Below are 71,872 nucleotides of genomic sequence, written 5' to 3' on the forward strand. Positions count from 1 at the left end.
GGATTTAGCTTGAAAAGTCCTGAAATCTCACTTAAATTCTCACTTTCCAATACATCTAAAAAGAGAGCTGACATTAGGTTGGGTAGATTTGTAACTGTTTCCAGTGATGAACATCTAACTGCCTTCAGCTTAACAAGGCTCGGCGGAAGCTCTGGCAGAGATTGGAGGCTCGGGCATCCATCTAACCAAAGGTCTTGGAGCAAACAAAGGTTCTTTATATTCTGAGGCAGGTTATAAATCAGATTTTCGCTTAGATTCAAGAAGCATAGTGAGGGAAGGTTACAGAGGCCAAACGATAGAGCATCGTCTGTTAAGTTGCATTTAGCAAGACTTAAGCTGACGAGCGAACTTGATAAAGAAGAGAAGGAAAACTGGTTAGAGTCTGGGGATCTTCTTAGCTTTGATGACCAAGTTTGCCATAGGGACCTCCATGATTTCTCATTACCACCAACTGGCGCTAGCTGACCAAAATTCATGCCATTAGCCTGTAGAGTTTTCAAAGATTCTAGCTTGCCTAGCTCTATTGCTGATGTAACTAGTCTAGAACATCCAGAGATAATAAGTTTTTCTAAGGATTTGAGCTTACAAAAGCTTCCAGGTAGCTTTCTTAGATTCTTGCAGTCTCTTAAGTTCAGATAGACCAGTCGGTCGAGGACTCCAATTGATTCATGAATCTTGACCAACTTAATGCAGTCTTTCAATATCAAAGTTTTTAGATTGGGAAGTCCACAAAAATCAGGAGTTCTTTTTAGGAAATGGGAATGACTAAAGTTGAGGATCTTCAATGATCTGAGAATCTGCAACATGGAAGTAGGAGGTAAAAGTTAAGTCTAATTCAAAAGACATTTTCCTGCAGTAGATGAAAAGGAAACACATCTATAACATACCTTAGTTCCATCCCAGGTTTTTTCCAAACAACTTTTTTTCATTTCAAGGGCAACCAGACTCTCTAGAGGGAGATCTTCAGGAATGGTCTTCATATGAAATCCAGACCAACACAGTAATCTCAGACTTTTCGGAAACAAACTATAGAATTCAGTGAATCTTACATAACTAAGCTGGAGAATCCTCAGCCTCTGCATTCTTGAAAATGCATCAGCTTCAAATTCTATATTGTTTGAACCCTCTGTATCGGCATCACCAAAATGCTCCAAATGCTTACGGCGTTTCTTTGAATGGCCATGACCAACCAGACCAATATCTTCGTTGAAGAAATATGATCTGACAGATTTGACTAGTTTGGACAATTTTGTGGACATTTCCTTGTCAAGAACTAAGCATTCAATTTTTTCAGTTCCCTGATAGAAAAACAACAATTGTTTATTCATTATTGCCTATTATAATGCATACACAATATCAAAGATTAAAAGAGTGTTACAGTTTTTTCATTCAAGATATTGAAGGAATCTCTGTATCGCCAAACTCTGCTTCTCTTCCAAGGCTCCCAAGGGGATTCTAGACGAATAATTTCTTTTCCCATATCTTGAATCAATGAATGCACTTTCAGCTTATCATTGTCCATTTCAATCAGACATCTATCTGAAAGAATCTCAAGTCCTACTACTGAGAAAAAGCCGCATCCATCAAGTATAGTAACTGCATAGTCTTTATCCTTTCCAACAAAGAAACAGACAATATCGAGGAATAGATTCTGTACATCATCATCTGGCAGCAAATCATAGCTAACTCTGAGTTTTTCCAGGATCTTATTGTCAGGGATTGCCTTTAATTTCCTCAATGCACTTTCCCACACCTCTATACTTCTGTCACAAAGAGAAGAACCTAAAACTTTGAGAGCCAAAGGAATCCCTTTACAATGAAGTATCACATTTTCTAAAAGGTCCTTGTGATCTTCTGAAGGTTGTTCTTTTCCAAAAGCGTGCCAACTGAAGAGTCGAATTGATTCTTGAGCATTCAATGGCGTGACCTTATACATCTTACATCTGCAGACTTCACTAGCATCAAATAGGTGCTGATTTCTGGTTGTTATGATAATTTTACTACCCGGATAATACCATCCTCTCATCCCAAGTACAACATTTAACTGATCTCTATCGTCCACATCATCGAGAACAAGAAGAATTCTTCTGCAACGGATGGCTTCTTGAATCTTGCTGACTCCTTCATCGACGTTGTATATCTTTTCAACCTTCTTCCCTAGAACATTTGAAAGAAGTTGTCTTTGTAGATTTACAAGACCATCATGTCTTTCTGAAGTTTTATTTACATCAGCAAGAAAGCTGCTGCCATCAAATTTGTCAAAGTTCAGATTGTATGCAGTCTTAGCTAGTGTAGTTTTACCTATACCTCCCATCCCATATATAGCCATAATATCAACACTAGTCGATCCATCTTGCAACCAGAGATTGATGTCTCTAACTCGAGAATCTATTCCAACTGGATGGAGAGCAACACTTAAAACTGCGCGATTTAGTTTTCTTGCAACCACCTTCACAATCTCTTCAATAAACTTTGACTCACACCTGAAAATTGGATTGTATCCAATACCATCCAAAGTCAGAAACAAAGCACGTATATACTCTGCCAATATTAGTAACCAGTAATATTTGATAATTCAGAAATTCCTCTAGTTTTCATCAGCTATTGAAGACTAGAATAGAGGGAAGTAAGATTATAGGTATCCATGCACCAGCGAGGATAACAGGCTTTATATTGGATATGCAACTGTCTAAAAGCGAGGATAACTGCAGCGAAACAATTTGAAATCCACTAATACAAAACTACCAACATAAACATAAAGCTAGTAAAAGTTTACCCATCAGATTGATTCTGTAAGACCATTCCTCCCAAATCAGCAACTTCTGTTAGAGCAGCCTTCCATTCCTTCACCTTCTGCAACCATTCCAGTCTCCTTCCTTCGGCCCCGGATTTAAATCTCTCTTCATACATTAAAAAATCTTGTTCAAAACTCCCTTTTTGTTTCCTGACTTCTGAGGGATCCACATCATAAAACACAGGCAGAACGAAACGTCCAAAAGTTCTCTTACTCTCAAGTATAAACACAAGTTCATCAAGGCACCTCTCTGAAGAGGTATACTCTTTAGTGAAGACAACAATGAGAATTCTTGATTCTTGAATTGTTTTCTGCAATTCTTTGCATCCCTTTTCATCTATCTCAAGTTCATCAACTCTGAATGCGCGAATACCAGCATTTGATAAAGCTGAAAGAAGATGATCTCCAAAGGACATGCCTATTTTGGTTGCCAAACTCAGAAATGCATGATAAGCAAACTGAGTCATTTCTTTGTTTTGTTTTGATCAGTCACTGATAAAAGATTGTTTTTTTGAGAAGCAATTGTTTAGAAGCATAGAAGAGATAAATAGGTGACTTCGGATATGCAGGCCGTCTAAGAAGGTACATGCATTGTTTTTACATGTCAAAATCAAAAAGGAATAGATATATATTCTAAAATTTACATAACCTAAGGTCTACATATCATTAACTAACCTAGTAAATGACAAGCCAGGGGTATAAGGTAGGGTTGCCACGCCACCCACTCGCTTCCGTAAAAGTTTTACTGTGTGTGTAAGATAGCTCTGAGAAAACGATTATATTGTTGAAGTCACTGGTTCAGCGCCCACGTTAGAGGCTTTAGTGGCGTTTTGGATGCGAGTTCGAATCCTACTGTAGCGTTTTCATTATTATTCTACGTATTAAGATTTCTTTATTCTTAGTTTATTTAGCTCTAGGGCCCATCTGTTCTTCCTTTTTTCCCTTCGCTTTCTTGTACTGCCATTCTTCCTTTTTATTTGCTAATCTGTCCTTTTTTATTGATTTTAGTATTAGCATATAATGATTCTTTTTTTTATAACATAACTAGATACGCTTCACATACTTTTGTTTGAGTTACATACGTGAAGAAAAATGGAAGATTAACCAAATATTATAGATGTACATTTTTTAAACAGAAGTAACACACTAAATATTCATTCATTCCAGTAAAGCATATCGAGCATATCCTATGAGCTGAAAAAGACAGAGGCGGACCCATGTGTATGGGTGAGGGGTCACCGGACCCCGTAAACTTCGGCCGAAATTCTCTGTATATATACGTATATACCTTGAAAATGGTTAATTTAAAGCAGTTGGCACCCTGAACACTACAAGCCTTTAGGAGGCACTGGTTAAGCAGAATAATGTGCCCCCATCGCATAAAAATTCTGGGTCCGCCTCTGAAAAAAGACCCATATTCTCCTCCATTGGATATAAAAATCTGCATTGCAAAATTTGAAAAATACCTGGATTGCAGAAAATAAATACAGCAATGAAAAAATGGAGTTCCGCAACAGAACAAAAAAAACAGCAAACACAGCAGAAAACAGCAGCAGTTTCGTGTTTAAAACAACCCGAAAACCTTAGAGAAGAAACTCAGAACCAACTCTAAAGAAGACTTGTATTTTTCTAAAAGTTTGCACTCTAAAATTTACTCACAAAGCTCACCATTTCAGCTTACTAAAGGGTGTTTTAGTTGCTGATTTTTCATTCTTAAAATTATATTTTTAGGGTGTAAAAACTGTCCAACCAATGTGTGATGGAGCCCCCCCTTCCTTTAAGGTGGTTTGGCTTATTGATATAGAGAATAAAAAATAGGAAAGTCCGAAAAATTTGCGAAGCTACGGTCCAAGAAACATTTTCTAGTTGCTCCATTTTCTCCTATTGCCTTTTTTCACTTTTCAAAATTCTTTCCCTTTCTTTCAACGTTCTCCTCCCCCCCCCCCCCCATGTTGTCCCCCTCCTTTCTCCTCCCCTTTTTACTTTTCTTTATTTTCCTTCTTTTTCAAAACCAAATCACTCATTTCCGTGTTGTTTTTTGACTTTTTTTTGTGATGAGTTCATTTAGTAAGAGAGAGTAGGAATGTGGCTGTTTAGGAATAATTATGTTGGTGATAAGGTATGTGCTATATAACGCGAGGGAGTTGGCAAAAATTCAAGTATGATCAAAAATTAGGTGCTCACATTGTTCAATAAAGGAAAAGACAAACGTCATATCCTTAAACAATTAGAACCCACCATATTTACCTACTGAAGGAAGAAACCTTAATTTGGGGATGACACGATTAAATGCTCCTTTTAGAAGATGATAATGTGGGTATTTGCCTCTCCCTTGTAGACAGTAATATTCTTTTTTCTCCCAATGAGACACACCCATGTACAACCAGTTCATATTTTGCACTATCCATTAGTAATTATCAATAATACATATAAAGCAATTAATTATGAAGAGAATGTGATATGAAGAGGAAGACTGCATGTTGCCAAATGCTTTATAGTCGCAATTGTTTTAATAGTTGAAAGAGAGATTATTGGTTAGATTATACGATTCTTTACCCTTTGCTCTAAAGATTCTTTAATTCTTTACCAAAATAATGGTTGTTTAACTCTTATTAGTTGTGTCATTTAATGCACAATTGAAAACTGAATTTGAGATTTGGAATCGTGTCTTTTCAATTTTCAGTTATAAAACAAAATAAATAAAAAGAATGAAGGGAAAAAGGCAAAAAAAAAAGGAGAAAAAAGATAAATAGGATCTTTGGCATAAGAGATGTACAAAGTCACCTTTTCTATTCACGCCATTATATAGTATATATATATAGATATTATTTTATATATTGGAGTATAATTTGTATCGTATTTTTTATTGGCTTATGAAAAAACACTGAATAACTTGATTAATAGTTGTTTTGAGTTGACTATAATAGGCTGAATGAGTTGACTATAATACGATGAATATTGAAGGTAACTCGACAATTAACATGAAAAAATTAACCCATGAATGATAAAGGTAAATTATTCCAGTGAAACAAAGAATATGTAGTATTAAGCTAGTCTTTAAGTAAATTTTCTAATTTAAGGCCCTCTTTCATGATTTTTTTTTTTAAAAATTAAGTATACAAATACTGAACCTAAATCGAACTTATTTGATTTGTCAAAAAAGACATATTCTGGATAATCCTAAATCATTTCTGTTCGGTCTTTGTAGCTAGTTGTAAGTATTATTTAGGGGCATACACATAAATTTTTAATAAGTGGTGTCAATATTTGAAGACGCGAACAAATAAATAATTACTATAACAACAAACAACGTTAAATTTTTTATTCATATCCAAATTTTTTTATTATTATTTATATATACATATCTAATAAAATATTTCGGCGAAGCGGTTTCCCGTAATACTGCTTGGTGTCATATATATCTGCCCTTGAATATACTGTATGCATAAAGTAGTGACACCCGCAACCTCCGAATTCTGGATCCGCCACTGATTATTGACAACAAATTGGCAATACATATATGTAGTTATTACTACACAATTTATCTATTATTTATTGCAAATAGATTTGGAAAGTTGCTGGTAAAGTTGTTATCATGTGACCAGGAGGTCACGGATTCGAGTCATGGAAACAGCCTCTTGTAGAAATACAGGGTAAGGCTGCGTACGATAGACTCTTATGGTCCGGCCCTTCCCCGGACTCCCCGCATAGCAGAAGTTTAGCGCACCGAGCTGTCCTTTTTTAGATTTGGAAAAACTAAGGTAAGAAAAATGCTACTTTAGCACATCTCTATAATAGGACAGAGGTTCTAGAGTGAGAGTCCCCAACTACTACGTGCAACCTTTCAGTGTCAACCTTACGAAAAACAAAGTGTTAAAACAATATGAAAATAGAACTGCGTTTACATTTCAGCTTATATGAACCATATTCTAGAATACTTAAATTGGCAAAATATATCTTATTTGTTTAGGATTAAGACTTAGAGAAACATGTTTCCGGTCCACATTGGGAACATCATGAGAAACTGTCATTTAGAAAGTTCTATTTATCATAAAATTCATAGAACTTGTAACATTTTCAAAACCTAACACACTTCCAATTATAAGTTATTTAACATATTCTTTCAATCTAGAAACTGTTGGAATCAGTTATACGAATCCTCAATGAGTATTCACTATATTTAATTTCGTTCCAACACACAACATATTTGTTTGTTAAGGCAGATTAAGGGTCCACTAATATTGGAGATTTTCTTAATCCCATACTTATCTTTATATTGACATTTAAAGATTAAAAAAGCTTGTAGAAACACCGGGCATAAGTTATATATGATCCAACTAGTTGGTATCACCTACCATCGTATTCGTATTTTGTTGTTGTTGTTTTTATTATTACGCAAGACTATAAAAATGTTGCACTATTCTTCGTATCAACCCAGAATTTACAATGCAATAAAATGTTTACCCTATATTTTTTATTGTACTAGAACTTTTTATAAATTATCACCCCTCTTTGTTGTGGGCTTACTCACATTGTCGGTCCCAAGCCCGAATAAAGGAAGAGGATTGCGGTAGACTAGCAGCGAGCGTAAAACTTGTCAATTTATGATGATTCCTCAACCAGATATTGATGTTGTATCGCCCCCTCTTCGTCCAAATTATTGAACTAGCAGATGTTTTTGATAAATATTTTTGGATTTTTAGACTTGACAGTCAAAAGGACAATTATTAGTGAATCCGATTCTGATACTTGTATTTCTTTGTCAATATTGGCATATTATTATTCCGACTCCATGTGAAGAGAAATTCTTGAAATCCCATTTTGTGGTGCTACAAGACGTTTGAAATAACAAGTCGAAATCCTCCTTAAAGCATTAAGTTTTAGCCCATCATTATTTCCCACTAAAAGGTAAAGATCCAGCTTTTATACCTCCTAATTGCTTGATGCAGAGTAAATAACCAAACACACTATATTCACTATGAATCAAGTCATGTAAAAGTTGGATATGGTTTTGAAGCTCAAAAGCACCATCACCAGAAGCTTATTTGCTATAAATATGAAAAATTACCCTTGAGAGTAAATAAAAAGGCAACTCATCTATATACGCGCGTCAAAACTATGATATTTCTTATTTGAACCCTGTAATTCAATTAGATATATCAAAGAGGAAAAACTCAAGACATTTGGAAACTAAAAATGAATTGGTTATAGGTTACATTTTTGGTTCCTTACAGTGAACTGTTTGCTAAAGCAAACTATGCAGCTAGCTAAAACGACCTTATGACTGTACAATGAGTTAATGAAACATACATTTACACCATAGCCCACCCAAAGCTGATAAAAAATAACAGTACTGGATGTACCTCTATAACTTACAAAAATTGTGCAACTAACAGAGTATGTAATGCTCAGATATTATCAGCTAATGATTCTGATTGAAACCTGACACTCACAACACTCGTGTATCTTCTAGCTCGACATGATTAAGTGATGCATTAGTGTTGGTTTTTCAAAGGGAGAGGAGGCATCTTCACAAGTACTTCTGTCATCATGGGAAGAATCTTTTGAGGCCACCAGATATGGGGAATGTCGAAAGAAGTCCTACAAAGCGCCTTTTCAACGAATTGCCTAGGTATGGCAGAATAGCTATTTCTGGAAAATCTTGATAATATGGTCTTTTTGCAACATTAGGACCAAGTGTTGGGACAAGACCATCTTCCGACGGATGTGCACTACGGAGGTCTCCTCCATTTGCATCAGTTTCCTGTTCCAGGAAAGTGTGTGAGAAACAAGTACGCTTTCAGAATCTACTAAGACAAGATAAATAGAAAATAGAAGATGCTTACATTGTTCTCTGTCAGGTAATTTGATAGACCCCATTGGTTCAACAATTTACACAATCTCTCAGGATCATCCGGTGATTCTCGACGAATAATTTCTTTCCCCATGTCCTGAATAAGTTGAGGCATCATCACCTTATTTTCGTCATCAATGCTGATGAGGGATCTGTCAATGAGGTTCTGAATTCCAACTGTAGGGTGAAAATCACAGTTCTCCAATATCTTGATAACATCATCTTTGTCCTTCCCAACAAAAGAAGCAGCAATAAGGAGGAACAACCTCTGGTCATGATCATCTAGAGAATTATAGCTTATCTCAAGATTCTTTTGAACTTTACTATGAGGGATTGCTTCCAATTTCTGTAATTTACTTCTCCATATTTCCATATCTCTCCCTGAAAGAAAAGAGCCCAAATCATAAAGGGCTAACGGAAGCCCACCGCAATGCTGTATTGCCTCTGTTGAAAGCACCTTGAACTCTTCTAAAGGGTGGTCTTGTGAAAAGGCATACCAACTGAAGAGCTTTAGGGACTCATCCTCCCCAAGTTCCTTAATCTTGAATAACATGTGCCTCTCATGCGCCTTCAATAATTTCTCACACCTTGTTGTTATGAGAATTTTACTCCCCGGATAAAACCAATCTCTTGTCCCAATAAGTGAATCTAAGACATCCAGCTGATCCACATCATCAAATACAACAAAAACCTTTTTGTTGCCAATAGCATCTTTCATTTTGACAATTCCTTCATCAGCATTGTATATCTTTTCCTTTCTGCCTTTCAAAATACTTTCAAAAATTTGTTTTTGCAAATAAACCTGACCATTTGGATGTTTCTCTGAGATATCTCTGACATTTGCAAGAAAGCAACTGCCATCAAATCTGTCATAGTTAGAGTTGTAAGCTACTTTAGCAACAGTAGTCTTTCCTATGCCACCAAGTCCACAGATCACCCCAATGCCAACTTCACTGGATTCATCCAGTAACCATGAGTTAATGTCCTTCACTCGAGACTCTAATCCAACTGTGTATGAAGGTACACTAAGTACTGTCCGATTCAATCTTTTGAGTATCTCCTTGATGATTTTTTGGATGAATTTTGCCTCGTGCCTACAGTGCAAATGTAAGAGACGAAAAATTCAGTAAAGCGCTGCAACTTGCCAAGTATTGGAGAACATACAAAAAGAGTTTGCTAATACTTCACATTTATGAGCAAGCATAACACTAGTGGGACAATCAGTCATATTAAGCATCAGTTAAATCAAATAACGGGGTTGTTGCCTAGGCAAAATTGAGAACTACGAAAATATGAAAATTTTGGGTTTTTGTTTTTTGCTTCTGGATGTACGAACCTTTAAAGCACCTTCTTAGTGCTAAATCAATAAATGAGCTATATTTACTTTACTTGTGTGCTGTGAAGAAATTTGACAATACTGTGGCACAACAAAGAAGGAAATGGACAACGAATAAAGAAACCAGTAGCACAGGAAATAGAGAACCAAGAAATATTATAGTGAACCATGTCCAGTTAGGAAAACGATGAAGTCAAGGACACGTTCAGCCTCATCATTACTGGAGTGTATCATACACAAATTTCCAAAAGAAACTGAGATATGAAGTGCGTCTACACTTAGTGCATGGAATGCTCAATACCATTTACACAAGTAATCTTTATTTTTATTTTTATTTTTAGGCAAAGGGCCAAATATATCCTTGTACTTTCGAAAATGGTCTAAGAATACCCCTCGTTATACTATTGGGTTATATATTCCCCTGCCGCCATACTTTGGAACAATAATACCCTTAAATTGAATGGAGTGTCACGTGGCAGCACCAGATTAAAATGACTCATTTATTTTTTTTTCCAACCCATTTAAATAAACACACCACCCGACCCAAATTTCAAATTAAGGGATCAGCTTTGTCTTCTCTCAATTCCTTCCAAACTCTGAAGTTAGTCAAAATGATGTTACTTTCAGCAATTGTACCTTCTGATATGCGACGATAATAACATTTTTTATATGTTGAATTTCTTTCATATAATGGGTGTTACACGTGTATCAAGTGACTAGTACATTAAACCTTGAGTGTTGACAAAGACAACTAGTCTATTGCAATAATCTTCCCCCTCCTCAACCACTTCCGAGAACTCAAAATAAATTAAAGTACCAAATAATTTGCCCTTAAACGTTATATTGCTTTTATGAAGCCAAAGTAAAGAAAAGATGTTACAAAAACAAAACAGAAAAGAAGAAAGGAAAGACAATGAAGGAATTAAATGATTAAACTTCAATAGAATAAGTTCTCCAGAGATGTGACTAAATCAGATGATAATCAAAGGAAATAACAATTGAGAGCTGTAAAATGGGGTTCAACTTCATAAATTTCTCTTCTAATTTTTCCCTTCTTTCTGTTTCAACGGAATGGATAAGGTAAAATGGGGTTCTTTTTTACGTCAGGTTGTATTTTAAGTGGGGTAAAATTTGGGTCGGTTGTGGGTTTCTTTTAAAGAGATCGGATAAAAAAAGAAATTGGTCGTTTTAATCTGGTGCTGACACGTGGCACTCCATCCAAAATAAGAATATTTTTGTTCCAAAGTATGATGGCAGGGGTATATATAACCCAATAGTATAACGACGGGTATTCTTAAACCATTTTCGAAAGTACAGGAGTATATTTGGCACTTTGCCATTTATTTTTTTAAGGAAAATATGGACCCTATGAATCGGGGTATGCATTTCCCATCTAGACAAGTATTCTTTCTTTTGTATCTTCAAATTTGTCTATTCAGGGCATTTTGTCTCCTTCCTTTGTATCCTTCATTTTCTTAAAGCAGATCATTTGACACTGATAACTTAACAAATAAATGAGAACACAACGAGTTGAAGAACTGGTGACTGATCATCATCATACTATATTAAAAGTGGGAAACTCATTTGTATAAAGTTGAATTATAAAATCGCCCATCAAAAGTTTGAATGATCTTTTTACCCTTCAATTGCTCATTCTTCTATAATATTTTTGTGCAAAAAAGTAAATATACATTTAAATAAATACTACTCTACCAGACTTACTCAACCACCATAATGTCTCTTGAATATATCAATTTAATGTATTGGTATGCTTTGGGACCTTCGGTGCTCTTTGTATTTCTAGGTAGAGTGAATTCATGGTGTTACTATTTTGTTCGTATTCCAATTGGAAATATGAAAGGTTAAGGTTGAAATATGTACCATTTTATAACAGCCAAAAGCAATAAATTCTTGGAAAGCAATATGCAATGAATCCTTGGGCTATCTCAAAATTCTTAAAATGTGATGAGGAAGAGGCGAATAGCAAGCCACTGCTTATGATTCCAGACCGAAAACTCAAAACCTCTCTCATATTGATGTTTTCATTCTTTATCATGCAATTTTATATGCATTTTTCGTTTTCCTTACATTCTGAGGTTTTCTCTTCTTTTTCTTTTCATATTCTTTGGGATAATTTAGTGTGTTAATTTATTTTGCAGCTTAACCTTGCTGACTAAATCAATGTTGCTTCTGTAAGATTATATCTGCAATTGCAAGTCTTCATCTCAGTCGTCGTCATCTAGAAGAAGGCTAAAATTTATTTCTTGGACTTTATGTGTGATTTCTCATGTTAGCTTGAGCATTATATTTTTTAACCTTTTTATTCAAAATAATTTTGACTCTTTTCTGACTTTTTATTTTCCATGGAAGACCAGGAAATATTAGATGATTGAGAAAGTAATCAAGACAAAAGCAAAAACGAAAGACACATAAAAAAAACTTGACTCGATCCCAATAGGTATATTGTATTCTTGGCCCTACAAATGGAGGCTATAAACATTTTTTTTTGTGCATCTTTTCCGGAAGGAGTTTGCTCTTTGTGTGCAGCATGGGTAGCATTCACTATAGATGGGGAAAACATGTAAAAACTGTAAACATTGAATTTCAAGTTCAACGTAATGACTTTGATGTAGTACGTTGCTGCAATTTTGGAAGATTATGTAGGTAAATGGCACTATTGGTGCATGATTTTGAACAAATTGAGGATGTATCAGATTTCGATGCCATATGTAAATTATTTAAGAGTATTAGAATAGCGAAACTGAGAATACTATTTGTGTGCATCTACAGGTTATATATAGTGTAGTACTGCTTTTTACTGCAACCATGGAAAGAGAAAAGTCCAGACTACTATTATGTGAAAGATACGTACAAAGAAAATATTTATGAGATGTGCACGAAACTTACTTTTTCTTACACTTCTATTTTTATTTTATAGCTAATATAATTGCTTTTAGAATAACTACAAATCTTCCTTTTTAAAAAAACTATACCTCACATATATGTTAATAAAGTTACTTGATAGAAGTAGATAATTGACATTGCACTATATTGTCTCACACACCATTGTAAGCAGATTAATTAGGGGGTAGTGTTTTTATGTTTCCGAAAATACTTATTTGCATGACATCTCCAAGTTGCTAATCCCAATCATTACATACTACAGAATTTGCTAACATCATGCATAGCACAAGTATAAAATGGTAATTCAAAATATGTTGTTTATATACTTTAGTTTATCTTTTATTATTCAGAACATGCTTTATATATGCGCTATGCATACATATTCTTTCCCTCAAATTGTGTGTAATTTATGGCATACATATTCTAATATTGTTTTAAAAATGATTAGTATGGGATACGCGTGCAACGCACGTGTTCAAAAACTAGTAAAGTTAAAAGCACATACGAGTCAGGAGCATTCACAGAATGAAAGAAGATTGTGTCAGAAGCAGGTAGTTATTGCTCCCTTAGAGCAAGGTTTAAATCCAAGAGTCCCTAGTTGACCAAGTCTTTTACTTCAACTAGGCAGAGAGAATCCTTACTAGCTTCTGACAAGCAGGAGAAGGAAGGAAGGTAAAAGAAAAGGAAAAAAACACAGATACATCCCTGCACACCATGAGTTCGATTTGGGTACCGCCATACCCCAATATGCAGGGCAGCACATCTATGGAAAAGAAGACCCAAAATCTAAGTGAAGATTTCACCAGCAATCTTCAGCATTAGAATGTGTTTGATGTCATTGCTACCAAAATCTAGAGGTGATAGTAATGGACAAAAAGTACAAGTCACTCTGACGTCTATAGGGAGTCCTTTTAAATCAAAAGAAATCTAATAGGGAAAGATCATTTAAATGCAGTGGTTCAAAGTTGTAAATATTGAAGAAAGATCAGTAATGAGACTTCTGTAATGGGATCCATATGAGTGACACTTAGTAGCATAAAAGAGGCCCTGGAACAACCCTGGTTTGTCTCTGAAGTGGATGGCCAGCAATGAATTCTGAGAAAAGGAAAAGGTATATATGAATTCTAGGAATCACTATCTTTTAGGTGAAACCCCATGAGGTTCAGTTACTAAGGGTTTATGCATAGCATTAACCATCTGGAATACTCAAACATGAGTTTCATACAAGTAGAATCCAACCTTATGGTAGTTTTTTATCATCTTTAGCGTTGAACTTTCTGTCTTTTGATTGATTTCATTCTTTCACATTAGACTTTAGGCCATCTTGGTTACACCTTTTGACTCAAATTTGCTTAGAGCTCAAACGACTATTTAAGGGTCTTTGGCATACTAAATCACTTCAACTTTCGGCAGCTCACAGTTAACTTTTCATGTTCATAGAGGAAGTTTCCTCCATATAAATTTTGCCCATTTAGCATTTCCAGAGTATCTTTTCCTGAAATCATCTTTCCAATAGATCATTTTGCAGGGCACATTAGGCAGTTTCACTTTGCAAGCACATTAAGATGTATGATAGTCAAATACATAGATATTGTAATTTTTGCAGCCCAAATCAAACTTACATCAAAACTTTCAAACAGATATGAGGTCTGATTCGATGACTAGAGCTCCAGCTGGTAGGATGGGGGTTTGAGTCACGTGGACTGTAAGTTCAAATACCGTTTATTCTATAAAAAAATTCCAATTTAAATAAATGAAATTAATCAGTAGATTATTGACTCCCTAAGCAAAACTTCAGCCAAGTTTCCCTAAGCAGAACAGAACCCTTTTTCTTTCACCAGTAACAATTGAAATTAACATAGCTTTCAAGCCTCAAGCCTAATCTAAAGACAGCATGAGGAAACGTCAATTACAAACACTGAAGAAAAAAGCGACCAGAACATTAGATAATTTAAAGAGAAAAAGAAAGAAACTAACCCGTCAACTTCTTTAGCTAAGCACATTCCTTCCAATTTAGCAACTTCTTTCAGAGCTGCTCTCCATTTGTCCATCTTCTCCATCCATACCTTTCTTTTTTCTCCAGTCTCCGCATTTCCTCTCTTTTCATGGTTCACAAAAGCTTCAGCAAAACTCCCAGTTTGGTTCTCAACATCCTCAGGGCTAACAGTGTAAAACACAGGCAAAACAGTATGACCCTCTTTCTTCCTCCGATCAACAATGTTGACTAGCTCATCAAGACACCATCTTGAGGAAGCGTAGTCTTTGGATAAAACAATTAGGGAAATCATGGATTCTCGAATACCCTTCTGGAGTTCAGATTCTATGTTTTCTCCTCTGCGGATTTCATCATCGTCTCGAAAAGTTCGTATTCCCGCGTTGATGAGAGCTGTGTAGAGATGATCAGTGAAGTTTTTTCGGGTGTCTTCACCTCTGAAGCTCAAGAAAACATGGAAAGAGTAACGGGTTAGTGTGGATTGTGGGGTTGCCATTGAAATTGGTCCAAGAAAATGATGACCCAACAGAGAGATTTTACGAAAGTGATAAGCTGTGCAGAGTCAAAGAGGATAATGACCCAATTGAGATTTTGATGATTTGTGTGTGTGCTAGTAAGAATGAAAACTAGAAGCTCAAGAGAAAATTCACTGGAGAGCAAAGTTTAGAGAGTTTTGAGGAGTTGAAGTCAATGGAAATGCCGTGTGAACTGTGAAGAGAAAATGGCGAGGTTTTGTTAACGCAAGGCAAATTGCGTGTTAAGGTAATTTTCTTTCCGGCTTCCTTTTCCCCTTGTAAAATATTCCTTAGCAAACGCCCTTTGTACAACAAAGCATACATCATAAGTATTACTTCCTTTTTTTTCATCTTGTAATTTTCGTTTTAAACCAAAGGATATCACCTTTTCGAACTGTAATATACTCTGCCATTTTTATTTTTTACGGCAGTCCTTTATTTTTTTATTTGCAAGTGAATTATTCGAGTTACCCCATTGTTCCCTTTGACAATTTGCGCATCAACTAGTGTTTACTTTTAAAGTTAGTTACCGAAAAAGTACTTTTTGGGGCTTAAAATCCTCTTCTTTTTTGGATTTTTATACGCGGAAACTACCAGCTATGTCCATTTATAAGTAGCTTATTACAAAAATTGGTCAATTCATAAAATATTACTAATATCAGCCAAGTATTACCAATATTATCCAATTAGCTATTTGTAGCCAAAAAGGGTCAAAATTTTAAGTGGGTGTTACTAGGATATATTGAGTAAATCTTAAGGAGCTTGAACCTCAATTTCGGATGATTTTGTGGAGTTTGGTTTGAATTGAAAATTTGAAGTAGAAGGTTAACATGGAAAAAAAAATCATTTGTGTATCACATATTGGATCAAATGTGTATCACATGTATATTCATGTATACCTGTGTATGAGATATATGTGTGTTACATGTTTGATACATGTATCGCAGAAGAATTTTTTCATCATCTTATTTGCTACCTCATCCATGAAATTTCCTTTCTGTCTTCCATCTAATTTTGTTGATCACGCTTAAAAATATTGAAGAAGAGCTTTGCGTGTGCTTTTTGGAGAGAAGGAACCTTATTTATTTGGATTTTCAATTTATATATGTGTTTGACTAGTTTTAGTAAGCCTACGTTTAATAACTAGAGGTTGGTAAGTTAGACTTATTTGAAAGATTTATGTAAAATTCCCTTTATAAATCTCTCAAAAACTCCGCAATGAATATAGCTTACTTTTGGACTGTCTACGCGTAGTAATATGAAGCTGTATCATCATAAAGTCAAGTAAATTGTAATGCATTAAGCTTTGTATGTAGAACTAATTAATGCTATGGAGAATGTCAATTGTGCAAAATCCAAGAAAGAAGGGGCGATAGCCCATCGAAACATAGAAATAAACCACAAAACAGAGGTAAACACATGGTAAAGTAAACCACTCATTAATCTTGTTACAAAACAAGCCTCAAATAATTTGAGGCTACAAGTCCATGTTTGTTAAATGTCTTATTGATATTACTGAGAAAAACGCGAGACTAAATTTTACTGTCATCCCTGTTCTTGCACCACCAATTCACCTGCACAATAACAAACTCGTATTCAGTTTTCAATTTGCCAAATCTGCTGCCAATTTACCAAATAGAACAATACTCATGGACAAGTATGAAGAGATGCAAAATATTTAACTTAGCAACGGTTGTGAACAATTTCATCTTGCTAAATATTGCTTGTCTTAAGCACTCATGGGGATAATTGGATATTGCTTAGAGCCAGGTTGTTCTCTCCTTTTTTTTTTTTGATTTGCACCGGGTGTCCTAGTCTCTTCGAGCCCCGACTAATCCCGGGGGTGCACAGCCCTCAGCAAGGAGTTTTTCCGCAAGTGCACCACGGTTAATTCAGGTTTTACCCGGTCCGATGGCCCTCATAAATTGTTTGCACCCAGTGGGTTTCAAACTTGAGACCTTGAAAGGGAGAAAACCCCAAGGCTCAAGTCAATTGCCACCAGGCCAACCTCAGGCCTGAGGGTTGTTCTCTCCTTTCCTATCTCCTGCCTCAAAAGAAGCTCCCTACCTAGCCGAACAAGTGGGAGCCTATCTGGAGACAGACATACTGGAAATCTCTCTTCCCTCCTCTCCGTAGTTCATAAAAAAGTTGACATAATTGACAAAGGCATGCACTTGCCATCACTAAATCCATTCCCCAATGGAGGAAAACAAATGACTTGCCATTGTACTCCTTTTCTCTAAATTCATAACAGAATTGAATGAAACAATGTTTAGGTGCCATTTGATTCACGGAAATCTTGCAGCAACTGAGATTGCAACCCAGCAAATCAACCACATTCAGAAATCATATAACATTTCCGTAACTCCTAAAAGCATTTAAGGTTTAGAGCTGGGTTAAGACTGAAAGATTTTCGTATGTTACCCCTTCCTCAGAATTAGCTTTCATTGATCATAATCATTAATTTGGCAAACAATGAAAACAAGGACTATTGGAGGAAAAACCTACACAGGAATATATATGGTTTTCCAATTCTTTACGGACAAAGATAGACTGAAGTCGAGTTACTAGCCTTTTAGAGAGTTCAACGTAATAGGTGAGATTACAATTTGCTTAAGTAAACGCCATAGGGTTGACAACAGTAAAGCAGACCATATAAACCGAGTATGATGCAATTAGAAAATATTATGAGCTAAGAATGTGAGTCTTTCAGTTTAAGAAGGTTCTATCATTAGGGAGATGATTCTATTTGAAAAAGCTAAGAATATTATGAGCACAGCATGAAATTAAGAACAAAAAGAGCTTATATAAACCGCGTACAATAAGTGCAATTAACCACAACAAATAGTGCGGGATAAAACACGAGGGGAAGTGCTATACACACTTTGATATAGACAATTTGGTAGGAGTGCTATAGGAGGACAGGATAGGAGGGTCTTTGAGAGCACTGCTATCTGCCCCGCATTTATCTGTCATGTACCGGAACAAGGTTATACAAGTAAGACAGATGATTGGAAGACTTTTATTTAAAAAAATAGTTCTGTCCAGATTTTTGTTATCTTGAATATACTAGAGGAATCATATGTCTAAACAGCTGGATGTGTGGCTGCTGAAGCTGTAATGAATCGGCCTTTTTCCTGATGAGAATACGCCTCAATGCACTAAAGGCTACATTTGTAGTGATGCTTCCACGCACACCACTAAATGTATTTCATGGTCTGTCATTGTAGTGAATGGTTACTAACCAAACACACTACTATTACTTATGATCAACAAACCACACTTGTCTCTCACGTATTGGCGCAATAAGATATAGAAGTTAGAATATAAATGCCCCTCTCATCTTGTTTTTATTAGTTTAATGTGTAAGATAAATGGGAGCGGAAAGTGCCAACAAGGCTAGACTCATAGTAAAGATAATTGTATGGACAAACAAAACTGTCCAGTAAGGCAGCAACATATTGTTCTGTTCCTAACTTAAGTAGATAACTAGCACAGGCAAAAAGAAGTCACTTTGTAGCCCATAACTAACAATTATTTCTTTCCACAAAACGAGCAGAACTAGGAGTACGACAAAAGGAGCAGGCATTCGTGACACGTGTTAAAATTATAACAAAAAACAAGGGAAGAAACTTGAGAGGACTCATAATCAATGCTAAATCGTCGAAAAGGCATGATTAAGTGTTGTGCTAGAGAGCAACGAAAAAACATAACACAAGTGGCTTGGCTAGAGAGCTCGAGGGAAGTAATAGCGGACATTGGTCAACACCTTTCACACATACACCAATCAAATCAAAAACACTAACAGAGGCATTTTTTCGTATAGGAAAAGACATCTCAATCTTTACGACACGGACATATCTAACCGCTTGAGCATATGTATAAGCCCATTTCATCAACCAAAAAAAAATGCCCCTTTGACCATATCAACTATGATTGCACAAGAAGAAAACTTCCAGCAGTTGGGGTGAGATAAAGGACAAATGAAAACCGGTGTGCCTAATGAAACAAATTCAGGACTTGGGATAGTTAATAATAAGATTTATACTAAAATTGGTGTTCCTGGTCTTTTTATTTTAAAGTGTGGATACAAAGAATAATAAGAACACAATTGGCATACCTAGAGTGCTTGAAAACAGTATTAGTGGACACTACCAAACCAAATTAATCAAGATCCTAGAGCACCACCAAAGACATTTCTTAGCATAGGAAAATACAATCCCAATTCATTACACCAGGAACGTATCTACTCACTTGAACATTTTTGCATCAATAAGACCTAATTCATCAAAATAAAATGAAAATGTGTTTCGATCAGTAGCATATCAAAGAGACCCATTTCATAAAAATCAAAACTTTCACAAACCCCACCTGTTTAAAGCATATCAAAACGGATTTCACAAACACAAACTTCAAACAGCTGGTTGAGGAAATAAAGGGAATGATAAAATCAGAAAATGAATCGTACCAAAAGAGACGATTGGGGATTCATCTCAGTGAGAGTGAGAAGCAGCGGCGGAAGAGGTGGAGTGAGAAGGGGCAGACATCTTGTTGTAGGCAAATTCGCCGACGCAGTAGATGGAGAATGCGACGACGGCGATGCCAAGGCCAGGGAAAGCGTGGCGGAACTGGTTGGTCAACATAGGATGCTTCCTCCACTCGTCCCTTCTCCTGAAGAACTCTCCCGTTGTTCCCAATGGTTTCCCCATTTCCCGATCTTTTGCTCTCTTGCTTGACTTCACCAATTTGATTGCTGAAAATGAAGTGGAGCGATGCCTTTGAGGACTTCCAAGATTGGTTTCTTGGGCTTGGGCCTTTATATGGGTGGGCACAGTTGGTGAAATTAAAAAATAGTCATATTTATAGTTGGTCGTTCAAAAATAGTTCAGTTTCAAAAGTAATCGATATTGACTTACTTTTCATGTAAAGATAAATTTGAGCGAAAATACTGTTCAAAGCCCGGAAAATACGCCAGTATATTATGCTGGAGTTCCAGCATAAGTATACTTGAACTCCAGCATATTATACTGGAGTTCCAGAATAAGTATGTTGGAACTCCAGCATAATATGATGGAGTTCCAGCATAAGTACACTAGAACTCCATCATAATATACTGGAGTTCCAGCAAGTATATCGGTCCAGCATAATATACTATAGTTTGGAGCACCGGTGCTCAGTTTCAAAAGTAATTGAAATTTAGCTACTTTTCATGTAAAGATAAATCTGAGCGAAAACATTGTTCAAAACCTGGAAAATACGCTAGTATATTATGTTGGAGTTCCAGCATAAGTATACTTGAACTCCAGCATATTATACTGGAGTTCCAGAAGCATAATATGATGGAACTCCAGCATAATATGATGGAGTTCCAGCATAAGTACATTAGAACTCCAGCATAATATACTGGAGTTCCAGCAAGTATATCGGTCCAGCATAATATACTGGAGTTTGGAGCACCAGTGCTCAGTTTCAAAAGTAATCGAAATTTAGCCACTTTTCATGTAAAGATAAATCTGAGCGAAAACACTGTTCAAAACATGGAAAATACGCCAGTATATTATGCTGGAGTTCCAGCATAAGTATACTTGAACTCCAACATATTATACTGGAGTTCCAGCATAAGTATACTAGAACTCCAGCATAATATACTGGAGTTCCAGCAAAGTATACCGGTCCAACATAATATGTTGGAGTTCATACACGGGTGCACCGAACTCCAGTATATTATGCTGGACCGATCTCTGTTGCAGCAAAATAGTGGATTTTTTATTGACTTGGTAAACGCTGGCTATTTTTGAATGACCAGTCCGAAAACTGGCTATATCGTGCTATTTTTACTAGTTGGTCCTTTTGCACAATTATGATTATTTAGGTAAAAATTGCACATTTTTTTAAAAAAACTTTTAACTTGTACCCATTTTTAAACAACTTCAGCCCCCTTTCTCCTCCTCCTTCTCCATCACCATCACCATCACCGAACTACAGAGAAAAAGGTCATTATCTCAATTATTGAATACTAGCGTCTAACCAGTGAAAGGCTTGACTTACTTCATCTTCATTGCTCCATTTTTCGCTACATGCTTCTCTATTTTTTTTGTACCCATTCAATTAGAATGGAATCACATAGATGTATTTGTCACAGAAATACACCGAGCATTATTATCACATTTTGTTTCTTATTGCACAACAATGAGTTGGAAACCTCAATTCCAAAAATTAAATTTTTGAGCATCAATTGCAGTGTTACTTGTAAGTAAGATTGACAAAGACGAAAGTGACACACAAATGCTTCGTAACGCTTGCTCATGTGTTCAACGATGACGTCGATAATGAAAATGGTGTTGCTGCCACAAGAACAATGTTGAAGTTCGTCAGTTACAAAACAAAAACTTCAGCTCTAGAGCTAAAGTTCGCCAGTTACAAACAAAAACTTCAGCTCTCTATAGCTGGAGTTCGCCAGTTACAAACAAAAACTTCAACTCTAGAGCTGAAGTTCGCTAGTTACAAAAACAAAAACTTCGCTAGTTACAAAACAAAAACTTCAGCTCTAAAGCTGAACTTCAGGCCCGACTACTAGAATGCTGAAGTTTTGCGTGATTGTCGTTGCTACTTTAGCCCCGTATGCTTAAGTTATGCGAAAAAGCGGGTACGTTTGCAATTTTTTTTTGCAAAGCGGGCACAAGTTAAAACGTGACATAAAAAGTTGGTATAGATGCAAATGCCCCCACAAAATGTTTAAATTTTAACCCCGTAAAATAAAACATGTGAAAAACAATAGGGCATTTTCATATACCCACATTTGGAGACACTATTGAAGTTATACTTGTATTGTACAAAATTTTACAAAGTGTACCATCTTCGGTGCAACTTCAGAAATCAAATCTAAATTTTTTTGATCTTTCAAATGCAATTTCAGAAATTTGCATCTTAATTAGTTTTCAAGCAACGTCAGAAATCAAAACTCAAGTTCATTCTATCTTTCAAATGCAATTTCAGAAATTTCTCGAAATATTTAGCATAAGAAAATTTTCCCTTTTTTTCAAAAAAAATTTACTTTTTTTCAAAATTAGCGTTCGTTTATAAAATTTCTAATTTTCACACTTGAAGATGCATTTTGAAAATTTTCAAAATTTTGAAAAATTTCAGAAAGCTATTTTTCAAAAAATTTCACTTAAATCACTCACAAAACTTCAAAAACAACCCAAAATTATATTCATGTCCAAACACAACTTTAAATTTCAAATCATTTTCACTTAAATTTTTTTTTAATCCTATTTTGTAATTTTACAATTCTAATGTCCAAACGCCTGCTTAATTATATACTAAAAAATCAGAGTGAGAAGAGAGAGAAAGAGAAATGAGAAGGAAAGGTATTCTTTGGCTAAAATGTTAGGTAAGTATCCCCAACTTATGTACTTTTTAGCACCCAAAAAAAAAAAAAACTTATGTACTTTTTGTCTTCATTCAATTGGAAGGGATCGCTCTATTTTACACCCTTTTAACTCTTCATTGGTTGAGCTGAGGTGTGAAGTACAACAATATGTCTACACTTCAATTTGGTGTCACCCTTTGTTCTTCATCTCCAATTTTCTTGCCAAGTCATTCTCTGACGCCCAGAAACGGTTTTCCCACTCCAAAAACCAACTCTTTAAAGAATCCTTCCCGCTTAGCTCATTGTACTTGCAGAACCTACAGTCATGGTGTCCCAAGAATGTCTCTTTTCAACATCACTTGCTCTGCCACCTCACCAAACCTAAACAAGGTTTGTTCTTTTTTAATAGTACTAATATACTCATAGTTTATTCTTCTATTTTTTAGTTAGAAAAGGGGGACAAAAGATTGGATTTTGAAATTTGGCATTTTTGAATTTGCAGAGCACAGATGTGGTGGTGGAGGAGAAAAGTGTTTCTGTGATTCTTCTTGCTGGAGGGAAGGGGAAAAGAATGGGCGTAAGTACTTATTCTGCAGTTTTATTTTTATGAGTTGAAGAGGGAAAGAACTTATCTTGTTGTTCCCATTACTTGCAATTATGTGGCTGTTTCAATTTTCCTGTCTTCATTACTTGTGTTGTTTAAGAGTTCAAAAGATTATTGCAGTTGATGTATTATTTGGCTAGAAACTATTCTCTTTTGAGCTCTTTGCATATTTGTATTCCCATATTTTCAGTATCTACAGTGATGAATATTCTTCTGGTGGATAATGCTTTTATTATTGTATTTTGTCCGAGTAGGCAAGCATGCCAAAGCAGTACCTACCACTTCTAGGCCAACCAATTGCGTTGTACAGGTAAACCAAAACTGGTCAACTTGATTCAATTATGATAAACCTGCCAAAACTAATTTCGCAGTGCTAGATATAACCTAGAGATTTCTGAAATTTATTGTGCGGTGAAAAATCCTAACGTTTGTCCATATTCACATGGGCAACTTAAATTGCTTTTAAGTTGTAACAAATATAGCAGCCTGGTCTAGTTAGTGATACCATAAAATCGGTAGCAATAGGCGGGACCTTTTAGCTTCAATTGGGCTGCTTTGACATAACCCGTGTGTGAAATTGTCCAAGTCATGACAGGTAAATAAGAAGAGAGATGGTGGATAGAATTTAACAGTATTGAGACCACAGTTTGGAGAGAATATTTCTGTATCTACTCAACCAGTTCACATGCTTGCCTTTGTGGGTGACAATTTGTTGGAATATTGCAGTTTCTTCACTTTCTCCAGGATGCCTCAGGTGAAAGAAATCATTGTTGTATGTGATCCTTCTTATCAAGACATTTTTGAAGGTATGAACTTCAAATGTCTAGTGTGAGTGTGCAGCCAAGAGAAAATTGTCCAAGAAAGCAATAACATGCACATAACTTTCTTATTCAGATTGCAATATCTATAGGCATTTTTGTAGATACTAAGATGATTGTATAAGAATTCTTCATTTATTTTATAGATGCCAAAGAGAATATCCAAGTCGAATTAAAATTTGCATTACCTGGGAAGGAAAGACAAGATTCTGTATACAGCGGACTTCAGGTACGTGCTATATGCTATCTCAGACGGTACTAAGTCTCATACTTCCAACTTTCGAAAGCAAAGTTGGTCATGTTTGATAACTTAATTTTTCCATCTTTTACCCATGGCCCCTTTTCAGCCTTTATTCTCCAGAATATGTAGTTAACCAAATTTTCAATTGTAATTCGCATGGTTGGCTATACTTAGTAGATCAACTTTTGGGAGGGAGTATTGAACTCATGTTCTGTAACTTGGCTTCTATAGCTGATTTCGTACAGAATAGTTCATGTATCAAAAGTTATTAGCTAGTTATCTGGTAATTCCTGTTTCAGTTGGTCTCGTCTGAGGTGCTAAAGAGTTTGGCTCTTAAGTGATCGGTCCTGGCTGTTCTGTGTTTGGCCTTAAGATTCTTTTCATGTTTCTAATCCAAATACGAGTTATCTGTTGATCTCATTCCAAATGCTATTGAAATGTTTGACTTTTTGGGAGAGAACAACAAGTGACCAAAAGCTTAAATTCAAGTTACCTTTTCCATTACATTTCATCGTTCTTTGTTGGTTTGGTTGTCAACATCTGATCTTGAGTCGTGTTGGTTCAGTTAATTCTCCGGTGAAAAGCTTTTGCATTCACTAAAGCTGATCTTGTGAAATATCTTCATCTTTATCATGTTCGGTTGTTCCACATATTGTTAAAACTATGTCGTTAGTATGCTATGCAGTAAGACAATGTAATTATCATGGTATTTCTCAGTAGTTATTGTGATTCTTAGAAGGTGATGATGTTTTGCATGTCAGGAAGTTGATTCAAACTCCAAACTTGTATGCATCCATGACTCTGCAAGACCTCTAGTATGGACTGAAGATGTAGAAAAGGTTTGATCACTGCATAAGCTCCTCTTCTTCCTCTATATTTTCTTTTGGCTTTGGCAAGAGCTTTCTGGTATTGTGGGTCGAACAGCATGAATTCTGCAGATATCCATCTTCTTTATCTTTAATTCTTCATCATAGAATTTGCTGATTGTTGAATTTTATATAGGTCATATGTATGTTTAAGATTCTGAAGGACTAATCTTCCTTTACTTATTTCAAAGAATCTTCTCTGCAGGTCCTGAAGGATGGTTGGCTGGTTGGGGCAGCAGTTCTCGGCGTTCCTGCTAAAGCAACAATCAAAGAGGTACGCCTTAATTATTATCAGTACCTTACTATATCTGATTGTATTAAAATATATAGCTGCAGGTGGCAGACCGTCTCATGTGAGAGAACGCAATGGTAGAAAATTGAAGCATGTTCTGAGTTTTATGTAGCTTTCTCTGTTAGCAGACATTCAAGCTGATAGCTGCCAGTTAGAAACTAATTGCTCTAGCCTTTTGCTGTGGAACTATTAGGATGACACATTACCTGTGCTTTTTTCATCTATATTAATTTGCATAATCTCCTTCAAATGTTTCAATTGCTTCTAAGTTGTAGCATGATACCGAGTCTCAATTTGGTCAAAATCTTTTCATTTTTATTATTGACTAGTATGCATTATCATTATTATCACTGTATGGTTATTCTGTTTGATATTTGTTTAATAAGAAGTATTTTAGGCTGTGCTGAAGTTGCCGTATAATATTATTTCTCCCTTAATTTCTCTTGTTAACAAAACTTAACTTCGGTGTAATAGTTCTACTAATCTTCTGGGCAGAGATCAAGTGTGTATTTATTCACTTATATGATATGATAAGTAAGAGTACATTCTATAAGACAGCAAATTTAAATGTAGCCCTCTACATCACTCCTCCCCGTATTTGATCTGAGTGGCATCAACGTAAAACTGCTGACAGGAATGTTGATTAAGCATCTAGTTTGAGTGCATTGACATTGCGCATAAGGTCTTCCTCTTTATATTATCTCGATTGAACTTGGTTTTGATGGATCTACTAATTTTGTTGTCATTTCTGGTGCAGGCGAACAGTGAGTCTTTCGTTGTGAAAACTCTTGACAGGAAAACACTTTGGGAAATGCAGACACCTCAGGTAGTAAACCTTTTTGTTTTAGAATTTCTTCTTCACCTGCAGAGACCGTTCAACAAATTTGTCTGGCACAGGTAATCAAGCCTGAGTTGCTTAAGAAGGGTTTCGAGCTTGTTAACAGGTAATATGTTTGAAACATTTTTGACGTTCAATATTCAACAAGCTCGTGTTTCCCACTTTATTAGAGTTATTAATGAAATTAAATGGTATAGGATGATGTCCAAATTTCTTCACCATGATTACACAGAGAAGCATAATTATATTGACGAAAAGCTTGAGAATGGCAAGCAGTTTGAAACATGTTTATACTTAGGTGGCATGAGATTACACCTTTCTTTTCTAGGTTAGAGATGGTAAGCCTGGGGTTGGAAACAAATTTGATCTCAAGACCTTCAAATCTTGGTTAGGGCCTTTGATACATGTTTCTTTAAGTGGATGTCATTTCTTCACCGCAGCATTACCTATTTGCTTATTGTGTCCTCAAAATCCTTATGATTTGCAAAGAAATAGAAATGTTGTAACATTACTTGATTAAATACTACATTTTTTTCTAAAGGCAAAATATATAATTTACCCCTGAACAAAGGACCGAACCCCTGTTACACAATTTTTGCGGACAAAAATCACCTTACACACTAATTTGAATGATATATGGATATGTCCCCCTCTCCCCCAGTTATGTTAATTTGGGAGGAAAGACTAAGGGGTCGTTTGGTAGGATGCATTAGATAAAATAATGCATGCATTAGCTTTGTGTATTAATAATACCTTGTTTGGTACACTTTTTGAACCTATGCATTAGTTATACTCCCTATTTGGTATTATCCTATTCATAACTAATACATAAGAAACCATGGTATTAACAATGCAATGAGTTTTAATGCATGCATTAGCTTAGTTAAAGACAAAATTGTCCTTCAAAATTTATGTTTGATTAAAATATACTATTATATTAAAGCAAGTTTGAAATAACCCAAGAAAGTGAAAAATAAAATTATATCCCTTGTAATAAATAAATACTTAGCATATTTTCTTTTTTTATAAATAAGTATTCAGTTCTATACTAAAATATTAGTAGACAAATCAAATATTTTTTTAAACCTTTTCCATATAAAAATAATCATCAACATATGTTTCTTTTAAAAAGATAAAGTGATGGACTGGTTATGAGGATATTTTTGTAAACAAACAATTCTTTTAGAAATTGTGCAATGCGTTAATACATCAAACTAAACAATGAATAAGAAATATGTGAGCATAACTAATGCAAGATAACTAATAGCAGCATTACTAATACACTATATTCAGCATTATTCTTATATATTCTACCAAATGACCCCTAATAGTTTCACATTATTCATCATTTTGACGAGGTGATAAGAATATTTGTCATAAACACAATTAAAAGGAGCTTAGCGGGTCCCTTGTTATTTGATTATTTATTTAATGTTTGATGTGGTGTTTTAGGGAAGGAGTTGAAGTAACAGATGATGTATCAATAGTGGAGTACCTGAAACATCCTGTATACATTACTGAAGGCTCTTACACTAACATAAAGGTAGCCAGTGGCTTAACCTCAAACATCATTTTCTTGTTGTGGATGTGAAATATGCCTTTGCCCTTATGATTTGCATTGCAGGTTACGACACCCGACGATTTGCTACTTGCGGAAAGAATATTGAACACTGAAGAATCTTAGAGTTTTTAGTTTTTTTTCTTCTTTTTTCAAACACAATATTTACCTGGAAATTTGTAATCTCCCATTCAATTCACTGTTTTTAGAAAGCTTTGCAAGTCTTGTGAAATTCATGGGAAAAGAAAGTATCATCTCCACAGATTTCAGCAACTTGGCAAAGCTGTGCAAATAATGAAAATTTATTAGAAAGTCACCAAGCTACGGGAAAAATATGTTTAGAGGAGAAAACGGCAAAATCCTATCTTCAAGTTGTTAACTTATGTATTGTTATCTTTATAAAAAGGGCCAAAACTGCCCCTAAAGTATAGGAATTGGTACAAAAATGTCCTCTGTCTACCTATTTGAATAAAAATGCCCCTACCGTTATTTTTTTGACTCAACACTACTCTTATTACTAACAGAAAATTCTAAAAAAGAAAGAAAAAAAAATTAATTAATATTCACGTGTCACCGTCTCATAGGCCTAATGTAAACTCTAAGCTAAATTATAATTAAACACTCTCTCTCTCTGCCATTTCATTTTAATGAGCATTTTTATGAGTGTATGTGTGCGATTGGAGGTGTTCATAAAAACCCGAGGAACCGAATCAAATCGAGGACCCTTTTTTCAATTTTCAGTTTTACTGCCCCCCCCCCCCCCCCCGAAGGAAATTTTTTTTAATTATATTTTCAGTTTTAATTTTTATTATTTATCGGTTTAAAGGCTCAAAATTTTACAAGTTCCAAAATTATGAGTTCGGAGGTTTATGTATTTGGAAGTTTACGGGTTTAGAAATTATAAAGTTTACGAGTTTGAAATTCCGCGGTTTTGAAAGTTTAGCGGTTCAAAAATTTATGAAATTTGTGGGTCCGGAAGGTTGTTGGTTTAAAAGTTTATGGCTTCATGTTTATTATATCTAAATTATTTATGAATACTCTTGAGAAGTCATTTTCCTTAATTTGCCTACCAAACACCGAAAAATGAATAAGATTACTACTTGTTTTCCAAGAAAGCATTTTCTTGGAAAACATTGTCCACGAAAAACATTTTCCATTATACCAAACACACCCTAAGTCTAGTAAAAAAAAAAAAAAGATTTTTCTATGCATAATTTGCATACATCACAACGACAAACAACAGAAATCCTATAACTGCATTTTGTATCCGTGTTCTCTTAAAAATTGAACTGTCACTCCACCCTCCAATTGTTAAAACTAAAGATACTAGCAGTCTTTTGAAACTATGGCAACTTTTTCCCATAAACTATATCATGCTCTCCTAGTTCTTGAAAATTTTCTGCACTACAGGTTTAGTAAACCATTGCTACAACAAATCATAATATTTTTCTTGTCCTTTCCTCAACCAGAGATGGTCAATCTTACCACTCGTCTTTGCTGGAATCTTGTGAAGAAGGAAGGCTAATTTCTAACAAATGCAATTACTACTAATAGTCACAACAACTAACAAATACAATTACTACTAATTTCATTCAAGACAGGGAAGTCAGGTGTCAGCTTTCAATTGGGGCATGCATTAACAAACTGCGTCTAAATGAATCCTTGTTTACATGAGCTATATCAAGTAGTTCAGAGTTAGATAAATCAGAAAGCATTTTTCTTTATTTCTACCAGAAAGCTTCCAATCTTGTGAAAATATGAATTAACGGGACTTAATTCCAATATACAGAATAAAACTTAAAAGACAACACTTGAAGACAGAGTATACATTGAATATTTGTAAATGTATATTCTATGTACCCACTAAGAGATAGATACAGAACATGAAATCGATTCGCCAGCCACATTGTGATCGACGATGAAATCTTAGTGCTAAGAGTGGTCGCTTTGGAAATATCAAATATCAAATATCAAAGCAAGTCTATCATAGAGCAACAAAACTTAGCAAATATTACTACTTACTAATAGTATGTTGCTACTACTCCGTTCCACTCAACCTATTAAGAAGCTGAAATATGTGTACTGAATTCTAGTTATTACCCCTTACGAAGAATATACTTACAAGTCTTGCGATGTTCCCCAATGGTGACAGAGCCGCCCGTGTGAGTCCCAATGGCGACGGCAGTCCCACCACCACAACGATTTTTTGCAGATTTTTTGACACACTTAGGATCCTTCCATAGTTCCATCCAATTGTCCCACACATCTTTTGGAACAAAATCTGGTTGAACTATATCCTTCTCTTTTTTAATGTTGCACATAAAATCACAGTACCTTCTCGCTGCCTTACTTCCCCATAGGCGCTTCACTTCTCTATCAATCAAAGAATCCCAATAGAATGCCTTCTGAAATAATTTTATAAAGTAGTAATATTAGTATACTATCTATAAAAGTTAATAGACTATGTAAAATCAATTTGATGTAATGTCATACCTTGAATTCTCCAAAGTAAAATTCTTTTATCTCTTTTGGGACACCTTTCCAATTGATTCCATTAGGATGAAGTTCATGCTTGAAATTTTCTTATATAAACTCAGAGCATAATCTAGAAGGTTCTAACCTGGATAATTTGAAGATATTACGTGAAGGCTTATCATAAATAAATAACAGTATATAAAAAATATAGTAGAAGCATGGACTAACCCTGTTCAAGAAAGAAAAACAAGAGTCCGCGGGCCAAGACTACTGTTGCACTCACCTTCACCTATTGCATTGCTTTGAGTAGATATACCCTCACCTATTGCATTATTATGTGATATACCCTCATCTACTCTGTTGCTCTGATTAGGTGTCATCAGAGATGGTTCAACATAGACAGGTGGGGTACTACTATTACCTGATGTTAGAATTGGAGGTGTACTACTAGGACCTAATGTTTGAACTTGGTTAATATGACTTGGCCTACTTGAAGAACTCGTACCACCTTGTTGATGAGGAATTGTTGGAATGGGAATAGTAGGAATGTTCCTATGAGTAGCTGAATTACCCTTAGCAGAGGACTTGCTTATGCGACCTACACTACCTCGACCTCTGCCTCGAGTCATATCTGTAAAAAAAAATAGTGCTAAGCAAATTGAAAAAGTAGCAAAACGTACATGGTGTCTGTTAGTACTGCATACAGGAAAAACAAAAGGTAATGATGGAATCAGATTCATTTATGTGGCCAGAGAAAGAACTGAAAAACATTGCAAGTGCTATTTTAGCTATTTTAAAAGGATTTTAACATCACTTGATTCATTTTAGCTATTTTAAAAGGATTCTATTTGATCAAATAAAGTAGATAGATTATGTAAGCCCTCTAAATTCCCTACTTCATAGCAGAGACATCAATTGTTTCCTTCAAAAATTGGCGGGCGATTGGAGTTACTCAATAAGCAGTATATTATTATGTCCTAGTGTCTAGTTGCTTATGTGTAAATATTATTCTAGTCAATCAATTTGTTAAATCAGTCTGATCCCAGCAGAAGCAACACTAGGTGAATTTAGTATAGGTGAATACCTGAAACTCAGAAGGTTCTTTATACCTGTGGTTGGAGAGCAAAAACGCAAAAAGATTGGTAGAAGTTTAGAATGATGCTAATAGGTGAAAGTCGAGCCAATGTACTAGACTGGAATTAAGACCCTGCAAAAATAATAGACAGCTAAGTAATTCGTGCAAGATCATAGAATTATTTTAGACTTTCAGTTTTATAGTAAGCAATGATTTAAGAAAATGAATGAGAAGCTTGGACATTAAAGACAATCAAAAAATATACATGTACATATATTCTTGCACATAAGTTATAGCATACAACACAGATTACTGCAAATAAAATACAAAGAGATATAGTAGTATAATTCTTTGAGAACATGCAAACTGGAGATTTATCCACACCGGATATGAAACAAGAATTAATACTCCCTCGTCCATCCAACCTCTCATACATCCAACCACGCTCTAGATTCTCCATTTTCCTATTTAATGTTGAAATTAAAAAGACAAGCAGGTATTATTTTTTTTGGTAAGTGATAAAACAAGAATAAAGTAAAGAGAAGATATACTTAACCTTACCAAACACCCAGTACTGCCTTTTTATGCACGGAGGAAAGAAACCAAATACTTGGCAGCAAAAAAACTCAAGTAGTTACTTTTATTTTATAACCCATAAATTGTTAAAGACAAAGAACATCACAGATACATCATGAAGCTAATGTAAGATTAAATAGATCACAAATACATCCCTAGTAGTCACTAGATATAAACAATCTCAAATACATCATAACATCACAAATACATCAGAAAGCTAATGTAATCTATGTGAATATTTTTAGATAACTAAAAATTATCTCGCATCCCTAGCAGTCACTCTACGTAAGATTAACCATTTGTGAAAAAGCTAAAATTCTAAATAATATTGACATTTCATTTGAGAAAGCGCTAATAAGAACAAGAAAAGAAGGGGGAGAGAGAGAGAGAGAGAGCGACAATAAAATATATGTCAAAAAAAAATTAAGATATATCTATAATTTAATCGAAATATACCATTACCTTAACTAATGCATGAGGAATCTTTGAGATTGTTTCGTTCCTTTTCCTGAAATGAAGCTGAACAAATATAATTTAGTAAGATGCATACAAAAAAAAATATCACATAGATTTATTTTGCAATATGTAGAACCACAAAGGTACTAATAAATTTATTACAGAGATTATATTCCTGTTTCTAGCTAGTTTCAGAAGACAAAATCTACTAATGTTAAATCCTGCAGCTAGATTTATAATAAATCTAAAGCTCCTAGGGATATTCCTGCAGCTAGTGCTTTGGCGAGCATGTGAATGCTACTAATGTTGCTTGCCTGCTTGGGATGTCGATCAATCAATTACACTTAAAAAAAATGGATGTTGAAGCTGAGCAATTAGGCAACCATATGGATATAGAAGCAAATGTGCAGGCTGGAAATCTGTTGCAACAGGAAAAGGAAAAAACTGGACATGAAAGTGTTCAAGTGGCTAAACATTCCAGTAGCATTTCGGCTGGGAAGATTGGTGCATCTACAGCTAGCTTGAATGCCTATAATTTGAGCAACAATGAGGAGAAAAACATGGAGGAAGGATTGACTACAGTAGCTTGCAAAAAGACTGCCGCAAATAAAAAACAATTGGTGTTAGCAATCCTATGTTAAGAAAAGATTCTGTTTCTATGTAGTTCTCAGATGCTTTTTTTTTTTTATTGTTTTCAAGTAAATGCAATTCTTAGTAGGAAAAAGTAGGAATAAAAGACGAAAAAAATAATCTGTGACTACTGGGTGTAACAACAATAATAATTAAGAATAAATCTCAACCTGTTTGGTATGGTAGTATCCCTTGCTTCTAAGGTGTTAGTTCTTAGCTAAGTTAGGTTTGATTTTGGTATATTGTAGATCGTTTGAGAAAATGTATTTCCACATTGTCTCTTTTTAGTACATTCAATCATCATTAATGTCATGTTTAGGCCTGTTATAAACTCAAAATTCTACAAGAAGACAAGAACAAAAAAAGGAAATTACTTTACAAAAACAACAAACATATACTGTTATAAGCTCAAAATTCTTCAAAATCAGAAATAAACTAAAAAAGATTCAATTTTTGACACAGAAATCTCAACGCAAAAAGGGAAAAGAAAGAAAGAAAAAAAACTGGAAGCTACTTTACAGAAACAAACAAGCCTAAACTAGTCAAAAACCTTCAAAATTAAAAATGAAACTACAAAAAGACTCCAAATTAACATAAAAATGCAACCCGACAAAAGAAAAACTATTTCACAAAAACAAACAAGTATTAAACTAAAAAACCTTCAAAATGAGAAAGGAAACTACAAAAAGATTCAATTTTTAGACAAAAAATGCAACCCGCCACAAGAAATCAAGAAAGCTGAAAACTCACCGATTATCTGTGAAGAAAATTATAGGATTACTGAAAGTAAGCACAAATCATGAGGGGGTTCTTCTTTAGTGTTTTGTTGGGGGGGAGGGGGGTGGGGTTGAAGAAAGGAAGAAAAGGAAGAGAAGAGGAAGCTGCAGTGGAGACTATGAGTCCACATGCACAAAAGCTTGATTTATCTTACATCTACCAAAGCCCTAAATTTTTTAATGTAGAAAAATTTCTAATAAACAAAGAAAGAAGCAGAGACAAACCAGTACATTAGAAAAGAGTTGATGTAGCAACGCATCTGGGAAAATTAATGGATGATTAGAGGAGAAGAAGAGGCAAAGGGGCTGGTTTCTTAGTGTCTTCTTCTGTGAGAAAGAAAGACCGTTTTTTTTTTTGCGACATACAAAATACGTCGCTAAAGCGCCAATTTTTAGCGACGGAATTTTATTTTGTCGCTAATTTGTCGCTACATTATATACTAATTATTCTATTTACCTTTTTGGCGATAGAAGCTCTATTTCCGTAGTTAATTCGTCGCTAAGTAGCGACGGAAACATATTTGTCGCAAAAAACTGTGCTAAATCGAGTTTTTTTGTGTATATATATATATATAGGGGTGTATTTTAAAATCGAAGCGGATCAATATTCGAACGGGTTACTAGTGAGTTTAATTATATTTTGGTTTAAGTTCAAATTAAGCCAATTAAACGGTGACATGTGGATATTAATTACTTTTTCTATTTTTCGAGAATTTTCTGTTTAGTAATAAGGGTAATGTTGAGCCAAAAAAATAAAGGTAGCGGCATTTTTATTCAAATAGATGGACGGACCGCATTTATGTACCAATTCTGATACTTCAGGGGTAGTTCTGGCCCTACCATTTCTTTTTCTTTTTGGTCCAGAAAGTATTTGTCTGCATAATTCCAGACTCCAGAGGAAGTAAAAAAGTACTCAATGGCAAGAGAAATGTTCTCTATTCGACCTTTTATTGATTTCACATAACTGGCTGGACTAGAGGGAATTTCAGAAGCCCAGAGTAATAACTTTACATAATCCTTTAGTGAGCTTGAAATCCTTGAAAGAATAGAATGGCCCCAGCAGATGGAATAAATACAGAAAGACCAACTAAAAACAAATGAGCAATTCTTGGATCTGGGAGCTAAACTACTATCTTCTCAATCTACTCTCTGTTCTCCTTGATTTTGCACACTCCCCAAACCATAAGAACCGCCCGCCTTTAGGTGGACGCACAGGGGTCCCTTGTTTAACCTGTTAATTTGCAAAACGTCAAGTATGCTTCTAGTTGACTGATCATAGGCAAAAAAAACTAGTTATAAAAAAGTGCAGTCCGATGCACTAAACTCTTGTTATGTGCGGGGTGTGGAGAAGGGAAAAAATTAGTTGTATCATCCAAAAAAAGCATACCTTCCCCCTTCTATGGGGTCTGGTGTTGTTCCAACAGAAACAACTTCCAGCACCAGATCCTGATTCATATCCCCTGTAACCATGCAACAATGAGAGTTAGAGGCAAAAAAGCACCTGCTGATAGTCTACATTGAGACCCTCTTATTTTACATCTCTAAAAGACAAGCATTGTCATCATAACTTACAAGCAGTGTGAAGGAACTGAAAACACTATCAGGTTACCTAACATTATTGATTCTTTCTATAAAAAACAATTGAAAGAAGAGTAGAATTTGAACAACTTTCAACAAAAGCATATCTACAGCAAGCCACAAAAGTTAACATTGCATCAGGAGAAATTTACGACATTATGCAAGTAGTGAAATGTGTTAACAAGTTTATACTGAGATAAAATTATGAAGTGATAAGCCCTGTAACTTACATGCTCTCCTTGCTGAAATTGCCGGCATAGATGCCATTATGCAACAAACTTGGTGAAATGGGATAATTGTCGCCCTTTTTACTGGTCTGATCCTTCTGAATGGTCTTTCCATCAATCATCTTCAGACTTCTTATTTCCTCATTTAGATCATCATGCCAATGCTGGGAGGGCAGGTCCCTCGAATTAATTGATTCTAGTTGATTGTTGTGATAAGCACCATCTTGTGGCAGGACTTGGTTCCTCTCAGGTTTTAGCCGACTCATTGATCCAGGAGTTCCTTTCTCCATAGCTTGTAACCATGCTGTTTCTAACCTCTGCTCACGGATGATGGATTCTATTCTCTGCACTGGAATTTCTGAGATTCTACCTTTAGAACTACTCGTTTCAGCATTTCCACTTGCTGACTCAAAAGTTTCAGCCATCTTGCTCTCAGAATCGTTAAAGCTTCGTCTTGATATCTGTAGAGGTTCGTGATTCGAGCAAACTGTTGTTTCCTTCTTCACCATGTTTGGCGGATCCATCTGTCTCAGACCTACAGGATCACTCAATGTAATTGGCTTTCCACTGTCATCAGATGTCTCCCCATCCGGTAGCAGAACAAGTCTAACCTCTACATTGCTCCGTAAAATATTTTCAAATGAATTTGTGATACTGCTAAGAAACCTTTCGGCTCTCATTTTAACCTTGTTATCACGAAAAGCAATATGAGCAACAAAACCACCTGCACACAGTAGGTCCAAACAGCTAATAAGTCATATGCATGCTATAAATTTCAATCATTTCTCAACTTGAGTTTTAAAGTTTTTCTGCCTTCAATAGCTTTGTACTTCGAGAGTTGGATTAACACATCATAGTGACATTTTGTGCAGCAAGCAGAAAACAAGTTAATATAGTGCCACTGCCCATCTCATCCCAAGTTCTCTCTACCTGTAACTAAATTTTGAATAGTGTTCGCTCAGCTTCAAGTTAAGAAAATGCAGTTCAAGTTACTGTTCATTCCTTATTAATTCAACAGTTAATTGGGAGAGCTGAAGATCACAAGAGAAACCAGAAGACCTAAAATTCAGTCCATTATTGTGAACACAAACAGCTGCACGTGGAACAGAAAGAGAAAATTACCTTCAACTTCAGAGATTGACAGTAGTGTTCCACAAGTATGAAGCAGTTGCTTCAAAGTGTTGGAGTGGCATTTATCAATGCATCTGATCCAGATATCATCCAATATGTTTGTGTTGGGGCACCTAGATGCTGTCTTACTCTCCTTAACGTCATTATGTGGACCACCCAATGCCTCACCAATCACCGATGAGAGTCCCAATTCTTTACTTGCTGAATTTCGATGGTTGGCTTTTGCAAAAGACGAGGGAGAACCTGATTTACGCGGAGCATGGTGAGTATCAGTTCTCTGCCTCAGGGATATAGCTTCTCTAGATGTACTAGAAGGGTCTTCCTCGGTTGTCTTAGAACTCAGCCTTTGACTGCTTCCTGAGTGAGTTTGTTCTAGTGAAGTAGAAGAACCCAACTGCAGAAGGGTTGCTGTAAACCAAGTTGAACGTTCACTTGAAACCCTAAGTTGTTTCTCTGCCTCAGAAAGAAGCTTTAGTGCATGCTTCAATCTATCCAGTTCTGTCTCGGTCACTGACAGGTGGATCCAAGCAATTTTAGAAAGTATATGGAAAAAAGTCATAAGCCAAACTCTGATAACCTAAAAAAGCTTCTAAAAGTTTTTCATTAACAAGGTCTACAATAACAAAAATATAGACACAAAATAATTGAAAGGTGATACAGGCAAGAGAAAATATTGCGTATTTACTTCATTTTATCAACTCACTAAGGCACAACGGCTTAATCACTTCATGAAACATGTAGATACATCCATGACCATTGTCGACAATATAGTTCAACGTACAAAGTGCAGATACAAAATGCATTAGACTACTTACGAAGCTGCACTAAGTGCATGTGAGAAAAACACCTCAAATCAAATTTATATGGCTTAAAGAACTCAAATCTTGGAACTTGTTGAGAGTGACTATTGCTGTTGCTCTTGTTAAAGTTTGACAAATATTGAAAACATCCACAAATGTGAGAGCAGTCACATTGAAAGGTACAGAGACAGTACACGAGCCAACGCAATCTGTACATACACAAGCTACATAGCTTACTAATATTAAAAGTCAGCTTGTTTTGTAGGCTATGGATCAATAAGACAATCCTTTCTGACAATATATGAAAACATATAATACGTATAATATTCAAAACTTTCTCCTCCACATTCTTCGGTGTTTCAACAGAAGGGCTACAGGCACATAACCAAATATTAAAAAACTTTTATCAGGAGAACAGACTAGAAAGCATTCCTCTAATTTCACTCCTTCCTTCCTATTAAACGTGACACATTTGTATTTTCAGTGTTCCAAAGGAACATATCTTATGATGGTTTAAACAAACTTGTAAGATAATGATATTCTACACATTAAACAAATTCTAATTAGTCAGTCTATAAATGCTTTCCTATCAACCAATTTTACGGGCTATTTGAGCAATCGCTTCAGTATTTTTCGTCTAACACTAGGTTGTAAATCGAAGTAATTCATCAATCTCTATACTCTTTTTAATTGTTTCCGAGAATGAGACAGGGGAGTAGCATATTAAACTTAATCAATTCAACAAAAAAGGTTTTGCTAAAGTAAGTAGCCATTTTGTGCATTCTCTAGTTTAAAGAATCAATAATGGTTGATTTTTCCCTATTCACATTGTCACCTGGTTAACTAGACAAGCAAATGCAAGTTTTCGCACGGTCGGCTAAGGTCAACCAAATGCAAGTTTTCGCACGGTCGGCTAAGGTCAACCAATTATTAATAGATTTTGAGATACCGAAATTACAATCGAAAGCATAAATCTAGTGTCTTTTGCAGAATGTAAGCCAAAGCTTGTGAACAAAAGATCAAACAAAAAGGACAAAGATTCTAAGGGTGAACATCTGCTACTTACAACTCCTCCCGCCAGAGGTATCAGTTTGCCTGGCATCAACTATTGGATGAGTTCCTGCAATTATATCCATGATGAGAGTAGCCAATTGAGACATCAAAACTATTGGATCAACACCTGAATCCAACAATTCCCGGGCTCTTTTTACTGTTTCTGCAGTATCTGATGACATTGCTAGCTCTAAAAGTTCCAGTAGCTTCTCATCTGAAACCACACCAATCTAGGGAAGGAAAGAAATATCATAAAAAATTGCTCGGTTTCATGCCACAAAGAGAAAAAAGAAAAGGAAGAAATTGAAGAAATTAGTATGAATGGTGTAAACATGCACATCAAACTCACCAGATCATTTACCAAAGAAGTAGTGATTCGTTTCCCCAACAAACTCAACTGGTCTAACATGGTTTCTGCATCTCGAAGTGATCCATCTGCGTTCAAAGCAATCAAATCTAATGCTTCTGACTCCACATCCAAATCCTCATCCGAAGAAATCTTCTTCAATCTGAGCACAATATCACCATCCCTGATTTTATTGAAGAGGTACTTCTGGCACCGAGACAATACAGCACGCGGCACATTGTCAAGATCAGTGGTTACAAAAATGAAGACAACCTGTGGTGGTGGTTCTTCAAGGAACTTCAGAAATGCTAGCCATGTCTTTGAAGGCAGCAAGTGACATTCATCAACAACAAAAACCTTGAATCCTAAGGAAGATGATTGCTGACTTGCTGTCAGATTCTTTAGAAGATACTTAACTTTATCAATTCCTTTTTTGTTCGTTCCGTCAACTTCTCTAAGATTCTTACATTTCCCGGACATGAAATCTGCACATTCTCTGCAGACGCCACAGGGTTTAGTTTCTTCGGTGGCAAGGCAATTTAAAGCAGCAGCAAAAATTCTTGCTGTTGATGTCTTTCCAGTTCCTCGTGGGCCTTGGAAAAGATAAACAGGGGCAATTCGTCCCCTGGAGATTGCATTGACTAGGGACTGAACAACAATATTCTGCCCAATTAATTCCTCAAAAAACATTGGCCTGTACTTCTGGCTCAGGCTTCTGATATTTTCTGGGGAGCCCTCCTCTCCATCTTCTCCATTCAGTGCCACCACTTCTAGTCCATCTTGACTTCTGCAGCTGGTAGACCATCTCTTCCCGTCCAACCTACTTAATGCCTCCAGATCAAGTTCCCCAAAGTTTGTGGAGAGCTCATCATCACTGTGTCCAGTTCCTATTGAGGACAATCCTTGTCCATCACCATTGGTTAGCAATGGAATGAGGCCTTGAGCAGCATTCCTCGAACTGTGTCTCCTCTTGGTGTACCCTAAAGAAGATCCACGACGTCTCCTTTGATACATAGTTTGACTTCCACATAGAATGCTGCTTCCTTTCCTCCTCAAAGTATCAGAAAAGGACGGTGAATAACAACTCCCACCCCCACCCCTATATTTTGGTGTTGACCTCCTGGACCAACAAGGAATCCCACATCCCTGTCGACCGGGCAAATCAAGCTGATCGTCCACCTCATCATCCCCATCATTGAGGGACGCCGTTGTGGCATCCCATGACCCAACAGTACTTGGATTTCTAACAGCATATCTGTTGTAAGAACTCGTAGACAAGGCAGGGGTGCTATATGTATAAGATGAATCCTCTCTCCCACTATTTCTCAACTTAGACGACCAATAAGCACGATTCCTATTCTTAAGCTTAGCAAGCAATGGTGAAGCTGCAGAAATCCTCCTTATATCCTCAGAATTATAATAATCCTCAGTATCATCAGATTGATCAACCAGACTCGTGGAATCGTCCCTCCCTATACCTAAACCCGCAGGTGCTCTTCTAGAAATCCTACTACTAGGAACAATTTGCTGCTGCAACTTTTCGTTTTGATGTCTTAAAATGGCATTAGAATAATTACTTCTAATTGATTTTTTCTTCATGTTCCGTCTAATAGATGGCATAAAGTTAGTATCTTTACACTTTAAAATCATTGAAGCATACCTATCACTTACATAAGTATCACTCTTGGAATCATTGCCACCGCCACCATGGCGCGCATCGCTCAAACTATCTTCCACGCTCTCCTCTGGAGTTGAAGAAGACCCATTCTCATTCTCATTGCCATTTCCAATATCTTCCTCATCACCTAGTTTTCTACTCCTTTCACTCTCAGACTTTTGAGACCTCCAATTATATAGAAACACTTTTTTCTCTCTCTCTTTCTCTTTCCCATTGTTAGTACCATTTCTCTTATCTTGCTCAAAGATAGTATCTTTAGCATCAATCGATTGATGCTTCGTGAGAGTGTTACCACTCTTGTGATGATGAAAATAATGGTGTTTTCTCGCTTCAGCAGCAGCTACAGATCTAGCAGAGTTAAGTGGTGAACGCCAAGAAGAGCTGGTTCCTGGATCTCTCAACACTCTAGCAGCTTTCTTGATTTGGGTCAATTCTTTTTTCAAATGAAGATTACTTGGATCAAACCCATTATTACCAACAATCCCACCATTACCACCGCCACCGCCACCACGGCTGCCTACTTCCGATGACATAGTAAAGTAGTATATATTTTTCAAAGTGTTTGTCCAAGAAAATAAAAAGGGTTCATTTATAACACCACATTGTATTCAGAAAAAAAAGAAAAAGAGTGGAGAGAAAGGGACTATATTATGTGAAGTGAAGAAAAAAAGGATATGCTCAGATCTGACAAAGTTAGCTTTTTTCTTTATAAAGAGGTGACAGCAATAAATTTGGACTTAAAAAGAGCAGATGGGTATGTCAAGAATGGTGCTGAAATGAAGAAAAAAATGTACAAACAAGTGAGTTAATGTGGAAAAATAGGGACTAGGGTTAAGGTTAACTGGTTAAGGTTGTGGCAATGGCAGCAGACAGAAGTAGCAGAAGAAGAAAGTAGAAAAATATTTCGTAGACATCGAAGAAAACAAAGTGAAACAGAAAATTTTCCCTCCAAAGGCGCCTAATTAAGGTCATTTGGAGATTTTTAAAGAATCTATTATAGGAGTAATAAAGATTCTCATTGTTTTTTGTGGGTTTCTGTCTAGGATTTACTTCCATCTTGGTCTTTGCTTATGTCCTTTTTGTTACTGTCTAAATTAGTCTTAAGTACTGTGTTTTCTAATGGTGGTAAAGTACTAAACTTTACTTAATTTTTGGCTTTATTTCCTTTTCTTGTATGGGATTTTTTTATTAATGTATGGTTATTAGTTGTTAAATATCCCAATTTTGGAATTTCTATTTCAAGAAAATTAATGTAACACATTTTACAAAATGAGTGTGAACTCTGGTTACGTGTGAAAGCATTGTTATTCTTTTGCTTGATATAATTTGTTTTCTTACCCCTTTAGATGATAAAAGTAATACTACTACTATAAATTACTTGGAGGTATTTGGTTGCTCGTATGTTCTTCTGAACTTTTCTGTCAACTATAATTCAATTATTAAAATTAATTATTCTATTCGTTTCAGTTTACATAGTAATATTTGATCGGATGTGTTGTTTATAATATTACTTTTTTGCAAATTATATTGATGACCGCGGAACTTTGATTTGTATATTTATTAACGTTAGTGTAAAAAAATATTAAGATTCAAAAAGAGAAGAAAAAGAATAGTTCGTTAAATTTGAATTTTTAAAAGTTTTTGAACATTGTATAAATAGCATTTAATTATAGCATTAACCATATTTGGAAACGTCTCAAAATGGAAAAGTACGATTGAAATAAGAGAGTGGAAAATTATGGAAATTAATAAAACGGGAATGGAAATTAAGGACAATTCATTTTCTTCCAACTTTATGTGCAAAATCGAGCATAAGTTAGATTAGTGTGCACATGGCTAAGTTTAACTTGATTAGGGTGCACATGACTTCGTAAAAATAGCACGATATAGCCAGTTTTCGAACTGGTCATTCAAAAATAGTCAGCGTTTATCTAGTCAATGAAAAATAGCCACTATTTTGCTGCAATAAAGACCGGTCCGTCATAATATACTGGAGTTCGGTGCACCTGTGTATGTACTCCAGCATATTATGCTAAACCGATATACTTTGCTGGCTCCAGTATAATATACTGGAGACTGGAGCATCGGTGCTCCAAACTCCAGTATATTATGATGGACCAGTATACTTGCTGGAACTCCAGTATATTATGCTGGAGTTCTACTGTATTTATGCTGGAACTCCATCATATTATGTTGGAGTTCAAGTATACTTATGCTGGAACTCCAGCATAATATACTGACGTATTTTTCGGGTTTTGAACAGTGTTTTCGCTTAAATTTATCTTTACATGAAAAGTGACTAAATTTCGCTTACTTTTGAAACTGGACTATTTTTAAACGACCAGTTGTAAATCTGTTTATTTTTAAATTTCTCCCCTCAACGTTACACTGGTGGACTTTTATAAATTTTAAAATATGGGATATTTTCTCTCTAACCGTGGGAAATTAGAGAAGTTCAAGTAAAATTAATTCCAAATTGAGGTGTAGTGCTCCCTCTGTTGCAATTTACATGTCTCACTTTTTGTTTTAGTCTGCATAAAAAAAATATCTCTTACATATTTATTAAGTTTCTAATTTTAATATTTAGCCTTAATAGCACTCTCCTTATAGAATGACATGTTTAAAGACACAATATACAAATGATATTATATTTTTCAATTTCGTGCTCAATCGAACTAAGACATATTTAAAATAAAATGGAGGAAAAGAAAACTCCGATTTTTGTGGATTTTCTTTTCTTCCCTCTCTCTTTATATGTTTTTATATTTTCCCTCCTATTTGGTCTTTGTAAGCTAGTGGAATTATTGACTGATTGGTCCATTTAGAGTCAAAATACTTGTTCAGAATTCAGACTACAGAAGGAGGAGCGTAAATGTAGGTCCAAATATATCGAGACTTCAAAATATTTTCATTTTTTTGTTCTTTTTATTCAATGAATAATAATTTCTTATTTTTTGATGTGACAGATCGTGCATTTCAACATTTTTTTTTGGCAAATGATTTTTCTTCTCGAAACATTTCAATTCATTTGTGTCAAAAGTCTATAATTCATAATTTTTCATTGATCAAGTTTATACTGGTTTTATCTCAAATAAATCACCGTGTTTTTTCTTCCATAGTTAAATAAGAATAGTAATTTTCAACCTTCATATACTAGTCCTAGCTTTAAATTTTTGGAAGTCTGGAATTTACTTTTAAATTTTAAAATGGAAACTCTATATATTCAAAATAAAAGGATCTTCAATTATAAAAGCACGTAATAAATGAATTCTTCGACCACAAAATAGATGTTATAAGAAAACAAATTATTGTTTTATATCATTATTAGGTATACTAATTTGACACCCATTTTCAAAGATTATCCATTGATGTAAAAAGAAATTTAAGGTAATGAGACAGGTTATATTCTCATTCCAAAATTAATATCCAACACATTTCTCGTGAAAGTACTTTCAATTATTTCCTGATTTAGTTTCCTTTTTTGGTGAAAAAAGCAAGCTACATTAATTAGTAATTTTTCGCAAATTGAATCATATATAAGTGTATTCATGTAATTTCGAAATTTCCTGATTGGTAAAATAAATCAAGAATCACGGCTGGGAATTTGGCTTTCTTCACATAATAATTGGTAGAAGTTAGTAATAAATAAACACAGTGCATGATTGGTGGAGTTGATGATGATTTTAAATGATAATAATATGAAAACCGTGTGAAGAAGTTAGACAAGTAATAAATAAAAAGAAAGGTGGATCCAATTATTCTGAGTTGTAAACCAAATAAGGCAGTAAATTCATGATAGCATTTATTATAAAAAGTGTGCACTTTTCTATTGGGAAGAAATCATTTAGGAACATGTAGTTAGAAGTTTGCTATGACAAGGCATCATGATTTTTATGTTCAATTAAACAGTTAGAGTATATAAGTTAAAATTAATAAATTAAAACATAAAATTTTCAAAAACTCTAAAGTGAAATATGAATTAAAAGAAAGAAAAGGCAACACACAAAGAGCTAAAATATAGATGAGGTTTAATATAATTGAAAGACATGATATGGTGTGCATCTCATTCAAATGATTTGGTAGCCAATTTTGTTGACTTGGTTTGGTTTGGTAGCCAACCTTGTTGAATTTGTATAATTTGGTAGCCAATTTTATTGACTTGGTTTGGTTTGGTAGCCAACCTTGTTGAAATTGTGAAAATGGTGTGTAAATTGTCAAATATTGTAGGCTTTAAAAAGTGAGGTTTTAGCTATAAAAGGAGAGCTTTAACTCTCATTTCTACACACTAACAAAGAGAGAAAAGAGAGAGCAAGGTATTCCATAAACTATAAGAAAATAGTTTGTGAAGAAAAATAGAGTGTGAGAGATATTGTAGTGAGGTGGAAAAAAGCAAAAGAGTGTTTATTTCTTTTGAGAGTGTAGTGGTCTTAGGAGTATTTTTTACTCGTTACTACACAGTGTAAAATTCCTCGCTATAGTGATATCAGTTGCTCTTCTTGGCCGTGGTTTTTTCCCTTATTCAGAAGGGTTTCCACGTAAAATCTTGGTGTCATTATTGCTGCATTTCTATTCTTGCTGATTTAACCATAACTTAGTGTTCTGCGTTTATCACTAATACCGTGAATACTATTTTTACGGGGTTTATTCCCAACAAGTGGTATCATAGCCAAGGTTCTATCTGAGTATGCTCTATGGTTGCAGCACAGTCTGAACTTCCACATCAGAAAAGAATTACTTTGGTCTCCTAATAAATAGTATTTGTACTTGTGATAAACGATGGAAGCCAACATTAGTAGAATGGTTACCTTGAATGGCAAAATGGAAGATTTACTCTATGTCAAGAATTTTCATCAACTTGTCTTCGCCACTATAAAGCCTGATAATAAATCAGATGAAGAGTGGAATCTGTTACACAGGCAGGTTTGCGGCTTTATTAGATAGTGGGTTGACGATAATGTTTTGAACCATATTTCTGGGAAGACACATGCTCGGACCCTATGGGAGCACCTTGAAAGTTTGTATGCTCGGAAAACTGGAAACAACAAGATGTTTCTGATAAAGCAGATGTTGGGTTTAAAATACCACGATAGTTCCGCGATGACAGATCATCTGAATAATTTTCAGGAGATCATGAACCAGTTATCTGCTATGGGCATTAAATTTGACGAAGAAATTCAAGGCTTGTTTCTACTTGGTTCCCTACCAGATTCTTGGGAAATTCTTAGAACTTCATTATCAAATTCTGCTCCGGATGGTGTGATCTCTATGGATCTTGCCAAGAGCAGCCTTCTAAATGAAGAGATGAGAAGAAAATCTCAGGGTTCCTCCTCATCAGATGTCTTGGTGACTGACTCTAGGGGAGAAGCAAGAATCGGGGTTCTCAAAATAGAGAACATAATAGAAGCAAATCCAGAAGCAGACTTAAAGATATTGAGTGTTATCATTGCGGGAAGAAAGGGCACACAAAGAAGTTCTGCCGGATTTTGAAAAAGGAGAATAGAGACAAGGAAGAACAGAAAGAAGATGGAAATCGTGTGACCACTGTCACTACAGAAGATCTTGTTACAGTCCTTGATGCGGATCTGATAAATATTACTTGTGATGAGTCAAGCTGGGTTGTGGACAGTGATGCCGCATCTCATGTGACATCAAGGAAGGAATTTTTCTCATCATATACTCAGGGTGACTTTGGAACTCTGAGTATGGGTAATGAGACTATATCTAGGGTGGCTGGTGTTGGAATGATTTGTTTGGAAACTAGTATTGGAACTAAACTAGTTTTAAACAATGTAAAGCATGCACCTGATGTTTGTTTGCACTTGATCTCTGTTGGTATTTTGGATGATGAGGGATATGTCAGTACCAATGGTGCTGGAAAGTGGAAGCTCACTAAGGGCTCCATGATTATGGTTCGTGGGGAAAAGCGTCGTGGTCTATACTGGACTACGACCTCTACCTGTGTTGATATGGTGAATGCCGTTGAGAGCCATAACTCTTCAACGTTATGGCATAAGAGGCTTAACCACATTAGCAAGAAAGGACTAAATGTTCTGGCCAAGAAAAAATTGTTGTCAAATTTTGAAAGTGCAAAATTAGAAAAATGTGAGCACTGCTTGGCTGGAAAACAAAAAAGAGTTTCTTTCCAGTCTCATCCTCCTTCAAGAAAGACAGAGTTGCTTGAGTTGGTGCATTCAGATTTATGTGGTCCAATGAAGACAAGAACTTTGGGTGGTGCACTTTATTTTGCTACCTTTATTGATGATTGTTCAAGGAAACTTTGGGTCTACATCTTGAAGACTAAAGACCAAGTGTTGGGTGTCTTTAAGCAGTTTCAGGCTTCAGTTGAAAGAGAAACTGGAAAGAAGCTGAAGTGTATTCGTACTGATAACGGTGGTGAATATTGTGGACCGTTTGACGAATACTGCAAACAACAGGGTATCAGACACTAGAAAACTCCTCCTAAGACTCCTCAGCTTAATGGTTTAGCAGAAAGGATGAACAGGACATTGATGGAAAGAGTTAGATGTTTGCTTTCTGAAGCAAAGTTGCCGAATTCCTTTTGGGGTGAGGCTTTGTTGACCACCGCACATGTTATTAATCTATCCCCTGCGGTTGCTTTGCAAAGTGATGTTCCAAACAAAGTTTGGTATGGCAAGGATGTCTCCTATGACCACTTGAAAGTGTTTAGTTGCAAAGCTTTTGTACATGTGCCTAAAGATGAGAGGTCAAAGTTAACTGCTAAGACAAGGCAGTGCATCTTCATTGGTTATGGCCTTGATGAGTTTGGTTACAGGCTATATGATCCAATTGAGAAGAAGGTTGTGAGAAGCCGTGATGTTATCTTCGTGGAGGATCAAACCATTGAAGATATTAACAAAGCGGAGAAGTTAAAATCTTCAAGTTCTGAAGGTTTAGTTAATCTTGATCAAGTTCCTCATACAAAAGGGGATGACACTGGTGGGATCAATGATGATGGTGATGCCCAGAACCATATTCCAGATCAACATATTGATGGTGATGGGGATAACAATGCTAATGTTGATGAGGTAGATGCTCCTACTCACGAAGCTGTGGACGAGTTAGATATTCCACTCAGGAGGTCTTCTAGACCTCGTACTCCTTCCTCCCGTTATTCACCCAATGAATATGTATTACTCACTGATGGGGGAGAACCTGAATGTTATGCGGAGGCCATAGAAGATGAGCACAAGGATCAATGGATTGAAGCCATGCAAGATGAGATGAAATCTCTGCATGAGAACCATACTTATGAGTTGGTGAAATTGCCTAAGGGCATGAGAGCTTTGAAGAACAAGTGGGTGTTCAAAGTTAAAGCTAGAGAACATAGTTTGAAGCCCAGATACAAAGCTAGATTGGTTGTAAAGGGATTTGGTCAAAGGAAAGGTATTGACTTTGACGAAATATTTTCTCTTGTCATAAAAATGTCCTCCATTCGGACAGTTCTTGGTTTGACTGCCAGTCTTGATTTGAAGATTAAGCAGATGGATGTGAAGACTGCTTTTCTTCACGGTGACTTAGAAGAGGAGATTTATATGGAACAACCTGAAGGCTTCAAGGCAAAAGGTAAAGAAAATCTTGTATGCAAACTTAAGAAGAGTCTATATGGATTGAAGCAAGCTCCCAGACAGTGGTACAAGAAGTTTGAGTCTGTTATGGGGGAGCAAGGCTACAAGAAGACTTCTTCAGATCACTGTGTGTTTGTACAAAGATTTTCTGATGACGATTTTATCATCCTCTTGCTATATGTGGATGATATGTTGATTGTGGGCAGGAATTCTTCTAAGATTGACGAGTTGAAGAAACAGTTGAATAAGTCTTTTGCAATGAAAGACTTGGGTCATGCTAAGCAGATTTTGGGCATGAGAATTACTCGTTCGAGAAACGAAAGGAAGCTTTACTTGTCATAGGAGAAGTACATAGAACGTGTACTGGAGCGCTTCAATATGAAAAGTGCTAAGTTGGTTCGCACACCTCTTCCTGGTCATCTGAAGTTGAGCAAGAAGATGTGTCCAACAACAACGGAGGAAAAAGAGAGAATGGCCAAGATTCCTTATTCCTTTGCCGTTGGAAGTTTGATGTATGCAATGGTATGCACTCGACCAGATATTGCTCATGCAGTCGGTGTTGTTAGCAGATTTCTCGAAAATCCAGGAAAAGAGCATTGGGAAGCTGTAAAGTGGATACTTAGGTATCTAAGAGGAAGCTCACGTAAATGCTTATGTTTTGGAGGATCAAATCCAATTTTGAAGGGCTATACAAATTCTGATATGGCAGGTGACCTTGATAACAGAAAATCCACTACTGGATATTTGTTTACTTTTTCAGGGGAGCTATATCATGGCAGTCGAAGTTGCAGAAGTGTGTCACACTATCTACAACTGAAGCGGAGTATATATCGGTTACTGAAGCTGGCAAAGAGATGATATGGCTCAAGAGATTTCTTCAAGAACTTGGATTGCGAAAGATGGAGTATGTTGTCTATTGCGACAGTCAGAGTGCAATAGACCTGAGCAAAAACTCCATGTACCATGCGAGAACAAAACACATTGACGTCAGATATCATTGGATTCGTGAGCAAGTGGAGAACGAATCACTTCAAGTCAAAAAGATTCACACGAGTGAAAATCCTGCAGATATGTTGACCAAGGTGGTACCAAGAGACAAGTTCGAGCTATGCAAAGAACTTGTCGGCATGCACTCAAATTAGAAGATAGTGCTACCTCCTCTAGATGAATGAGACTGGAGGGGGAGATTGATATGGTGTCCATCTCATTCAAATGATTTGGTAGCCAATTTTGTTGACTTGGTTTGGTTTGGTAGCCAACCTTGTTGAATTTGTATAATTTGGTAGCCAATTTTATTGACTTGGTTTGGTTTGGTAGCCAACCTTGTTGAAATTGTGAAAAGGGTATGTAAATTGTCAAATATTGTAGGCTTTAGAGAGTGAGATTTTAGCTATAAAAGGAAAGCTTTAACACTCATTTCTACACACTAACAAAGAGAGAAAAGAGAGAGCAAGGTATTCCATAAACTATAAGAAAATAGTCTGTGAAGAAAAATAGAGTGTGAGAGATATTGTAGTGAGGTGGAAAAAAGCAAAAGAGTGTTTATTTCTTTTGAGGGTGTAGTGGTCTTAGGAGTATTTTTTACTCGTTACTACAAAGTGTAAAATTCCTCACTATAGTGATATCAGTTGCTCTTCTTGGCCGTGGTTTTTTCCCTTATTCAGAAGGGTTTCCACGTAAAATCTTGGTGTCATTATTGCTGCATTTCTATTCTTGATGATTTAACCATAACTTAGTGTTCTGTGTTTATCACTAATACCGTGAATACTATTTTTACGGGATTTATTCCCAACAAGACCAATATTTCTCCGACATTATTAAAATTAGTTGTAGGAACTTCAGTCAGGAACTCATGGCACCTTTTATGTTCTTCATTATCTTTAATATAAATAAATATCATCGTTCTTACAAAATATTAAGGAAATATTATTTTCTGTTCATATTCACGAAATAAAATATCTCTAAAGTAACTTAATGAATAAGGGCAGCCGGGTGCACAAAGCATTCTGCATTCACGTAGGGTTCATGGAAGGGTCGCACCTTTAAAGGTGTGACATAGACAACTTTCTCTAATGGAAGCATTAGTGGTTGCTTCCATCGTTTTACGGCTAAAACTCATGACCTATAGGTCAAACAGAAATAAATTTATCGTTGCTCAAAAGCTCTCCACCCTAGATTAACTTAAGGGTTAGAGGTTTAAAAAAATGAGAGACCAAGAAGGATATTTGTGATTGTAGTGATTTTGTAAGATTTATTTATACAAAATTGCTACTATAGAGAATGTTAGTAAATAACTATGCTCCAATTAACATATTTACATTCTTAACTAGTGCCTTTTTTTTTTCTTTTCAATAAATTAATGGCAACATATGAATAAATTCCTTTTGGGAAAGGCACATCAGCAATTAAAGGACACAAAAATGAGTTAAAACTTTTCGCAAAACTAATTCTTTATTCTCTTAATAAGCTATCAATAATGGGCTAGGCGTGTCGTATTATTTTCTAAAGGGTCCCTTTGTTGATTGTGAAAGACTTGACTAAAACACAATGACTCTTCCATTAACAGCTTCTTTTTCTATTTGTCAAGATCCAAATCTACAAACTATACTGTTTGGTCAAACGTATGCAAAGTATTAAAATAATAAAATACTATAGCCTTTGCTCCAATCTTGGGGGTTAGCATCCAACTCTTTATCCCATTGATCTTTACTCCATTTTCTATTGCCAAATCATGTGCTTTGTGCACAAAACAACCCCTCCTGTTGGCCGATCTAGACTAGGCACAACGGGTTTATTAGTCCGTTTAGAAAACACTCTCTCCTTCTATTTCTATTTATATATAACAAAACCAACAAATTTTAAATTCTGAATTCACTAATGACCCTCCTCCTTTCCCTCCAATTTCCAAGAAAGGGAAACATCTTCTTAATCCAATTAGACACCCTCTTGCAATCAATCACGTCTCTTTTCAAAATGTCCTCATTTATCTGAAAATTTGTTTGTTTTAAGGGATAAGATTAATCCCAAAAGAGAAGATTAGGCAAGGGTGTTGCAAATCCCTTAATTAGCACGTGATCAACTAGTCAAATGTTGGTATACAAAGATCTGTCTTAAGACATGTACAAGAGAAGATAATTACTAAACAATAAAACACTTGCCCAACGGGTCACATGCAATGCACTGCATGTTTCGATCACGTCCTATTCGTTAATCATGTCACCAACATGTTCTTACCATATGGATAAGCTCTTCTCACTTAATTTTGTGATATACTTCAAGAAATCCCATCTGAAAGTGATTTCATAGTTAAAGTGCAAATCTCTTAGCATTTGGATCTTTGTAAGGAACAAAAGGCTCAAAATCCGATAATTGGGCAAATATATTTTTGGTAATAACTTAAGAGGAAAACTTGAATTTGAAGGAATGCGGCGAGTCGAACAAAATCAATTCCTCGAACTCGCTAAACATGGATATTTGCACTCGTTCAATTTACAAAACTTACACTTCATATATACTTGTACGTTTGTGATTAATACATATATATTGAGCTTGAATCTTTTTCCACTCTAATCAAGCATTTTATGGTTTATACGATAATAGATTGCTTTAAGAGTAAGTTTAAGATTTTAATCTCGATGAGAGGATAAAAAGTTCCAAGACATGGACACACACGCTACATACAAGAAATGCCTATTTGGTAGTAATAACTTAAGAGGAAAACTTGAGTTTGAAGGAATGAGGCGAGTCTAACAAAATCAATCCCTCGAACTCGCTAAACTTGGATATTTACACTCCTTAAATTTACAAAACTTTTCATATATATATATATATATATATATATATATATATATATATATATATATATATATATATATACTTATACGTTTGTGATTAACACATATTGAGCTTGAATCTTTTTTCCACTCTAATCAAGCATTTTATGGTTATATGATAATAGATTGCTTATTGCTTTCTTTCCTGGGTCAGCCTATCTAATCGGATCACATAATTTTGAATATGCGGGGTATCTCAACCTCACTCAAGAAAGCACTACTCAAAGGTTTGGATTTTTTTTTAAAGATAATAAATATCTTTCTCGTTCATTTTTGGTGCACTCGGCTTTGTATATATTCCAACACATAAGGAATTAAGGATGTGGTGGAAATTCAAGCACGCGATATGCCGATATTTTACTCTTTTTTATTTATCAAGATTAATGTATTAAAATTTATGCATCCATTAGCAGTCAGAGAGCAAGTCCACCAAATCAAGGAGAGTGAAATATTGATGATAAATTAAAGTATGTGGTTGTAACGAGCTTATGGATAACTGGTGTAACGTGCATATACGTTGTTGTAATATTTGCAAAAAGGGGCTGTCTTGAGTTGATGAGTAGATTCTAAGACAAAAGAAAATGGCCTTATTACGTGCCACTCCTAAAGGGGCTGAAACAATATATGAATGTGAGGCTTGTTTGGGACATCATGAAATGAAAGTTGTGTGCTACTACTACATAATCGATAATACATATGACTTGATCCAAGGAGTAAGTACCAACGCAGACATTACAATTTTCTTGGATTAGGTTTTTGAATTTATTTAAGGAGCATTGTTCCATTTGTAATCTGGCTAAATGTTAAAGGTTCGATTGAGATCGTTCAATAAATGCTTATAGGATCGTGATAGTGCCACCCAACAACTCTTATTAAAATGCATGGCATGTTTGTTGAGCAAGTCTCTTTCGAGCCGCACAAATATATAACTAGCGGTCTCGTGATCAAGAGGTCAAAATTAAGTATATTCCTAAATACAGTATTCAACTAAGCAAGACTGTTAGGTATACTTTTATCCTAACCGCGAAATCTTTCTCCGAGTCACAGGTTCAGAAACAAGCTCTCTCTAATTCTACTCTAATCTAAATATGGCTTCCCCAAACATAGCATAGATAGTAAATAGAACTCAATTGTTGGTCAAACAATTAAGCAATTATGCACAGAATTAGAGAAACAACCAAAGATGAGAACTCGAATTAACGGTAATATAGTTAATAAACTTTAATATTCATGACGACCACAATCCTAGAATGCAAAGTTTAGCTCCACATAAACAAACAACAATTTATCCAAAGAAACATAAAGATTACTAAGTTTGATGGAAGAAAAAAGGAATTTGACGAATTCCGGCCTCCACGGTAGCTCCGTGCTCTCCCTAGGTCAAAAGCTTGTCAAAAGTCACTCTAAAAAACGTCCTCTTCCACAAGTCACGTTCTTCTTTTTCACAAAAGTAAGTTTAAAGACTATTTATATGTGATAGGGTTAGCATGAGATGAAATAATACAAGCCCACTTCGAAACAACCTTTTTAGGTTAGCTCGTTCACTCTCTCGTGCGCACGCGAGAGTGAACGAACAAAGTTCTTCTCTTTTTCTTTCTCTTCTAGGTCTCTCGTACACTTCCATGCCTTTTTGCTATACTTTGCCGTTTTTTTTCCAAGTTCTTCCTCAATAGCTCGTGCACTCTCTCGTGTGCACACGAGAGCGAACGAGCAAAGTCCTTTTTTTGTCTTTTGGTCACGAATCAACTTTATTTACTCACATTTCATCCAACTTGCTCCTATACATAAGAATACACGTAATGAGCATAATTCACTATAGAAACCCATGTAACCTACCATAACCACACAAGTTATGAGATGAAAGTACACCAAAAAATATGCATTGTTTGCCGCTTATCAATACCCCACACTTAAACTCTTGCTTGTCCTCGAGCAACTTTCTACACTTTACAACAACTCGACCTATTTAAACAACTCTCATAACTTATCATACTAAGAATATTTAAAAAAGACTAAGCACAATAGTGTAACATCCTCACTTCAAAATTTGACTCACAAACACCACGTATTTATCACAACCCACTCACTTACTCTAACATAGAGGTCAATGATATTACCTTTCCTTCATGAATCAAGTGTCCTCTCACAACGAAAGAGAGTAGTTCCACACACATAAAATTCGAGAACAATTAGGAACTCAATATAGAAAGAATTCACTCACTCTTAGAAACAACATTCATATGACACAAAAGATGAACCATAGGCTTGCCTGTAGTGTACTATTCTACTAATCGAGCTCATTCAGTCAAGGATCAATTAGGACTTTATTTGGTTGTAATGTAGGTTGCGAGACGGGTAGGATACATTTAGATATACGAGTGACTACACCTCCCTAAACACTTTAATACATACACTTTAACATTTAAAACCACACACTTATGTCAAACTATAACTCCACCTTCACATCAATGTTTATTAACTCCATACTTCTTTAAGCACAATTACATCAAGAGTCACCATTATCAAGGAATATTTTTTCACACAATACAACTACTTTTTTTTTCATTTTTTTTTCAATCAAAGTGGCTCTTACTTTTTCAAAACAATGCACTTTTCTCCTTATTTCATTGGTTCCACTCAAAAGCCAAACCAGCACCTCACACTTTAACTTTTATAAAGTTCATTACAATTCAAGTGCTCATGAGAGGTGAAAAGATTCAAATATATGGTTAATTCAAACAAATGGGTAAGACTTGTAATGTGGTTGCCAAAAAAATAGGATTACAGTCTGAAAGGGGTTAACTACGATACATGACAATTAGGCGGGTAACATATATATATATATATATATATATATATATATATATATATATATATGGCTCAACAAAGAAACGCCTATATCACTTCCAAGACTGAACAAAATTACTATTTCGCTTTGCAAACACACGGGACAAGTTCTAGACATCAAATGCAATGCACAGAATGACACACAAACCTCACACACATATGCACATAACTCACTCATGATTGGAATCATCAAGATACTCTAGTCAAAGTAATTAAGCAAAGTTAAGATCATACAATTTGAGGTTCTTATACAAGAGTCAAAAACTGAGCCTAAGCGTCACAACCAAAGTACTCACTATTCTCAAGGCATAACAAAATTAAGAGAATATTGCTTCAATTCCAATCACAACACAATGGCTCCTACTCCTAAAAAAACTAACTACACCGATCCAAACAAAAATCTCGGAAAAGAAACCGCAGCACAAAGAAAAACCAAGGGGGAATTATTACACTACCTAACAAAAGAAAATCTTTTTGTCTTTTTTATTTCGACTTAAATCCCTCAAGAAATCTGTCGAATGAGATCCATCGCCGGGAGAAGTCTAATTTTTCTACTTTTTTCATTTTTTTTTTCTAACACACTACTACTAATCATCTAGATAAATTCTCCTTCCTCACACTTAAAAGACTGCAGTGTCCCCAATGCACAAATAAAGCAAAACACAACTGAGAGGGGACAAGAAACTCCCTGAAAGGCCAAAAGCCGAAGCAATCATGGCTCACGAGGTACTCAGACTTCCCCCATGCATGGTCCTTTGTGTGGGCACCCCACACTTAGTTCTCACCATCTAGCTTGCTTTTGCACTCTTTCAATGGCTTTATTCCTATGCTCATAATCCTACAAAATAAAAACAAACACTACAAAAATAATAGAATAAAAATAAAAATAAAAAAAGCAGTAAAGTTGGGTTGCCTCTCAACAAGCACTTGATTTAACGTCGCGACACAACTTGAACCACTTTTTGCCTCCACCTTGAACTTATGAATTGAGCCCCTAATTTGGCTTCAATCTTTTTGATATACTCACGGGGTGGTGGGATATATGTAATTGGGCCAAGTAACCAATTTCGCATTCTACACTCCTTGGCATCCAGATGAGGTATGTAATTCTTTCTCTCTGGCACAATAGATTCCAGAATATAAGCACCTTGTTCCTCGTCCGTTGGCTCCTCCAAAGACTTGAATGACTCAATTCTTATATCATCATCAAAACACAATGTCAAAAAATACATGGAATGAGGACCAATACGCCCTAACTCTAGAATTGCATTACTCTTTACATCCTCATATGTACACACACTAGAGTCTTCAAGTATAACATTATCTACTTCCTCATATGACTCTACAGTGTTTTACGCAACATGGACATCATCAATAAAAGTATGGTCTAATGATTAGTATTCTCGTTTTAGCTCCTCAATTTGATTTAGAAGATTTTTTTCAGCTTCACATAACTCATCCTTAAATTATTGGGCGTTACACACATCAACATTCACTCTCAAATCTGCATCCAAGTTGTGCAAAGCCAAGCCAAACTTGTCAATTTCATGTACAAGATCAACTTTCTACTTCGACTAATCATTCACTAATTTTGTTAGAAAAGAACGTCATTCTGCATATTCTCTTAATCGTGAATATCCATCCCAATACAAACCCTTACTCCTATATTCAAATTCAAACCTCCCAGAGTTCTGGTCATGATAAGTCCAAAACGACGGGCCATAAAAGTTTTCGTCAACCAAGCGTCTTCATCAATAACCCTACCTCCGTATATTTCATCCCCAGGTTTCATGTTAAGAGAACTATGAACACACTAAGAGAAAAATCCAATTGTTATAAAAATAAAAATATTTACAAAAAGAAAAAATAAACAAAACCTATAAAGATAAAAGTAAAAGTCTAATCTAGAAAAATAACTAAATAGGAAAATTAAAAATTTGAACAAAAATCAACTAATAGCTTAACTTAGATAAACAATCAATAACTAAGTCTCCGGCAACGGTGCCAAAAACTTGTTGGTTCCCCAAGTACACACAAGTATACGTGGTCGTCAAGTAATAAAGTAACTCGAAAGTCGGATGTCGAATCCACAGAGACTTAGATTAACCATTAACTAAGCAAACTAAAATCAATTTAATGTCCAAGTTAATCAAAAGTTTGATTTTCTATTACAACTACTATTGCGAAATTTAAACAAGTAACCAAGGGAGATATAAATTCTAGGGTTGTGATCGGTTTATTAATCCTATTGAGTTCGTAATTACACATGTTAGTCCGAATTATATATGATTGCTAGTTGACCGGATCGTTTATAGAACATATTGCCGCAATACTATTCGTCTATCCATAATATATCAACCCTATATTCCTATGGTATTGAATTTATCATGAACGAATATAATACGGTATTAAACTAAGTAAGATTGTTAGTTATAGTCCTATCCTAACCACGAAATCTTTTCCCGAGCCACGAGTTCAGAAACAAGCTCTCTCTAATTATACTCTAATCTAAACACGGAGCATAGCATAGATAGTAAATAGAACTCAACTGCTGGCCAAACAATTAAGCGATTATACACAGAATTAAAGAAACAACCAAAGATGATAACTCGAATTAATGGTAATATAGTTAATAAACTTCAATATTCATGACGACTACAACCCTAGAATGCAAAGTTTGGCTCCATATAGACATATTAGTAAAATAACAATTCATCCAAAGAAACGTAAAGATTACTAAGTTTGATAGAAGAAAGATAGAATTTGATGAATTCCGACCTCCACGGCGACTCCGTGCTCTCCCTAGGTCAAAAGTCTGTCAAAAGTCACTCTCAAAAACGTCCTCCTCCACAAGTTACATTCTTATTTCTCACAAAAGTGAGTTTAAAGACTATTTATATGGGATAGGGTTAGCATGGGGTGAAATAATACAAGCCCGCTTCGAAACAGCCTTTTTAGGTTAGCTCGTTTACTCTATCGTGCGCACGCGAGAGTGAACGAACAAAGTCCTTCTTTTGTCTTTTGGTCACTGATCGAGGCCAACCTTGAACTACTATTGAGTAGTGAGAGAGGTCGAAGTAGCTTTTACCCGATTAAGGTCGGGATCGATTTCCACAAGGAGCTAGATATTGGAGTCGGGTGTCTATCTAAATGAGAGATGCGTATTTGCTCCAAATTGCACTTTTACACATTTTTGGTTTTGATTATGATTCTAATTTTATAAAACTACAATGCTCAACTAAACTAAAATAAACTAAGTTTAAACTATTGCGAGTTGTTCAAATAATTAAAAGGCACTAGGGTAGTGATTTTCGCCTAGGTGGTCAATTGACGGATACTTGAGTTTAAGGCGTGATTGTCACATTTGGGGAGTATGATATAACCATTGCACAATTCTACTCACTATATACCTCTCGGTAGTTCGAGTGATTTTGCCCGAATTGACTTTCTCAAGATCAATTGGGTCTGCAAATTTGCACAAGTAATCAAGGTTCAAGTCGGGTATTACTATCTCTAGGTTTAATCCTTTAATTGAGGCTATCAATCTCCTGAGTACGCCCCAATTCCTTGTTGGACCAATTTCAGAGATTTAGGCTCTCTTTCTCAAGAAGAGCCAAAGTCAACTAGACACAAACTAGTGTTTGCAACCACTAATTCAGCAATTAAACATGAAATTAGTCCAAATATCAAACACCCATAGACAATCAAGCATCAAAACACAAGACCCATCAATTATCCACACTAGGGTTGAGCCACAACCCTAGATTATGGGTCTAGCTACTCATAATTAGAGAAGAAAACAAAGAAATAGATGAAGAAAAACTCATATTAATTAATTGTTAAATTAAACTTGAAGATTTAATGTTGAAATGAAGCTAAAATTACTCAAAACAGATAAAAGAAGTGAAGTCACGAGCGCAACTCTGTCCAAAAACTATCTGATGACCTAAAAAATGAAAAAAGAAGCTATTTATACTAAGGCTCTTGACTTGAATTTCCAGCTCTCTGAACTTGGGCAATGCGGACCGCACGAAATTGAGTGCGGTCGCGGTGGCTACTAGTGCGGTCCGCACAAAAAGAACGTAAACCGCATTGACCTTCATCCTCCAAAACACCACCTCTCTGAACCCTGGCTCCGCGGACCGCACTAAATCGAGTGTGGACGCAATGATCCCACTGCGGACTGTGCAAAACCTCTTGCGGTCACATTGCCTTTTGCTTAAATGACAACCTCTCTGAACTTCACCTATGCAGACCGCACAGAATGGTGTGCGGCCGCACTTGCCCTGTTTGACTGACCTTTGTCTTGTCTTGGTACTTGTGCAAGTTTTACTCCTTTTTGAACTGATCTTTGACATCTTGTCACCTTGTTGATCAAACCTGCAAGCAAGCACAACTTGTTAGCCTTTGGGACTATTCTATTTATATTTTTAATCAAAACTTGAGTATGAAGGAGTGTAAAATGCATCATAATTCCTAGTTATCAACTCCCCCAAACTTAAGCTTTTGCCTGTCCTCAAGCAAACAAAATAAGGCACACCCCTTAAGAGAAAATCCAAGAAAATTCAGTTGTCCTAAAATGACCTCATCTAGCCTCAATTGGGACTAACAATTGCCCTCAATACAAATGACTCATTAACAACATTTACCCTTTTAAACACCATGGATTAAGTGCGACACAAGAGCATCAAGAGTTGACTCAACACATCAAAGAACTCTTTCTATTACATTGGTCATTATTGAACCCAAACTTACACATCCTCAACTTTCCCTAAGCAAACCTCATCTGTAGGATAGTGGCACTCAGGACGAGATTAATGGAATCACACTCATCTCTATCAAGGAAAAGTCACAAGTCCGGCTCTAAGTATAATGTTGTATTCTGGGCCGGGCCTGGGCTTAAATGGGCCAAACGGACCGGGCTTAACGGGCTGGGCTTAGCGGGCATGGGCTCTGGCGGTCCCGGGCCTCACGGTCCCGGGCTTCATGGGCTCAACGGGTGGAACCAGCCCGTGACGGGCCTAAGCCCATATGGTCATGGGCTAAACGGGTCGGGCTCGTGGGCTTAGCGGGCCTAACGGGCTTTTTTATTTCTGGGATTTTTTTTAAATTTTTTTTGTTTAAGGTAATTTCTTGTAAACCATATCATGGCTATATAAAAAATATATATGTAGAAATCTAATTATTAAAGTGCTTGGCGAAAAAGTAAAATAACAAAACAATAGTAAAACTAAATTGTCATGCATAATAAATTAATAAGAAAGTATAACATGAAGCATAAATACGTCTAATAATTTTAAAATAACACAAATTGTTGAAAAATCTTAAAGACGAATTTGCGGATAAATACCATCAACACAATACGTTATATGCCTCCTTAAAATGCCTGTGGTACACCCTGAACGAAAATTTAAGACTCTTCCACAGTTCTTGCATTTTAATATTTGGCCTTCTTCATTTTCTTCAAGCACTTCATAGTAGTGCGAAACAAATAAGCGCACTCTTTCCGAACGAGGCATGATGTAACTTGAAAATTAAGATTGAGACTTGAAGTCTTGAAAATTGGAGATTGAGAGATTGAGAGAAATTTAGATTGAGAAATGAGTATTGAGTATTGAAATGAAGAAGAGGGAGGGGGTATTTATAGTGTTAGAGAAGGTTAGTTTTGTAAATTGAAAAAAAAAACGGCTATTTGTGCAATATGGCCGTTGGTGGTCATTGGGGGTGGGGCCCTCATTTTGAATTTTGAAAAATCTTGTTTTGTAGTATATATAGTATACTAGTATAGTATATATAATATATATATATATATATATATAGTATACTAGTATAGTATACTATATATAGTATGTTCCCTTATATATTTTCTTGTAGTATATATTGTATGTTATGTATATATATTACCTTATATATTTTCTTGTAGTATATATTGTATGTTATGTATATATATTCCCTTATATATTTTCTTGTAGTATATATTGTATGTTATGTATATATATTCCCTTATATATTTTCTTGTAGTATATATTGTATGTTATGTATATATATTCCCTTATATATTTTTTTGTAGTATATATTGTATGTTATGTATATATATTATCTTATATATTTTCTTGTAGTATATATTGTATGTTTTCTTGTAGTATATATTGTATGTTATGTATATATATTACCTTATATATTTTCTTGTAGTATATATTGTATGTTATGTATATATATTCCCTTATATATTTTCTTGTAGTATATATTGTATGTTATGTATATATATTATAGCTTATAAATAATTGCAAGTTAAAGACAAAAAAATATTGCAAAAAGATATTCAAGGGCATGTCTTATAATTTTTATTACCAAAAATGGCATATCTTTCTTAGTCTTCCTCCCCCCAATGGAATGAGCACAACAAGGTACTAATACCACCATTAAAAGGGAAAAAAACTAAAAGAAGATATGCCAAAGTACAAGTTACACCATAATCTACATTGTATCTCTAACAAATTTCATAAATCCTTCAAGGTTCGGAGGAGGTTGCGTTGGTGGTGGTGGAAAAGAAGCTTGTTCATCACCACTTCCGGGCGAAGCAGCATCCTCCGCAAGTTCCGCCATCATTTCTTCATAAGCTTCATCTATCGCCGGTTGTGATTCTGCAATTCCAAAGTTTCTTCTTTTCGAGCGGATCCAATCTCTGAACAGTACAGATTTTTCCAAGCTCTCCCTCATTGACGCTCTATGATCACCTATTTGAAGTCTTTCTTGACTGAAAGCGCTCTCTGATGCAACAGTTGAAGCTTGAATAGATAAAATATCCCGAGTCATCCTTGCAAGAACCGGAAAATATTTTTCCCTTGCCTTCCACCATTCCAAAAGATCAAAAGTGCCGTCTGGATTCTCCTTTTCAAGTCCCTGCGACAAATAAACTTGAAGCTCATTTAGATGTGAAGTTTCATCATAATTATCACCTTGAGAACCCTTGAACTCCGTCCAAGATTTAAGTGTTTTTAAGCCCGCAGCTCTTTTAGACGATTGTGAACTAGACGAAGTAGGGGTTGGAACATTTGGCCTAGCATGCTCTAAGGCAAGTTGATAATCATTATAAATTGTTTGAGCATTAATTTTAATTGAGGCTTTTGCATCTGCAAGTGTAGCAAATTCCTCATTTGAAAGATCTAAAGCCTTATAAATATTTGAGTACCAAAAATGAGGACCTCCTAATTTCATTGTAGGATTTAACATTGCAGCAACACCATAAATAGGAGGGATAGGGAAAAAATATTTTTTAAACTTTTCTTTCATTTCATTTATAGCAAGACCCTCCGAAAATTCAACAAACAAATCACATAGTGCTGCAATATAAACTAAATAGTTTGAAATAGTAGGATAATATTGCCCAGAAAATGCATTTGTAGCAATTTGAAAATGTTCTAAAAAATCTATAAGAATTTTAACATTCGTCCAATCTTGAGTAGTAAGCATTTCATCATCATCCTCACCACCTACCCGAGCATTAAACGTTGCATTAATTGGGTTTCTATATTCATATGCAACTACTAAACTTTCGTACATATAATTCCATCTAGTCGGGCAAGGTTTAGGAACCTTTCTTTCTCTAAGGCCATATTCATCACATTTTTAAAAATATTCTCTAAGTCTACTTCTTCGGTTTGAATAAAAAAGCCAATTAAGAGCCATTCTAACCTTTTCAATTTCTAAATTTAAAATTCGCATACCATCACCGACAATTAAATGATAAATATGACAAATACATCTAACATGAAATATATTCCTAAATGCAGGATTTAGTGTTGTTGTAAGTATGCCTATAGCACTAGTGTTACTAGCAGCATTATCCATAGAAATTGCCATTATTTTATCTCTAAAGCAAAAATATCTACAAATATCTGCAACAGTGTTAGCTATAAACTTACCTGTGTGACATGAATTAATTATTCTATACGCAATAATGCGTTTTTGCATTGTCCACTCCTCATCTATCCAATTATTTGTAACAGTTAGATAATCACAATCATTACCACTTCTACCAATATCAGTAGTAATAGACCGATTAGTTATATGAGTAAATAAATACCGCAAATATTGTTCATATTCATGTTTATATTTATAAATATCGCTCTTAATTGTTGCGCAAGGCCAACCTTTATAAGTAGGATTAAAAACTCTTCTAATATAATGCACCCAATTAGGGTTAGAAGGAAAAGAATAGGGTAAGCACATAACGGTAACCATCTTTGCTAATTCTTCACGATCTCTATTTGGATCGTAATATAAAATACCTCTGGTCACAATGTTAATTCCTGGTTGAACTAGATTTGAACCTGTACTAGGGTTAACATCAGAATCTACATGTGTTCCCTCTAGCTGCGCTTTCATTTGTAAATATCTAACTTTATCTCTAGGGTGTATTTTTATGTGCCTAGTTAAACTACCCGTGCCGCTACGGTCTCCAGTATATTTATGCGCCAGTAATTTCCCACATGTTTTACACTTAGCCTTATTTTGTTCTCTTACTTGAGTAACAAAATTCCAAACTAATGATGTTTATAGGCATTTAGGAGGTTGTCTATTAAAACTAGGGATTTCTACAGGTGGGTCGGGCGGTACATCAATTGGGTTATTAACAGGACTAGTAGGTGTATCATCTAAATCCAGTTGGATTTCATCTTCATCCTCATTTTCCTCATCATTTTCAAAGATAGTTTGATTAGGATAAAGAGCATTCATAGTTTCATCATCTAAATTTTGACCTGGTACAACATTATGGCAAAATTAACTATCGAAAAATTGAAAACAGAGGTTATCACTATCAAGAATAATAGGAGCAACATGACGTCTACCAGGTCTGGGTCGGGGAATCGGGGGAAGGGTAGTAGGTTGGCCACTACTTTCACCAGTTTTAGCTTTACCCTTACCACCAAAAATATTTTTCAAAGAAAATGCCATATTAATTATAATTATACTAAATAAAACTAACAAAACTATAATATTAAAACTTAAGAGTTGGAACGCGTTTATCGAATTGCCGAACAACTTCTTTGAAAATCGTTGAAGATTTGAATACTTCAATTCACCAACTTCACAATTTTTCACGAAATTTCAACAATAAAATAAGCAATTATAGTAGAGAGATTGAGAGAGATTGATGAATTGGTGAGTAAAAATGAAAGAATGAGGGGGTATTTATAGTTGAGAATAGGGGAAAAGTGTAATTATATAAAGTTTGGGGGCCAAATGGCTATTTTTGAAAGTTCCAAACGGTCAAAATTGCAGCCCAACGGCTACTTTTTAAATTTTTGACCGTTGCTATTTTTTAATTTTTTTTTAAAAGTAGTCGTTAGGCCCGGTAAGACCGGCCCAGGCCCGCCAGCCGGTCCCGGGCTTAGCGGTCCCGGGCTTTTTGCACCATTAAGGACCGGCCCACCAGGACCGGCCCGCCAGACCCATTTAGCTCGTTAGGACCGCGGGCCCGGTCCGGTCCTGGTCCCAGCCCGGCCCACCATACAGCACTATCTAAGTACCATATTCTTGCCCCTTATGTGAGTTACCACTAATGTAAGCTTCATTCAACTCAAGATCATATACGGCTTTTGTGGAGACATAGTGAAAGCTCTTGGTTTAGGGTAGGAAATGTTTGGTCTAAGTAGGTTCCATCTTCCCTTAAGCACTTTTTTTGTTTCATTTTGGCACACATTCACTTAACTTTTTAAGTCATTTAACTTCTTTCTAAGGGGTTAGAGAGACATTGTCACTCTTTCTTGCTCATTTCAAATCTTTTCTCCTTTTTCAACTTTCCACACCTTTCATTCTTTGCTTTTCTTGAATCCCTTTATTCATTTCTATATTGAACATTCTTTTTGTCTTTTTGCTTTCCTTTCTTTTTCATTGTCTTTCTTTTTCTTCATTTTGTGCCTTTTCACTTTGTTGCAATCCTCGTCTCTCCCCTCAAACTTATACTTTTGCCATGTGCTAAGGAAAGATCGGGTACGAAGAGATGGTATCTTTTAAAACGGGTAAAGGCTTGTATCATAGTTCTTGAAGGAAAAAGGTCCAAGGCTCAAAAGGGTTGACTAGGGATTTTATCATTGTTAGGATATGGAGGTGTTCAAGCTATCATTTGGATCAAGGAGAGCCTATAATCATGTCTCAAGTCAAAATTCACTTAGGATTTTGTCTCAACAAACATTCAGGGCAAGTTCTAGACCAATGGCTCGGGACTTGGACTTGCAATACAATTTCTCACCACACAAGCTATGGGATTGCTAAAGACATAGAGTCGGGGGCCCACAATGACCTTAGATAAGATTTGAGCACACAATGGTTCCGAAAAACCACTTGATGATTATCGGTCAACACAAGAGTCTTAAGGTCACGACTTTCACCATCCTAAACACAACAATTTGTTTTTGACCATGAGATTAAAGGCAAATGTGGTCGGCCCAAGTGAAGTTTTGCTTGAGGCACCCTTACCACTAACTACTAAAAAGCAAAAAGAAAAACGGACTCAAACCCTTAAAAGGTTGTCACGCCATCCATCATTGGGAAGAGCCACCCGGTTCACATAAACTCCACCTTTGGAAAGAACTGTGGCATTAAGAAAATCAAAGGCTTATTGCAAACGTTCAAAACAAGAAGCTACGAACATAAATAAGAAGCTACAAAAAAGAGATGTGCGGAAAGTAGAATGAATATGTACAAGAGGGGATTTAGTCGAATATACAATACGGGGATGAATATATACAATGTAACATAACTTTTATATACAGACCCAAAGTGAAAAGTACGAAAAATGTAATGAAGTACTAAAATTATTTACATACCAAAGATAAAAAGAAAGAAATCATAAAATCTGTCGAATATATACATTCATCCAAATCAATAAAAGTAGGGCCTACCCCCTCAAATGAAAGCTGGCATTGTCCTCAATGCCAACTAAGCAAAATAAGGACCAAAAAAAAAAGGGAAGAGGATACAAAAACTCCTTATGGCCCGTCTGTCTGCATGGGATCCTGAGTGGTCCCTGGGTCCACTGTAAGCTCGAGAACTTGAGAATGGCTCCCTGTGACTAGTGGCTCTACTGCTAGGACCTGGGACTGGACCTGGACATGCTCCTGAGCTCCATCCTGTCACTGACTAGAGGAGGTCTCCGGTGGGTCTGCCAACTGGATGACTGCATCATCTGCACTGGGAATCACCCTCTTCCTCTTTGTAGGCCTTTATGACTGCACTGGCTGGGGATTGGCTGCTGGCACCAGGTCATCTAGCAATAAATCCAAAGGCAGGTGATCTGCCTTTAAACTGTCAACCTCAAACCTCAACTCCTTCAGGGACTCCTTGGAAGCCCGAGTCTTTCTCATCTTCTTGGACTCCCTAGCAAGCTCCTTGAGAGCTTTTCCATGAGAACCCACAACCTCTGTAAGCACTTTCTGAGTGTCCAGGATCTTCTTCTGGTTGTCCAAGATATCCTTGAGGGTGTCCTCAATAGACTGTAGGACCTGCGAAGGCGAAGGTGCCGACTGAGCTGCCACTGTAGAAGTAAGGAAAAACAACTTAGAGGAAGCTGTCTGCATCCAGTTCTTAATGCTGAGAAGGGTTTGGCTCAGACGGTGGGCATTCACTAGGTGAGCCGAGGTGGAGGGTATGTCTGGAACTGCCAAAGTAGATGGGCCAGGTGGCATGTCCGATGAGATGGAAGAAGGTTGAGTAGGAGCCACTACCTCTACTGGCTCTTCAGACTGACCAGTTGAAGCAGTGGTTGTTCCCTTGTAGTTCTTGCTTTTAGGGTTGTCATCACCATGCATGTTGTACCATGAGAATGGTGCCTTTGCTTTCACTTTGATATCAAATTTCCGCTTTTCAACTTTGAGGTCCTGGAAGTACATGGTTAAGAAGCTGGGGAAGGGGTAGTTTCTGTCACCTTCACTCACTACTTGCGTAATCACCCGAGACATCACATTCCCGACGTTAATCGGGTAACCTTCCATAATCGAAGCTACCAGTACCGCCCAGTGAAGAGGGAGTGAGTTGTCATGGGTAGTGGGGTCCAGTCTGCTGCACACAAATGTTTCCCACCCATTAGCCTCGAAATTCAAACTTCTCCTTAAGATCTTCACTCCTGCATTTAACCAATCGGGGGTGGTACCTGGGATTTCCAGATACTTTGCCAACCAAGGACGGACCTCCTCACCTAATTCCATCTTTGCCAGATACTGTGTTTCATCCTCTTCATCGAAGCCCAAGTAGTCACTTATTGCTTTCCCATCAAATAGTACTGTCAAATTCCTCACCTTGGTCACTTTGGTGCCCGTTTTGATGTGGGCAATATTGGTGTAGAATTCCTTGACCAGGTACTCGTTTGCATCCTCACAGGTGTTTAATAAGTACTCCCATCCCATTCTCTCTCTCTAACTGCCTTCTCACATTGGGGTTGTGAAGCAATAGGTCTCTACAAAACTCTGCTCCAGAATCAATTTCCTCATAGGCCACCATTCTTTGAATTTATGGTAGGCCACCTCACTCACAAACCGGTCTTGCCACACCTCCGATTTTCTTGTTCTAGCTACTCCTCTAACCCGAGGTTCACCCTCTTCTCCTACTACCTCTTCTTCTCCTGTTGCCTTATCTTCTCCTACTGCACCCTTTCCGGATAATGAACCTATGTGAGAGGTGGAGTATTTATCCCCACTACCTTCAGTTGAGCCCTCAGACTACCCATAAGATACATTTACTGAAGCTTGAGCAGTGGGGGAAAGTGGAGGAGTGTCTCTTAGTCTGTTTCTCTCCGGCCAGTTAGGGATGTATTTTGGCACAGAGTCTAAAATATATCTCGGGAGGGCTCATACTCACTCCCCGACTGGTCAATTGCCGTATCAACAGCTTTTATGATCTTCCTTGTGTTTTTAATGTTTTGCCGGGCTTGGGGAGTCAATCTTAGCATCTTCTGTTTCCCTCCCCGGGAGGATTCTCCTCTACCTACTTGTTTAGCACCCTTGCCTCTTTGTTTCACCATTGTCTGCAAACAACATTCATTAGGCTCGTTAGTATCCAGAAAAGCATTGTGAATTGCAGGTGCAGAAAAATGTTGCAGAGTGCGGACCGCACAAAGGTCAATGTGGACCGCAAAAAATGTCAATGCGGTCCGCACAGAGGTGGGGTTCAGACTACCCACTCTCTGAATAATTGCTCTGCGGACCGCACAAAATGGCAATGCGGTCCGCATTGAGGCACCGCGGACCGCACAAAATGCAATGCGGCCGCGGTCCTCAATGAGCAGGTTTCAGAACATTGTTCAATGCGGTCCGCACAAAATGCCATTGTGGACCGCAGATCGCATAATTTCCATTGCAATCCGCACTGAATGCCCAATTGTAGTACTAACTTAGAGTTTATGATATTTTGACTTTAAATCCAATTTTACACTAATAAACAGTCCCTAAGTGTTTGCCCAGTGTTTGAACTACCTATTCTAACAGTAAACAAGAATTAACTAACCTAAGCTTACCAAATCGCAAGAAATACAAGAAAAACAGAACAAGAACAAAGAAAAACAAAAATATTTAATGAAAATAATAAGATTAACAATTGAAAAGAGATGAGAGTACCAGAAGTAAGATGTTGTGATGATGATTAGGCCTTAATGATCAGTTACGTGCAAAGAGTAGGGTTGAACAATAATTTAGCTTGGAGAGTTAAAAGATCGAAAAGTTAAAAATGAGGGCCTCAGATACTATTTATAGAAAAAGTCCTGGGCCCCATCTCACCTACCCAATGCGGACCGCACAAAATGGAATGCGGTCCGCCCACACAACATTTATGCAAGTTTGAGAAGGCAACCTACTGCGGTCCGCACAAAATGCTTTGCGGCCGTAGTGGTCCACCGCGGACCGCACAAAATGCAATGCGGTCGCGGTGGCAATCTTCAGAGAGTTGGTATTTTCATCCATCATCAGTGCGGTCCGCACTGATTTTGTACCCCTCGCACTGAGTTCCTTGCAACCGCACACAATGTAGTGCGGTCCGCATTGAAAACTTCAAAGACTTGAACAATTTTTCGACAATGTCCTGCACTGCATCAACATAAACCTGTAACATCTCACAACCAGTCAGTCCAAAAATAAATCCTATCCTACAATGAAAATCAAAGAAAAACAAGAAGAAAAATACATGGGTTACCTCCCAAGAAGCACCTGATTTAACGTCGTGGTACGACGCAGGTTACCATCAAATCATTTGAGATGAATAAGTGTCACCATGTGGTTGTCATCAAATTTTCCCAAGTAGTGCTTGACTCTATGCCCATTCACTTTGAAAACTTCCCCTTTTTTGTTCTTTAAATCAAGTGCACCAAACGGGGTCACACACACCACTTCAAAAGGTCCACTCCATTTTGACTTAAGCTTTCCCGGAATCAAACATAACCGAGAGTTGAACAAAAGAGCCAAATCACCTACTTTGAACTCCTTGCTACGAGCATATTTATCATGAAGATACTTCATCTTGTCCTTGTACAAGGATGACCTGGAGTAGGCGTGGAATCGGAATTCATCAAGTTCATTGAGATGCTTCACACGAAGATTGGCTGTAACATCCCATTAAAGATTTAGCTTCCTCAAAGCCCACATGGACTTGTGCTATAACTCAACCGGTAGATGACAAGTTTTCCCAAACACCAACCGATACAGAGACATATCAATCGGAGTCTTATAGTTCTATAAGCACATAGAGCATCATCCAACTTCTTTGACCAATCGGTCCTATTTGCATTGACCGTCTTTGATAATATACTCTTGGTTTACCTGTTTGATACTTCCACTTGGCCACTTGCTTAAGGATGATACGGGGTAGAAATTTTATGATTGACACTGTAGACATGTGATTTTTGACCTTCCCCAAAAGTTTTATATTTTTAGCACGTAAATATTTAATTTAGGCCTAATATAGCTATTTCAACTCATTTTAACTCTTTTATTTTATTTTCTTACAAGAAAAATAAAAATTACAAACAAGTATTTTAGTTTATGTACTTTTCATAAAAAAATAATTTTAAAAAAATAGTACCTTATTTTTATCTTTATATAATTTCAAAACACAAAAATAGTTTATATTTAGTTTAATTAATTAGGATTAGCTTTGGTATTGTGCAATATTTCTATCTTATTTTAAAATGCATTATGTAGTATTTCAGATTATGAAAAAATACAAAACAAAATATATATTGCATATGCATTTTGGATTTTATTTTACATTTTTAGATTAATTAAGTAAGTTGTTGAAAAAATAGAAAAAGATCATAAAAAAATAGTCATGTTATATTTTACTCTTTAATTTTCAAATTTTGGCAATTTTCTTTTGATTTGGTTTTTAATTAGTTGTAATAATTATTAGGGTTAATTAATTTAATTGTCTAAGATAATTTGGGGATAAAAATTAATTTAGGTTTTATTTAAAAAAAATGAAAAAAGATTCTTACCTAACTAATTAGGAAGCTTCTATATTGATAGGGTAAAACTAACACTAATGAAAATTAAATAATAAGACTAACTAGTGGATAATTAAAGAAGTTAAAAGTATAATTTGTAATGGAAGATGCACTAATTTGATGCCTATTTAGAGATTAGAGAGCTGGAGAAAGAGGGAGGAGAAGCTAAAAAGATAGGGAGGAAAAAAAGATGGCTTCTTCTTAACGGAGACAGGGGGTATACACTCAATATACAGTCAGTATACATTATATATACACTAGAGATATTCTCGATATACACTGGATATACACGGACATCCAACGAAAAGAGGGTCTTCTTCCTCCTAAAAATTCTACATCTAGAGCTTAACATCCACCATGAAAGAGCCATGAGAGATCATCTTCTCCACCTGAAAAACGCCCCATAAAACACCCAAAATAGTCCAGTTCCAAAACTGTTCCGGCGAGTTTCGAGGTCGTCGAAGAACGTAGTTCTGAGGTTTCCGGTTCGAGGTGTCGATTTTGCTTGCGGTTTCTGTTTGACTTTGCTGCTGTTGTTTTGTTTGAATTTGGAAGATAAGGTCAGCTCCTATTTTCTAGCACTTTGATAATACTACTGTATCAGTGTTGATCTTCTCAGCTAGTTTGGTTATTGTAGATTTTGCATCCCTGTATTTGTTTAACGTAAAATATTTTATTATTTTTGGTTAGTTGAAAACGTGAGTTTAAGTTGAAGGCCTTTTGATTTATTTGAAGGTTGCTGAAGAAGTACATGATTTCTCTTTGAATTTAAAACTCATTATTTAGAAAGTAAACAACAAAAACTATGAAAATTATTAGCTAAAGTTGAAAAAGTATTGCTATTTATATCATTGTGTCCTTTAGATGTGTTTTAATGATGTGTTGTATGTAGTTGTCAAATTAGTCCTTTTATTTATTATATTAGCGGTTAGCTTTTAAGATGCCTGAATGATGTGTTGTATCGTATATCTACTTGTGAAATGGCCATGTTTCATATTATTAAATCCTATGAATATTCTCACGATATTTTGTCAATAAAGAATTTAATATCTTTTGATCTCTTCTATTTTGGTTTCACTTGAACCTATGTCAAACAATTTTGATATGCTTGTTTTCTGCACATATTGGAGCAAATGTTTACTTTAGCAGTAATGTACCGCAGATGTATCCACAATAATTCTCCTATTGAAGATGGTTTTCCACAATATATTTTGTTCATAATCCATAGCCCACATATAACTAATTTTAATCCTTTAGAAATCGAGGCGTGCCATTAGTTGAATTTTCCATGGCCCTCGCAAATTTGAAAGTGCGTAGTTTCTTTAGGCGC

At 35.9% G+C, this 71,872-nt stretch overlaps 5 protein-coding genes and 1 long non-coding RNA gene across 12 annotated transcripts in view; 1 reads left to right on the forward strand and 5 right to left on the reverse strand.

Moving 5' to 3' along the window:
• Window positions 1-3,577, reverse strand: part of LOC104250095 (disease resistance protein RPV1-like) — a 4,966-nt gene extending 1,389 nt beyond the window's left edge. For 2 of the 3 annotated variants that reach the window (XR_716934.2, XM_009806649.2), the window contains exons 1-4: window positions 2,777-3,576; window positions 1,379-2,483; window positions 888-1,298; window positions 1-797 (exon numbers count right to left, since the gene is read on the reverse strand). The exon at window positions 1-797 is cut by the window's left edge and continues 127 nt beyond it. Coding sequence is in view for 2 of the 3 variants with exons in the window: in XM_009806649.2 (XP_009804951.1) it covers window positions 1-797; window positions 888-1,298; window positions 1,379-2,483; window positions 2,777-3,261 (2,798 nt within the window). In the remaining variant the exon portion in view is untranslated. Of the gene's footprint in view, window positions 798-887; window positions 1,299-1,378; window positions 2,484-2,776 lie in introns of all 3 variants that reach the window. The other variant, XM_009806660.2, reaches the window with a different exon arrangement.
• A 4,399-nt stretch (window positions 3,578-7,976) lies between these two features.
• On the reverse strand, window positions 7,977-15,632 carry LOC104250088 (disease resistance protein Roq1-like). Its single transcript, XM_009806639.2, has 3 exons — window positions 14,866-15,632; window positions 8,641-9,742; window positions 7,977-8,558 (listed from the first exon to the last, which is right to left on the reverse strand). Exons 1-3 carry the CDS (start codon window positions 15,375-15,377, stop codon window positions 8,343-8,345), a joined length of 1,830 nt encoding a protein of 609 aa, XP_009804941.1. The 5' UTR covers window positions 15,378-15,632; the 3' UTR covers window positions 7,977-8,342.
• A 1,108-nt stretch (window positions 15,633-16,740) lies between these two features.
• On the reverse strand, window positions 16,741-20,222 carry LOC104250080 (NADH dehydrogenase [ubiquinone] 1 beta subcomplex subunit 3-B). Its single transcript, XM_009806627.2, has 2 exons — window positions 19,865-20,222; window positions 16,741-16,970 (listed from the first exon to the last, which is right to left on the reverse strand). The coding sequence occupies exon 1, from the start codon at window positions 20,103-20,105 to the stop codon at window positions 19,890-19,892; it is 216 nt and encodes a 71-aa protein (XP_009804929.1). The 5' UTR covers window positions 20,106-20,222; the 3' UTR covers window positions 16,741-16,970; window positions 19,865-19,889.
• A 2,621-nt stretch (window positions 20,223-22,843) lies between these two features.
• Window positions 22,844-28,301, forward strand: LOC104250071 (2-C-methyl-D-erythritol 4-phosphate cytidylyltransferase, chloroplastic). Its single transcript, XM_009806616.2, has 11 exons — window positions 22,844-23,158; window positions 23,271-23,345; window positions 23,627-23,682; window positions 24,099-24,178; window positions 24,337-24,419; window positions 25,193-25,270; window positions 25,503-25,571; window positions 26,347-26,415; window positions 26,487-26,533; window positions 27,880-27,970; window positions 28,052-28,301. The coding sequence occupies exons 1-11, from the start codon at window positions 22,937-22,939 to the stop codon at window positions 28,109-28,111; spliced, it is 930 nt and encodes a 309-aa protein (XP_009804918.1). The 5' UTR covers window positions 22,844-22,936; the 3' UTR covers window positions 28,112-28,301.
• Window positions 28,302-29,732: 1,431 nt separating this feature from the next.
• LOC104250113 (uncharacterized) lies at window positions 29,733-34,362 on the reverse strand. Of its 5 annotated transcripts, none has more exons than XR_011405217.1 (6): window positions 34,205-34,356; window positions 32,574-32,630; window positions 31,545-31,667; window positions 30,689-31,091; window positions 30,479-30,605; window positions 29,733-30,390 (listed from the first exon to the last, which is right to left on the reverse strand). It is a non-coding gene; the product is annotated as an uncharacterized lncRNA (long non-coding RNA). The 5 variants fall into 5 exon arrangements; XR_011405214.1 differs by having other exon boundaries at window positions 31,570-31,667; window positions 34,205-34,354; XR_011405213.1 differs by having other exon boundaries at window positions 30,689-31,667; window positions 34,205-34,362.
• A 528-nt stretch (window positions 34,363-34,890) lies between these two features.
• Window positions 34,891-41,803, reverse strand: LOC104250065 (protein STICHEL). The gene is made up of 6 exons (XM_009806605.2): window positions 39,112-41,803; window positions 38,776-38,992; window positions 36,901-37,419; window positions 35,782-36,502; window positions 35,361-35,433; window positions 34,891-35,204 (listed from the first exon to the last, which is right to left on the reverse strand). Exons 1-6 carry the CDS (start codon window positions 41,317-41,319, stop codon window positions 35,103-35,105), a joined length of 3,840 nt encoding a protein of 1,279 aa, XP_009804907.1. The 5' UTR covers window positions 41,320-41,803; the 3' UTR covers window positions 34,891-35,102.
• Between the last annotated feature and the right edge of the window lie 30,069 nt (window positions 41,804-71,872).

The sequence above is a fragment of the Nicotiana sylvestris genome, chromosome 1 (genome assembly GCF_000393655.2).
Source record: "Nicotiana sylvestris chromosome 1, ASM39365v2, whole genome shotgun sequence".
Classification (NCBI taxonomy): Eukaryota; Viridiplantae; Streptophyta; class Magnoliopsida; order Solanales; family Solanaceae; genus Nicotiana; species Nicotiana sylvestris.

Excerpts from the sequence above, each read along its gene's own strand:
- LOC104250071 (XM_009806616.2), top strand. The coding sequence starts at position 22,937 with ATGTCTACACTTCAATTTGGTGTCACCCTTTGTTCTTCATCTCCAATT. Across the intron at positions 23,683-24,098 it reads CAACCAATTGCGTTGTACAG|TTTCTTCACTTTCTCCAGGA; the intron begins GTAAACCAAAAC and ends GGAATATTGCAG. Across the intron at positions 24,179-24,336 it reads TTATCAAGACATTTTTGAAG|ATGCCAAAGAGAATATCCAA; the intron begins GTATGAACTTCA and ends TTTATTTTATAG.
- LOC104250088 (XM_009806639.2), bottom strand. The coding sequence starts at position 15,377 with ATGGCAACCCCACAATCCACACTAACCCGTTACTCTTTCCATGTTTTC. Across the intron at positions 9,743-14,865 it reads TTAGCTAAAGAAGTTGACGG|GCACGAGGCAAAATTCATCC; the intron begins GTTAGTTTCTTT and ends TTTGCACTGTAG. Across the intron at positions 8,559-8,640 it reads ATTACCTGACAGAGAACAAT|GAAACTGATGCAAATGGAGG; the intron begins GTAAGCATCTTC and ends TTCCTGGAACAG.
- LOC104250065 (XM_009806605.2), bottom strand. The coding sequence starts at position 41,319 with ATGTCATCGGAAGTAGGCAGCCGTGGTGGCGGTGGCGGTGGTAATGGT. Across the intron at positions 38,993-39,111 it reads CTTCTTTGGTAAATGATCTG|ATTGGTGTGGTTTCAGATGA; the intron begins GTGAGTTTGATG and ends TTCCTTCCCTAG. Across the intron at positions 35,434-35,781 it reads AATTTCAGCAAGGAGAGCAT|GGGATATGAATCAGGATCTG; the intron begins GTAAGTTACAGG and ends GCATGGTTACAG.
- LOC104250080 (XM_009806627.2), bottom strand. The coding sequence starts at position 20,105 with ATGGGGAAACCATTGGGAACAACGGGAGAGTTCTTCAGGAGAAGGGAC.